The sequence below is a fragment of the Oryza sativa genome, chromosome 10 (assembly GCF_034140825.1).
Source record: "Oryza sativa Japonica Group chromosome 10, ASM3414082v1".
Classification (NCBI taxonomy): domain Eukaryota; kingdom Viridiplantae; phylum Streptophyta; class Magnoliopsida; order Poales; family Poaceae; genus Oryza; species Oryza sativa.
The window spans coordinates 15,287,061-15,358,693 of NC_089044.1; the positions used below are offsets into that span (position 1 = coordinate 15,287,061).

Genomic DNA, 71,633 nt, shown 5'->3' on the forward strand with positions numbered 1-71,633 from the left:
GAGGTCCCTTAAATTGAACTTTTTTTTATTTCATTAGGAATAGATTTTCTTAAAGAGCTCATATCATGTAAAACTAAATCCTAATCATCTAATATTTTTATATTTAATATAATTTTAGTTTACTCGTTGCAACGCACTGGCATTTTTTCTATAATCTATAACTAATATAAATATTCATATTTTTCCTTTCGTCACATCTATTTTCGTCCCATTCGTCCACGTGCTCAATCTGATTCGGTTAGCAATAGCCATGGAAAAAAATTGCAAAAAAAAAGGGCGGCCGCCGACGCCACCACCGCCGCCGAAGGGAGCGCCGCTGTCGGATCCGCCCGCGGTGGCCGCCACCGCTGATGGATCCACCTTCGGACGAAGCCGACGTCGCTGTTGACGCCGACGGGGAGAGGGAGAGGGACGGCCGTCGCCGCCGTCTCCGCCGCACCCCGCCGTCGCTGCGTCGTGTCGGCGAGATGGGAAGGAGAGCCACCGCCGCCACTGCCGCTAGCGTGGTGAAGGGCGCCGCCGCCGCTCGCCGTGGGGGAAGCCGTGGCCGCTAGCATGGGAAAAGGGCGCCGCCACCGCCACCACAGCTAGCGTGGAGGATGGGAGCCGGTGGTGGGAGAGGCGGCCGGCTGGGGGGAGAGGGAGAGGCGGGAGATGGGGAGAGGTAGCAGCGCCGCCGGAGGCGAGGGGAGGGGAAGCGGCGCCGGTGGGGAAAGGGGGAGGGCGAGAGGCGGCGTCGGGAGTGGGGGAGGCGGCCGACTCGGCTTGGGGGGGAGGGGGAGAGTTAGGGTTACGGTTAGGGTTTTCATAAGGTCGTGGGCCGACCGGCAACGGACGGAAATAAGTCTATTTCAGGTCCCTCGGGCCGAAGAAAAAGAGAAGAAGTTCATTTTTAGTAATTTATTTTTTTCAGAAGCATTACAAATATAGTTATTATGTGTTTATTTTGAAGCAAACCTAAAAGGAAGTATTTTCTTTCTTTTTCTAATTAAATAATTGTTAAATGATGTTTGTATTATTAAAATTAGCAATTTAGCTCTCAAAATTCCAATAAAATTTCAAAGAGCGCAACTAATCATGGAGAATTTAATAAAATTAAATTTAACCATATCATTTTATTTCTCACACTTGCTTTACTTGTAAATTTATTTAATTATACACATACCTACTTAAAAATACCAAATATTTCAGCGAATCTGTATTTTAATTAATTGCATATTTTTCTGATCTGTACGCTTCCCGGTGCAACGGACGGACACTTTTGCTAAACCAAACAACACTTTTGGTCAATATACACACTCCGTAATCACCCGGTGCAACGCACGGGTACTTTTGCTAGTAGTAATATAAGTACATGCCCAAGGTGGACCTGGTCTGGGGTTAGGCAATTTTTTTTTTGATAAATCTAATGGTGGTAAATAATGGGTCCACCTAATTTAATGAAAATCAATTGCTAGGGAACTTTTAGAAATTTCTCTAATTTATTATAGTGCCACGTGGCGACTTAGGAACGTTTATAAGATGACACGTGGCGAATTAGGAGCGTTTGTAGGAAGTTTAATGGACTTTTAGTATATAATAGATAGATATTTACTTGTTCTCTAAGCTGTTATGAGAAAAGATCGAGCTCTGGGTAATAGAAGTGATCAAGAAGGCCCTAAATTTAACATTAGTAATGATTTCTCCCAACTTGAACCAAACAATAATTACTTTTACTAATTATTCATCACACATGATTTCACAACGTGACTTCATCTAGGGATGAAAACGGTCGGAAATGGTCGGAAACGGTATATTATTTTATTATTTTTTCGAAAACGAACGGAAAAGATCGGGAAATTTCCATATTTATAAATTCATCTATTTAATGTCAACTTCAATGCTACGCTGATAGAAATTAAAAAAACTAAATTTTGAAAACGGTAACATCGGTAAAAATATTATTATTATATTAGTTTTGCGGAAACGGTATCGGTACGGTCGGGAAATTTCAATACCGTTTTTACCCCGTCTCTTCATCGCATCAGTTTTGCAGCAATGAATCAATGACCAAAGGCCGTCCTATATCCAGATTTCCTGTTCAGTTGTTTCGGTTCAATTAGTCTTTGCGTCCGGCCACCCACACTCTTTAGCTGTGGGCGTGTTAAAGATGAAATGCACTACGTATCATTGATTGACTTGGTGTACATGGTATGTGTGGCATTACTTAAAAAACATTTTTTGCGAACATTTCCCCTTTTGTTTTTCCTAGACTAGTTGGGTTAAAAAAAATATTGTATGTAAAAAGATTTAGATAATGTCTACTCTCTCCGTTTCAGGTTATAAGACGTTTTGATTTTGGTTAAAGTCAAACTACTCTAAGTTTGCCTAACTCTGTAGAAAAAAGTAGTAATATTTACAACACCAGTATAAGTTTCATTAAATATATAATTGAATAAATTTTCATAATATATTGTCTTTGGTTAAAAATATTACTATTTTTTATATAAAATTAGTCAAACTTAGAATAGTTTGACTTTGTCCAAAGTCAAAACGTCTTATAACCTAAAACGGAGGGAGTAGTAAAGATCGTTTGTGAAAATTCATAAGAGATCTACATGCGAAGAAGGGATTTTTGCCGGCGGTAGATTTTGGCCCGCACAAGATAAGGAGACGTCATATCCCTCTCCTTTTGTCTCCTCCCTCCCAACGTCAAGTCCTCTACTCATCTCCCTCTCTTTACTTCCTCACTCATCTCTCACCATCTCCTCTCCCCCACCACCTCTCGTCCGCATTTTCACCTCCCCTCTCCCCCAACACCTCTCTCACCCCAACGGCTAGCGACGGGAGCGGCCGGACACGCTCCTCGGCGTTGACGAGCCGGACTTGACGCACTTGGTGTTGGGGGTGATCGCCTTGAGGATGGAGTAGTCGCGTATCTCGAACACGTGGTGCCCGCTCGACCTTACAGCGACGGCTGCCGAGCCGGAGCCGGAGCCCTCACCAGCGTAGCGACTGGTGGTGGCGGATGATGACGACGACGGCGACAATCACGACCACGCCGTGCCGTTCGGTCTGGCGGATGAGGAGTAGGCGCCCATGTACGTAACGCTCTCAAAGTGGGGAACGATCAGGGTTTTAAAATTCAAAATTGCTATTTCTATCGGAGGCATTGAAATTTCGGAAATTTTGAATTTTTTTGGCCGTAATTATTTGAAATTTGAAATGAATTTGAATAAAATTTGACCAAATTCATAAAAAATTGCAAAAAAAAAAACAAAAATTTCGGGCGAGATATAAACTTGCCGGTGGGGGGCGAAATAACCGAAATTTCAGAAATTTCGAAACGAAATTCCAAACTCTGGGAACGGTCGATCAGTACAACTAGTTTTGTAGTAGAAAATCTTTCTCGCTTATGATATCTAGGCAAGTTAAGGATTTACTATTGTACTATTCAAAATCTGGATGACAACCTGGACTCTTTGGGGGAGCTAGAGATTATGTAAGAAACTGCAGCTGTTAGGAATTCCAACAAACGTAGTCTTGAACTGTTTGGGGGACTTGAAGATTCTGCGGAAAGTTGCAGCTGCTAGAAGCTCTCCCAAATAGGCCCTCTAACTCCCTTCAAATATAGGTCCGATCTGATTCATATTTCTCGATCCCCAAATATTAAAACTGGTGCAAAATAACTTTCTCGGTGGTTTTCACTGATGTGGCTTGTTGACCTAGTCCAACCGGCTAAGTCAGCATGTGGGACCCAAATATCATCCTCTCTCTCATTCCCTTCTTCCTCCTCTCTTTCTCCCCTTATCTCTCTCCCCTTTCTCTTTCCAATTCGGGCCTTCCTCCCTGCTCGGCTCATCATGTTTCTCTTCTCCACACTGGTGGTGGTGATGGCAACTGGCAAGTCACGAGGGGCGAGGGGGGTAGCGGCGGCTGGTGACGAGCACTCCCCCTCCCCCGCTCTCTCTATCTCTCTCCCAACCCAGGGCAGGCATGTCCCTGGGGCTTTGCGGCCAGCACGCCTGCATAGGGCCCCCAATTTTCAGGGCCTCCTTGGCCCAAAACTCCAACACTATATATGTATATAGATGTAGCCCAATAAGTAATTTGGTAGCCCAATTAGCCCTGAAAATCTGTTATTTGTTTCTTCTTTTGTTTACGTTGTTCCGCCTTCGATCGCGGCATCGCACAGAAAACGAAATGACGCCTCGCCTCTCTCTCTCTCTCCGTTCACATCCTGCACATTGCCGCGGTGTCATCGCTAAGTCCTGACGCCATGTCGTCGTCGCCGCCTGGAGGATAGAACTGAGAAACTGACGCCTGTCGCCTGTGACCCATCGTCGGCGAGCCTACCTGCCTATGCCTGCCTACTCCCTCCGTCCCAAAAAAAAGACAAACCCTGGTTTCCGTGTCCAACGTTTGACCGTCCGTCTTATTTGAAAAAATTATGAAAAAATTAAAAAGATAAGTCACGCATAAAGTATTAATCATGTTTTGTCATCTAACAACAATGAAAATACTAATTATAAAAAAATTTCATATAAGACAGACAGTCAAACGTTGGCACGAAACCCAGGGTTTGCCTTTTTTTGGGACGGAGGGAGTAAGTCCTTGCCGGCTGCAGCGCCTGACGGCCTGAGTGCCGACGCCCCTGTCCCCTATGCCTAGTCGGCTACTGGCTGGTCGCCTACTCTAATCAGCAATCTGGTAATGTAATCCACTAATCCCTATTCTCTAATTTTAGTGTATCATGTATAGATTATTAGGCTTTTAGGTTCATCTACTGTATACATTAAATCAATTTTTTTCTTTACATAGTTACATCCTGTATTTTAATTTTGAAGACATGTCTTGAAAAATCGGAATAGGAAATATGACTCCGACTATGAAAAGCGTAATAAGAAAAAAAAGAATAGAAGATCTAACTCAATCTCAGAGAGGGGCTATGTTTAGGTATATTACAAAAGAATCACAAGGTCCATCCGGTGATCAGACACTTGATAGTGATGTTGCCAATGAACCTAATGATGGTGAAACAGAGATAGAAACCACTGTTGACGATGTTCTTAGTGAGAGCACACATGAACAAGTGGAAAATCATGGTGATGGTGATAATGTTGATGACAGTAGTGTCCATATCGATTTGGACAGTTCAGACACTGCTTTTCAGCCTGAAATTTTTGATCCAAGGTGTTGGGATTCTCTTGATGCTAAACAACTTGACATTCTTGCTCAATTAGGTCCTAAAAGGGACTTATCAATTCAGAAAGGTCCTAAAGATAGATTGTTTAGGAGATCTGCATTATTATACACCAGAATCCTATCAAACAGAGAGAAGTATGATAGAGATTGGCTTGTTTATTCCAAGGAACTTGATAGAGTATTCTGTTTCTGTTGCAAATTATTTACAAAAGGAAGAGAGCATCGCTATCAAAGGTCAGTTGGCAAATGAGGGGTTCAATGACTGGTCACATTTGAGTTCTAGACTTAGAGAACATGAAACAAGTCCAAATCATGTTTCAAATATGACCAATTGGTATGAATTGTGTAATAGATTGCAGAAGGATCAAACTATTGATAAAGCTGCACAACGACAACTTGAGAAAGAAAAGGATCATTGGAGAAAGGTTTTGTTAAGAATTCTTGTAATTGTAAAATTCCTAGCTAAGCATAATTTAGCATTCCGTGGTTCTAATAGCAAACTGTATGAAGATAGCAATGGAAATTTCTTGGGCATGGTAGAAATGTTGGCTGAGTTTGACTCGGTTATTCAAGAACATATTCGGCGTATTACAAATGAGGAAACTCATGTTCATTTTCTCGGACCTAGGATTCAAAATGAGTTGATACATTTGCTTGCTTGTGATGTTAAGGTTGAAATTATGAAGAAAATAAAGAGCGCAAAATATTTCTCGGTCATACTAGATTGTACTCCAGATGCAAGCCACCGAGAACAAATGTCTTTAATTATAATATATGTTGATTTATCTTAAGGTAATGTTTCCATTGAGGAATCCTTCCTAGGTTTTTTGAATATAAATGATACAATTGGGCAAGGAATTTTTGATGTGCTAGAGAGATAACTAAAGGATCTTGATCTAGATATTGATGATATGAGAGGACAAGGCTATGACAATGGGTCAAATATGAAAGGAAAACATCAAGGGGTACAAAAGAATCTTTTGGATATAAATCCTAGAGCTTTCTATTCTTCTTGCGGTTGCCATAGCCTCAACTTGGCACTCTGTGATATGTCAAAGACTCGTGGTAAGGCTAAAGACCTTTTTGCAATCATATAATGGATCTATACTACTTTTGCTAATTCTACTAAGAAATGGCATATTCTAAAAGATAATATGACAGGATTGATTCTCAAGTCAGTGTCAACTACTCGGTGGGAGAGTCGTGTTGAAAGTGTAAAAGCTATTAGATTTCAATGTGCAAAGATACGTGAGGCTCTACTCCAAGTATCTGAAAGTGATAATGAACCATTAACTAGTAGTGAAGCTAAAGGTTTGGCAAATAATGAACTTGGAGAGTATGAATTTTTGGTGGCGATAGTTATCTGGTATGAAGTTTTATATGCAGTTAATTTAGTAAGTAAGAGCTTGCAAGGAAAGGATATGCTTATTGATGTTGCAGTTGAGAAAGTGCAGGGGCTGATTTCTTTCTTCAAAGGTTATAGAGAAACTGGCTTCTTAAATGCATTGAAGATGTCTAAAGAAATTGCACTTGAAATGAATATTGGTACAACATTTCATAAAAAGCGTGAAATTAAAAGAAAGAGACATTTTGATGAGAACCGAGGTGAAGAAAGTGTTGCCTCACAAACTGCAGAGGATTCATTTAGAATCAACTATTTTATTCATGTTATTGATCAAGCTATTTCCTCTCTCACCAGGAGATTTGAACAATATCAAGGTTATCAAAAGATTTTTGGCTTCTTGTTTACTTCTGACACATTGCTATCAAAGGATAGCAATGACTTGAAATCTTCCTGTGATCGTCTCGAGGCTGCACTTAAAAAGGATGGAAAATTTGATATTGATGCTACTGAATTGCATGTCGAGTTGATTTTTCTCCAAAGTTTCATTTCCCAAGAAAAGTTGGGCCCTGTTGAAATTTTGAAGTTTTTGAAGCGGCATGATTGTTTTCCCAATGCAACTATTGCATATAGAATTTTATTGACCATTCCTGTGACTATTGCATCGGCAGAATGGAGTTTTTCTAAATTGAAGCTATTGAAGTCATACTTGCGATCTACAATGTCACAAGAAAGACTTAATGGTTTGGCTATCATAGCACTTGAGGGTGGTATGCTGGGGAGAATCAATATAAAGCTATCATTGAAGATTTTATTTCAAGAAACACTAAAAGAATGTCGCTTTTCAAGTGAATATTATGCACAGGTATATTATTTTAGACCATTTTACATTGCTATCAAATATATTATGGAGTATAAATTATTGTCATATTATATCATCAATTATCAATTAAGTTTTTATCCTTCTTTATGACTTCGCACATGGCCCCCAAATTTGACGGGACGGCCCTAACCGAGGGTGTAGCAAAATCGGGGATGACATTTAGCGGCTTGGACGGCAGGGATGCAGCCTCGAAGTGGAGCGACCAAGGAGGAAAAGGTGAACGTGTCCCCGCCAGCCTTGAGGTGGATGACACTAGCCTTCCTAGATGGAGAGGCGGAGACAAGGCGGCAGTGACCTTGGTCTCCTCCTCACTGAGGCTCACGACAACAGGCTCTAGCACCGCCTGCTTTTACATCCCCCTCCCTGCCCATTAGCCGTTGCCTTCTCCTCAACCTCCCTCCACCCAAGCATCGCGCTGGCCATTACTGGTGCCGCCAAAGCCAGAAGTAGGGGTGGGCAGAAAAAGACCGAACCGAAATGACTGAGACCGAGACCGAAAAATTCGGTCAGCACTTTCTACTAACCGAATTTAGTTCGAGCAATTCGGTTTTAGGGCTCAGTTAACCGAATTGACCGAAAAAACCGAAATATAGCATTGGCCTATTAGGCCCAATACCTCCTCAGCAAAACCAACCTTATCCACCCACAACCTTATCCAACCAACCACCACCAGTATCCTCCTCCATCCATCGAGCCCTTCCCATCCCCATCCCCTTCTCCCCCGTGCTGGTGACACCGACGGCGACGGTGGAGCTCCCGCAGTCTGTCACCTCCGCGCAGCTGCCCTGTGCGTCGTCTCCGCCTCTAGGGCCCCGCCGTGTGCGCCGCCTCTAGGGATGAAAACGGAGCGGATACGGACGGATAATGCTCATACCATATTCGTTTTCATATTTTTTTACCGGATATGAAAACGAATACGGATAGCTCGAATACGGAAACAAATATGGATTATCTCGAATACGAATAAGAATCGAATATAATCAGACACGAATACGGAAACAAATTTTTCTCGGAACACGAAAACCAACTCAACGTCTAATAGAAATAAATATCAACATATATAATTAGCTCATTTTATATAAAATGTGGTATAATTTATAAATATTTTTTAAAATTTAAATAATATTAATAGTATGGACTAGTGTTAAGAGATAAACTACTATTAAAATCTATAAAGGTATATTGAAGGTTATAGAGTTAGAAAGAAATGGGGTATGTCTCATGGGTACTGCGGATATCCGAATAGCACTGTTCACCGGATATCCGAATTATTATCTATATCCGACGGAAACCCTGATACCATATTCGTATTCGTATCCGAGAGAAAATATCCGTATTCGTATCCGTATCCGAAATATCCGAGAATTATCCGATCCAAAAGGTATCCGTATCCGTTTTTGTCCGGAGCGGACGGAAACTATCCGCTCCGTTTTCATCCCTAGCCGCCTCCGCCCTCCGCCGCCTCCGCCTCCAGCACCGGCGCCGGTGCCGCCTCCGCCTCCGCCTCGGCGTCGCCTCCGTCTCCACTCTCCAGCGGCTGTGAAAAAAATCGGTCAGATCGAGACCGAGACAGAATTTATCGGTCCTGAGATTTTTTTGGATGAAATTCGGTCCTGAGTTTCCAATGACCGAACTAACCGAATAACGGAAGACCGAGACCGAATTTTTCGGTCTGACCGAACACCCACCCCTAGCCAGAAGACAAGGGATTGAGGGAGAGAGAGGGGTGGAGGAGAGAAAGGGGGATGGCATGTGGGCCCCATATGCTGACTCAATGATTAGACTAAGTCAGCGAGTCACTTCAATGAAAACCACCCTTAAAATCATTGAGGAGATCGTTTTATACCTATTTTAATGGTGGGGAGTCAAGATATGATTGAGTGACATGAATCAGATTGAACATATATTTAAGGAGTTGAAGTGGACTTACTCCCCAAGTTTCTTATGGTTGATGCAACAGCCGAGTCACTGGCCCAACAAGATTAGGGAAAAGGGATCACAAGAATACATTCTGATTTCTCAATTCCTCATCTTGTGACCATTAGTCCATTACACGTTACAGCTCTCATCGCCCCATTGAACCAACCATGCCTTTAGAAGAGAATCACTAGATTTCTTATCGGAAGTGATCCATCATTCCCGAACACCAATTGATTGTTATTTTTCAGGAGGAGAACAAGTATATATCCCTTGTTCTAGAAAACATTCAGAAGAAGCATGCCTCGTATCTTGGCAAAGGTGTTCGTCACCATGAAATTAATTAACAAACTAATTACCCAGGAACGAAGAACTTGCTTGAGAAACTTCCACATGGAACACAGGAACAGAGCTAGCCATTAATTAATTAACTAATTAATTGCATTGCGCTATACTAATTATACTTTTGGCTTGTTCAATGATCGTGCATGCTACGATAGGGACTGCTTCTACAGTACATGTCAACAAGCTGCTTTGCAATCATTCAACGCTTGCCTCTGCAGCTGGAATCTACCACTGCTACAATCAAAGTTGCTGTGTGTTGCAGCTCTGAAATAATCTGAATACATGTGCAGTCAATGCATCAACCAACTCCAAGACAAATAATGATACATGGGATCATGCACTTCCACTGCACTCTAATAATTCTCGGTATATATTGTTAATTAATTCAATCAAGATTCGCATGTACACCCTGTTTCGTTTTGTTCAACCAATAACCAGGTTTTCAAGGCGGTATACTTCAGCAGTGTGCACGTTCGTTAGTTTTGATATGATTCGTGTAGAAACTGAATGCATGTGGAGAGAAGCTAGCTACGTTGACAGGTCACTTCACCGATCAGTGATCTGGATCGAGAATTAGATATTACTACGTGGATTGTGACGGTTAAAATGGTACTCTTAAACCAATGGAGATAGTAAATACTCCATCCGTCTAAAAAAATATAAACAATAGGTTAAAAAACTATAGTGTCCATCATAAAATTGAAAAAAAATGATAAGAGAGATAATACGAGGAAGAAGTGTACATTAGGCTAAAACTATGGTTTTTTTTCTCCTAACAGAGGGAGTATCTATTTATTCACCTATCCATCGTCTCAACCAATTACCACTATTTTTCTTTTATAGTTTTTTCACATAATTTCATTCTTAAACAATCATAATCTTTTACTGTACTTTCTTAATTTCCCTAAAAACCATCCTAGGACAAAGGGTTACTTAGATACCATGCAAAATTGAATTAAAAAACTTCGCCCAACGTAATACATTAAAATTCAACGTTGACGTTTTGAAGAAGGTAGATCTGGTCAGGGGCTTTGTTTCCTCTGTACTCCTACCCCCTAATAATTAGTTAATTACTAACTCGGTTAAGTACCACTTTTGAAAGACAAGACGCAAAGTATCCGTGGTTGAGAGTTGAGACTTAGGATGAACAAAAATGACAAGTGGCTCTATGGCATGCGAGATTCTGGGCTGGTAGTAGTACTAAATATAAACCCCAGATGGGCTAATTTAACCCAGTCGGCAGCAACTGTGAAAACAAGTTTCCCACGAACTTACAGTTAGTAATTCATCTCCATGAAGTAGTAAATGCATTATATTCCAGTGATATATACTTAAATACCATATCTGTCCTATATTAAGTGCAGTTTTAGCACTCAAAATTTTTCTCCTACAGTGTACATTTGTGGCATTGAATTGTTAAAAAAAAAACCTACATTGAGATCAAAACGTGAAAGAGCATCATAAAAAATCTAAACATGACGATACTTAGACACAATATTTATTAACGAGGTTTTAGTTGAAGCCAACATCCCCACATCCTCGAAGCATTGATTATGGAAGCTCCTCTCTTAATATAGGCCGTTGACCAATCGACGAAGTGTCATGATCCTCGACCGGCTAGGCCGTTGACCAATCGTACCCGCACATATGCTACCGTCACCACACATTTATAACATGTGTGTATGTTTTAAAAGAGAGCAAGAATAGTGTTTGACTCTAATTTTATTAAACACATACTACCTCTATCCTAAAATATAATGATTTTTAGTTACGAAAATAGAGAAATAATTATGTTTGGGAAAGAGGGAGTATTATAACTCCAATTTATAAGTTGTAGTACATATATTTGACAAAAACTTTACTAGGAATCAACAAGGTGGGTCCCAATTCATATGGAATGGAGGTAGCACGTCCCAAAACTAGTAAAAAAAACTTTAGACGTGGCAAATAAGTCCTCACAAACAAAATGTGAGATGAAATTACATTTATCATCCGGCCAGAACTCAGTAAGAGATTCACACCGGGTTCTATTAGCTAGAGTATGGCTAACATTATTTTGATTTCGCTGAATCTTCGCGATGATCACTTCCCTATTCCCTGAAAACAATTCTTCCAATGCCCGTGACGATGAATGCGAGCTCAGAGCGTCCTTGCACCGCAGACTCTATGAGGTTCTTCGCCACCAAGCACGATAATCTAATCGGTGCCAATGCCAATGCTCTTCATCCTACCTCAGTTTCGGTGGTCTTTTCTTCCTATTTTTATTACTCCATCCATCCTAAAATATAAGGGCACCCGCAATGATTATCTATAGGCTATCTACAAGAGATCTATGTCAGCATATTTTTCTACTTGGAAGAGATTAAATGAAGAGAGAGAGCGCGCAAAGCTATCTACTAACCTGGAGATAGTCTATAGAGAAAAACGAGGCAATGGATTAGAGAGCTATAGATACCCATGTAGACATACTATTGAGGTGGTTTACTATTAATCTAGTCTATTGCTGAGATGTACATATTTTATAGAGAGCACCTTATTTTACCATTGTGGGTGTCCTAAGGTACAACTACTCCTAACACAAAGACCAAGAAAGAATTTAATCACCTCCTTGATTGAATCATATCTATATATTCAAGCAATGTGATTGGAATAATTAATGTATGCATGTATACACGCACGCCTTATATTATGAGACAGAAAAAAGTGGTTGTGCCTCATATTTTGGGATGGAGGGAGTAGCTTTGTCAACCTCTGCTCGCTCCTGTAGATAGTAACTAATTGCCTTCGGAGTTAATGTTGTTATCAATCTAGTTTTTCATTTTAATGAAGCCATTTAACCCTACCCATATAAGCATCTTTTGAAAACTGGACCGGGCCGGCAAATCCTTGAGGATATGTCACCTACTATTAAAAGCACAATGCCATTAAATCTTGGAAAATTCGCTCCCATAAGAAGTCAAACCCAGGACCTCAGGTGCTACTGAGTCTCTTGTAACCACTAGGCTACAGCCCCTTTCACAATGTGATTTTTTATCATTTGTCTTATTAAAAAGATTATATAAATATCATCTATTTGTTATGGTTTTTTATCATGAAAGAAACTATACTCTTAACTTATACTTTTAAATATTTACACTAAATATTTAACTAATATAATAATTAAACGTTACGTGAAAAGTTAACAGCGACGTGATACATTAAGAGCAGGTACAATAGCAGGCTATAAGCCAGCTATAAGCATATTTTAAAGATATAAAGGAAGAGAGAAGAGCAGCGGGCTACAGATTTGTAACCAGCTGCAGCACGGACTCCAAGACGTAATGTAAGTATGACAGGTGGGACTAGATATTAATAGTATAGTAAGCATCTATTGTATAAATTGGTTATTACGTTGTCTAGATGACTTGGAGCCAGTAGTGGACTATACTATTAAACTTCTCTGTAACCTGAATACCCGCGTCAACTCAAAATGAGTACGTGAGCTGACCCACACCCACCACTCCATCAGGCAGGCACCAGGCACCAGCCAGCGCCACCTACCCACCGCCGCCGCACGCGCACGGGCTTCCTCACGTTTGACCGCCGCCGGCCGACGTGAGGCCCACCTCGTGTCACGTTACTTCCGCCCCGTGGGCCCGGCCCAGCCCGGCCCGTCTCCACCGCTCGCTCGCACGCGCCTGTCTGACCCTGCCTGCCTGGCTCGTCTCCCGAGGAGGCTCTGAGGGAAAGTCAACCAGAGGGGTGGTTGCTCACGAATTCTCTCTCATTTTTCCGGACAATTAATTCTTTATTCTTTTCCGGAGACTCACGAATTGTTTTATTTTCTTTTCTACTCAGCTGGATGGGAGTGTTGGCACTGTGACGAATGCTTTTTTTTTTGGTCGAGAAAGGGATTAATGATATTTGGACGGACGACATATGTCCACGGTTGATTGGAGGAGCCTAGCTGGCTCCTTCCGTTTCGGAAAATAATTAAAGCTCTTAACCATAATTCTTTTTCAAGAAAAACTTTCGGTACTCATCCGATTTTTTTTTCGCAATTTTTAGCGTCTCCTTTTTTTTCACATATCACTAGGACGTGTGATAGATGTTGGGCTTGTTGGCTTGGGCTAAATTGCAACTAGTCGTGAATGTGGCTGGATGCAGTACAATATTATCTTTACAAATTTTACTGCATTTGTTGTAAATGCTGTGGCTGTACAGCCGCAGCTATGTCCACCGAACACACCCATTATGTAAGAGCTAAGATGTGGTTTTACACTTCTCTTATACTAGCGTAGATTTTCTATTATTAAATCATATGTTCTAGAGAATATTGACGTACCATATAAATATAGGCTAACCCTTTATAAATTTTCCGTTAGAATTATATAGATGGCATAACTATACGGAGCAAACAATATCATCAAACGCGAGCGACTTCCCCATGGTCAACAAATTTAAATTTATAGACGTCACCATACTGAAGGCGTTGGTGATGAAGCTAATCCAAGCTGCACTATCGTATAGGGTAAACCAGAATCGTAATACTACACAGTACTATCACGTTCAAAAATTTTGGTCGTAGCAAAAATTTATAGCCATGACCACTTTATAAAATGTAAACATAAAACTGACACTAAAAATATTCACTAGCCAACACATGCATACTAAAACCGAAACACCTCTAACATAGCTAAACAAGGAAGCTAATAAATCTCTTATCAACAAGGAAATGATAAACCCTTTATAAAAAACCAAGGATATGATAATGATAAACAATTTAGTAGTACAAACTTTTTGCCTTTTCAAGCAACAAAGGGAGATCAAAATCTTGAGATTTGTGTGGGTCCTCCCAAAAGAGAAGAAAAGAAAATAAAGCCGCTCCTCTCCTCCTCCGTCCCAACGGAGACCAGTATAAATAACGCACCATTGGAGGAGGAGATCTCTCCCTCTCATCATCATCATCATCCTCCTCCTCCCTATCCCCTTCTCCCCCCTCTCTCTCTCTCTCCACCCCGCGCGGCGGCCGCTTCCGATCCCTCTCCGACCGACCAAGCGCCGCCTCCAAGGTATTTCCCTCTCCTGATCCTCCTCCGTGCTTGGTGGTGGTGGTGGTGGTGGTGATGGTGTTCATCCTCTGTTTGTTGTTAGGGGGGAAGAAAATCCAATCCGTAAATCCTGGGTTTTTCTTCTTCTTGTTTTTTTCTCCTCGGGACGGGTCCATCCTTCCGGGGGGCGATTAGAGGTTTGTTTCCGGTAGATTTTATTCAGAGGATTGGAGCTCAAGTGCTGAAACCCACATGCATGCATGCCTGCCTGCTATTGTGTTGTCTGAATACGAAATATGCGGGGGGTCTCTAGCTTGCCTTGCCCCGCGCTGTTAGGAGTAGTTGAGATGGTGTTTCCGGATGAGCTCTGCACTTGCTGCTACTGTTACTTGTTACTCTTAGGAGTAGTTGAGATGGTCTGCTTGTAATATTTCCATCAGAGATCATGGTGGCAAGAAGATTATTGGTTGCTCCATGCTTGAACAGGCTGATATTGCCCTGTATAATCTTTTTGCTGTGTTTTTGGAGTTTGTCTTGTCAAAAAGGCAGTGCTCAAATGGTTGGTTGGAACGGCTACCATGATGTGGGGAACGATAGAAATGGGCTTAAAAATTTCATCCATGAGTGTGCTGTCATTTTTCTTTTTTCACCGAGAGAGAGAAGGAAGCATTGCTTTTCAGATAGTAACATCTTCTTGTCTTATTTTTGGTAGTGAGGGTTCATGTTCTTCTCCATATGCTAACTGTTGGAATGAGCTGGATCTACAGGAATATTTAACTTATAAAGATTAGGGACTGAGTGCATGTGACCATTATTGGCCGTTGACGTGCTGGATTTATTTTTTTTTTGTTCATCATTAGTTTCAAAGATTCCTCTCCCCGAGTAGCTATTGGTTATGCCTTTGTGTTCTCTTTCCATGAATTATGTGTGACATGTGAGAAAAGAATCAGTGATTCACTCTTTCAGAAATTGGATGGACGTGTAGAATTAATAAGGCGGCTTGTCATGTTCCCTTTATCATTCTCTCTGTCAAAAAAAAAACGGTGCTACTGATCTTTCGATTGACGTATCCTTGTCTGAATTTTACGCTTTTTTTTCTCATGTGGTCCATGAAAAAAAAATTATTTTGGTGCTAAACTTAGCTATCAATGTTTTGGCCAACTCACTAAATTTCTTGCATATATATCCTCTTTTGCATATTGATTCAGATTCCTTCTTTGACAGAATGGGGAGCTCGGAGAAGAACGGAACTGCTTATGGCGAGTACACCTATGCTGAACTGGAGAGGGAGCAGTACTGGCCGTCTGAGAAGCTGAGGATATCGATCACCGGAGCTGGTGGTTTCATTGGATCCCACATTGCTCGCCGTCTGAAGAGCGAGGGGCATTACATCATCGCCTCCGACTGGAAGAAGAATGAGCACATGACTGAGGACATGTTCTGCCATGAGTTCCACCTTGTTGACCTTAGGGTCATGGACAACTGCCTCAAGGTCACCAACGGCGTCGACCATGTGTTCAACCTTGCCGCTGATATGGGTGGTATGGGGTTCATTCAGTCCAACCACTCTGTGATCATGTACAACAACACCATGATCAGTTTCAACATGCTCGAGGCTGCACGTATCAATGGTGTGAAGAGGTCCGGCTCTCTCTTTTTTTTTTACATATTTTTACTGTTATATCTCAGCTTAGCCTGAGCTTGTTTTATCCATATCAATTCATTTGTTACAACTAATGGTCCTACAGGTTCTTCTATGCCTCAAGTGCATGCATTTACCCTGAATTCAAGCAGCTTGAAACTAACGTTAGCCTGAAGGAATCTGATGCCTGGCCTGCTGAGGTTTGTCCATCAAAATAATTTTAGGCTTTAGTGTTATGTTTTAGTAAAACCAGAAGTTGATTTCCTACTGTTTTAACTACTGTCCAGCCTCAAGATGCCTATGGTTTGGAGAAGCTTGCAACTGAGGAGCTCTGCAAGCACTACACCAAGGACTTTGGCATTGAGTGCCGTGTTGGCCGCTTCCACAACATATATGGCCCCTTTGGAACATGGAAAGGTAGAAGTTTAACCAATTCTCCAAGTTATTGAACTGTACTTGTACTGGGGCATCCTTAACTCAATTTGTCAATGGATAGGTGGCCGTGAGAAGGCACCAGCTGCATTCTGCAGGAAGGCTCAGACTTCCACTGACAGGTTTGAGATGTGGGGTGATGGCCTCCAGACCCGGTCCTTCACATTCATAGATGAGTGTGTTGAGGGTGTTCTGAGGTATGCAGCTACTTGTCACATTATTATCTAGATAGAACACTAAACCACACCTGATTAGATGAGAAGCTGGTCTAATATGATACAAACAATTTCTAGGTTGACAAAGTCGGACTTCCGTGAGCCAGTGAACATTGGAAGCGATGAAATGGTAAGCATGAACGAGATGGCTGAAATCATTCTCAGCTTCGAGGATAGGGAGCTGCCCATCCACCACATCCCTGGACCCGAGGGTGTCCGTGGCCGTAACTCCGACAACACCCTCATCAAGGAGAAGCTTGGCTGGGCACCCACAATGAAGCTCAAGGTATCTATCCCTGTTCTGCTAAATCTTCTCACATACTACACCAATCATGCAATGCCTGTAAAAATTCTCACCGTCAGATCAATGACAAGATTAGAATAGACAATACCTAATATCGACAAATGACGATGAACAGGACGGGCTGAGGTTCACCTACTTCTGGATCAAGGAGCAGATAGAGAAGGAGAAGACCCAGGGCGTCGACATCGCGGGTTACGGCTCATCCAAGGTGGTGTCCACCCAGGCCCCGGTTCAGCTGGGCTCCCTCCGTGCTGCCGATGGCAAGGAGTAATTTCAAAGCTGCTACACCATGAAGATCAATCAGCTCCTCTCAGCTTGATCGTGGCCATACCTTACTTCGCTACAGATAGCTCACAGAAATGAATTCTTCTTGGAAATCTTGCAACCTTTCAGAACAACAACAGCCGTTCTTCCTGTCGTTATAACTCATATGCAGTACACCGGTTTCTTGTGTTTAAAAAGCTATACTCGAGATTTCTTCCTCTTTTTTTTTTCGCGTCGTGTTGGAAATTCTTCGTATGGATTACATTTTGTCATATGAACAATGAAACAATGGGAATGCTCTGCATTACCTTTATGAATAGATGATGTGTTCTTCCTACTCTCCTCTCATCATAAGATAAGAAGTAAGGCCTTGTTTAGATCCTAAAAAATTTTAGCCAAAACGTCACATTAAATGTTTGGACATATACATGGGATATTAAATGTGGGAAAAATTTGACCATGTGATGCTACAGTAAATATTTACTAATGACGGATTAATTAGGCTTAATAATTCGTCTCGCAGTTTACATGCGGAATCTGTAATTTGTTTTGTTATTAGTCTGCATTTAATTCTTCAAATGTGTGTCCGTATACTTCAAAAATTTTACACCCAAAGAACTAAACACACCCTAAATTAGTATCCCGGTGCTTCATTATCACTAGGTAGGTGGCATAGACTGTAGAGAGACGCTGACAGCTGGGGACCACCTCGTGGGTGGGCCCCACCGTCGGTGGAACCGGATATTCCTTGGGTGTGTTGTCTTGATCTCGTCCGAGCGAAAGACGAGCGGCTGCTCCGGCCATGGCGCGTCGCTGTTGTACGTTTTTTTTTTGTCACGCGCGGCAAGCCGGACTCCGGTGAACGGCGGCCACCGGTTGTGGATATACACGGCATGGGGGGTTTACACACTTGCACGTCATAAAAGGGTACAGCGTTGCGAGAACGAGAAAACGATTGGTAGGGACGATGGTGACGTGGATAGGACCGGGGGCGTGTAAATTCAATAGCAAAGATTGTACTACATCAAAAAAAGTAGTATAGTACTTTCTTCGTAAAAAAACATAAAATTAGATGTAATGATTGAACACCAGTTTTGTTTACTGCATTAAGGCCCCGTTTAGTTCGCGAAATGAAAATTTTTAGGTGTCACATCGGACGTTTGACCGGATGTCGGAAGGAGTTTTCAGACACGAATGAAAAAACTAATTTCATAACTCGTCTCGAAACCGCGAGATGAATCTTTTGAGCCTAATTAATCCGTCATTAGCACATGTGGGTTACTGTAGCACTTATGGCTAATCATGGACTAATTAGGCTCAAAAGATTCGTCTCGCAATTTCCCCCCTAACTGTGCAATTAGTTTTTCTTTTTATCTATATTTAATGCTTCATGCATATGTTCAAAGATTCGATGTGATGTTTTTGGGAAAAACTTTTTGAAAACTAAACAGGGCCTTAAGTGTTATTCCCTTTGCAGATCTGCTTTATAGCAAAAGGCTGCACCAAAATCTGAAGGTACTTTGACCCAAAAGACAGATTGAAAAGGAAATATTGTTGTATGGACGATTTAGTTGACAACCCATTTAAAATAAAACATATAAAATTATATATTAATAAAAATTATGTTTACATACACTGTAATCGATTACAACCGTCAATCAAATTTAAGTGAGCAATCTATCTATCTATCTATCTATCTATCTATCTATCTTCTATTATATACTAAAAGTCCATTAATCTTCCTATAAACGCTCCTAAGCCGCCATGTGGCGCTCCTATAGATCGCCACGTAGCATTTTATAATTTCACCGTTAATTTTTATTTAAATTGGTGGACCTATTATTTTAGACCATTAAATTAGATCTATTTGCTTAGATGCATGCCTTTTATACCGGGAAAAAAAATTACCGTCGGTACGTATTTGGAAAAAAAAACTAAAGGTACGTTTAGGTGCTGTTCCTTTAAAAAAACGAACGTACTTAGTAGTTACGTACGATAAAAAACTATAAAACAGAAAAAGGAAACTGTTCACTTGAAAAAATAACAAAAAAATATAAATATATATATAGACCCCAAAAAAAGAAAAGAGCCTTTGAATATTTTTTTAATATGTTTATTGATGTTTTCCTATTAATAATATTTTCATTTATTATCACATATTTATGTACATAGGTAGAAAAAAATAGACAGTGATCTTTTTAAAATATGATTTTCTGTACAATAAAAATAAAATTTATTCCACAAATATGATCACGTGGCGTTCCTACATGTACTCTTACCGCCACATGGCACTTTATAATTTAGATGTCAATTTTTATTTAAAATGATGGACCTATTTTATAGATTATTAGTCTTAGTTTCATGGGTATACGAGAGAAATTGTTTACCGATGTTCGATTGAAACAAAACAAAGAAAGAAATATACGTGCATATGATAATAAATCTATAAAGCCCAAAAAAATACATATATAAGAGTACGTAAGTACGATAAAAAAAACCATCAAACAAAAAAAAACTTTAGATATTGTTCACTTGAAAAAAGGTACGTACTTATGTAGGGGTGAAAAGAAAAGCTATAAGACCCTTAAAAAATATATATACGTCGGTAGAAAAAAAAATAGACGGTCTTTTTAAACTAGGATTTTCTATACTATAAAAACAAAATTTATTACTCCACAAATATGATCATGTGGTGTTTCTACAAGCACTCTTAGACCGCCACATGGCACTTTATAATTTTGCTGTCAACTTTCATTTGAAATAATGGACCCATTATTTTAAATCATTAGATTAGCCCGCTTCCTCTTAATCCCCTGCATATACGAGAGAAACTGTGTACCGGATATTCACAAAGAAACATATGTACATACGATAATAAAGCTATAAATCCCAAAAAAAATACATATATAAGTTGGTACAACCTTCAAAAAAAAATATAGATGTTCTTCAGAATAGGATTTTCTATACTATAAAATAAAATTTATTACTCTAAAGATAAATATGCAGGTTAAACTATATTAATATAAAAACAAACTAAATGCATTTAAACACCCATTTTTAAAAATTATTTTCAATTATATAGTCAACTTATAATAAGGTGTATTCAAATGTTGATGACTTATCATAGTTATATTATAGTGCTAAATACATTACAACACATGGAGCCGACATATAATAATTTAATTCAAAACACTTTTCAAATAATTTGTGTGACATATAATAGTTAATTCTATGATAATGTTTGAAATAATATCACATTATATTTTATGGTCAAATATCATTTGATAATTATATAACACTAACTGAAATCTACATGCATGAAAATGAAACAACGTTATGTTTTGTCAATTATATCTGACTTTATTTTAATTTTTGTGAGATTAAGATTCTTAATTTTTTTGGATTTTTCAGAATTATTTGATAGGTATGCACAGGCAATGATCATGCTACAATACAACTCCTTAATCCATCACAAAAAATATGGTCATTTACATTTTTTTTGCCAAATAGGTTTGGTAACAAATGAACAATCTTATAACATGTCCATAAAACTACTCATGATATATTTTCTTACACTTGAGAAATTATAATATGTTCAGCATAAGTGATAATTGATAAATGTACGCCAAACAGCCCACTGATGTAACTATAACTGCACTTCAACAAATTAATTATTATAAATAATTTTGAGAAAATAAATACATTTAGAATTAGTAAAGGTGTCTCATACAAAACATAAAGAAACTATTTTTTATGGGAATAAATGAAGAACTATTTTCATCACATCATATTCTCTTTGTTTCCATGAAGGGCACCGAGCATGAATAACAGAACTTGCTATGCTACCACAAGTATAGCAGGGGGCACACATATGGTTGAGTTGAAGCAAGCCCAGAGGAGGCCACCATTGATAAGAGTGCTCAACTTTCCTACTTATCAATGCAATCTTCTTTTAAGGGTGCCGATAACTAACTATGATTAATTAAAATTATGCTCCACACTAACTGTGAGAGGCACGACTATGTCGACTCATGCTTGAAGGCAGCGGATAAATAAAGCTTTGATGGTTCCACCCATTAGAGGGGCATTCATGCCTATTTCTTAATGACGTTATCCTATTAACCAATAGGTTAATAAAAGCGGTAGTTTTAGAATATTTATTAATAGGTTTAGAAATAAGTGTTGAGATAAATATTTAGGTATGTAGTGGAAATAAATGTCTTATGTATTAATGGCGTATTAAGTTTATTTGGTGGTACAAATTAAGTTCCATTTATTAAAAAGATATATACCTTTTAAGAAAAATGATAATAAATAATGGTGATAATAGGCAAGTTTACATGTAACCCGGATAAAAGTGATTTTTTAAATCTAAGAGACATTCTTATCATTTATATTAAAGTTTATGATCTATTTCACAATATAGATTTTTGTTATTATGAGATAAAATCTATAATTTTTTAAATCTATTTGATGAGATATGACTTAATTCTAATAGCATTATTTCTATAAACAAAACAATAAATAAGATGCCCGCGCATTTGCGCGAGCTTTTTTCTAGTTTCCATAAAAAGGCTAGCGCCAATCTTAGAACAGTTATGGCCCATAACTGCCACGCGGTGTTCTTTTCCACCTCCATCTGTCACCAATTCCATCTTTTCCCCACTCATTACGAGCATGATCTTTAAGCCGCTAATATAATTTTAGAAAAAAAGTCTATGAAGAAGTTTCTTAAAAACTAAAAGGAAAATTCAAGCTTTTTAATAGTTAATACTCCACTTAATATTTAGTGTTTTCTCTGGTAGGCAAACAGCTTAATGACCCAAACATTGAAACGAACATGACCTCTTATATCAATGTAAAATAGTGAATATCCACGCATTGCCATAAGAAATTTAATAATACTTACAATAAAGTAATAAAAATATATAAACTCTTAATGTCTAAAACAATACCCATCCGTTCATTTTTTATCGTCATATTTGGCTTGTACAACGATACCAAGATAAACATCAATTAGCACTATCAACATTTCATATCCTTGCATGGCTAATGGACTGCCCAATTAAGCCCCGTTCGATCTCCCCAACTCAAGACAAATTTTTATGGCACACAAAACAAGCAACATCATTAGCACTTGATTAATTAAGCATTAAATATTATAACTTTGAAAAATGTATTTATTTATTTTTTAAAACAACTTCTATATAGAAATATTTTTAAAATAATACACCATTTATCAGTTTAAAAAGTGTGCTAACGAAAAACGAGAAAGTTAAATTTTAAAGTTAAAGAATAGAACAGTGCCTTAGTTGTGATTGCATTAAATGTTTGATCAAATTTCTGCCAATGGAGCTGCAAGGCATGCATGCAACGTAGCGTACGAAACATTTCTGTCACAACCCCACCTAATATGACAGCTAAATATGGATTTTTGTTTTTTGAAAATATGATGATCAAAGGGAGTAATATTTTAAGGTCTATAGGAGTTAGGCTGTGTTCGGAGGAGGGGGTTGGGAACCCCTCCTCCCCGGCACGCAAAACAAAGTTCGGTTTATTGCATAATTAATTAAATATTAACTAATTTTTTTTGAAAAATATATTAATATGATTTTTTAAAACAATTTTCATATAGAAAGTTTTTTATAAATAACACTGTTTAGCAATTTGAAAAGCGTGCACGCGAAAAATGAGATAGATGGTTTAGGAAAATGGGGGAAGAACACAGCCTTAGTATGAGTTCGTTTCTTATGTTCCCAACCTCCACGGCTCCACTTTCTCATTTCCCGTGCGCATAACTTTCCGAACTACTAAGCGGTGTGTTTTTTAAGTAAATGCTTAATTAATCATGTGTTAATTCGTTGCTCTATTTTATGTGCGGATTAGGGGTTTTCAACCCCTCTAAAAGAACACAGTAGGTCTAGTTTTTTTTTTCAACTCCACACGTTAACTTCCTGGTTTTCCGTTAGTATGCTTTTCAAACTGTTAAAAGGTACATTTTTGATAAAAAATTTCTACATAGAAGTTGTTTAAAAAACCAAATAAATATATTTTTTAAATTTATAATAGTTAATACTTAATTAATCATATGATAATGAGGTTTCTCATTACGTCCAACAAAAATCTATCTCCAAAACGCCACATCGAACGAGGCATCAATGATTATGATCGAGCATGAGAAAGGTCCAATGGTTAGTATTATTTCAAGGTGAATGTGGCTCGATATATGTTGATATTTACAGTGATAAGAACTGCACTGTAAAATCACATGACATGTGGGGTTGTGATCAAAGCATGAGAGAAATTCAAAGGTGAATTAATACATATTAACTTTTTGGGTCCGACAATAAAATATGTATAGATAGGGTTGTAATTACATGAATACGGCAAATATTTTCAGTGTAACATAGACTTATTTTTCTAAATGGGCCTCTTAAGCGGCCCCATGCGAAAATACATTTTTATAAGCGGACCTCTTAAATACCCACCTACAAGTCTGACCTCACTCCTGTTCTCCCACTCAACATCTTCAAAAAGAAAAAATTAAGTGTTCATCCTTATCTTCCTCACCTTCTCTCCCTCACATCTTCTACTCATATTATGTCTCACTCCCTATCCTCCACCCCTCTCATTTCTAACCTCTTATCTCTCCCTCGACTTCCTTTCCCGAGGAGTGGCCAGCGGGTAGTAGCGAGGACCTTGTGTGAGCGCGAGCAGGGTTGAGTATGTCTAGAGGTGGCCTCATGTGGAGTGGCAGACGACGGGCTCAAGCGGAGCCGCAACGGACTGGGCATTACCGGGCTCAGCAACAACAATGGCGACAGCGACTACGGTGCCATAATGGGTGGATCCACCGCCATCGGCCCTACGATAGGCAGATCTGGTGGATATGTGCCGCCACCGTCATTGGGGTACGGAGGGGCAGTGATGGAGGCACAAGGAGGGGTGATGGTGGTGATGAGCTACGGGGACTCGGCGACGGTGACCACGATCGGTGGCAGACTGTGGCAACAACGTCACCGGCGGATGGAAGCTTAGCTAAGGTTTTGTGTTTCGATTTTTTTTGGGATATTTTTTCTGTTTTTTATTTTCACAGGCAAACAACATAAGCACCCGCCCACGAAAATTTGATTTTCGCGTGCAGATGAGCCACCCACATGAAAAACTAACGATTTTGCATACACCTCCGGGTAGACGGACGGCTCAACCACCACATGTAAAATTAGGTTTTGATCGCATGAAAAAAATACTACTTTTAGTAATGAAAGACAACACGTTAAGAGCGACAAAAATTTATAGGAATTAAACTAGAACCCTTAGAAATGATGGTACGTATGTATGACATTAGGGCCCCTTTGAATCAAAGGATTTATGGAGGAATTTTATATTTCTATAGGAAATTTTTCTATTTGGTCCTTTGATTCAAAGAATTAGAGTTTTTCAATTCCTATACAATTCATTGCATATAGGTTTTGAAGGAAACTTAGCGAGAGGTCCAACCTTTTGGAAAAATTTCTTTGAGTTCACCTCTCTTATCCGATTCCTGCGTTTTTTTCCTGCAGCCCAATTAAACAAGTATTCATGTGTTTTTTCAGTGTTTTGCAATGCTATGTTTTACACTTATATTTCTGTCAATCCTATATTTTTCCTATTTCTTCCTTTTTTTTTTCTAATCCTGCGGTTTAAAGGGCGTGCCCTGCGGTACGTTCGTAGCACTGTGGGATTTGTCGCGGCGTAGGTTGTCACGTAGGAATAGGATTTAGGAAAAGGATGCTTGGTCCGTAGAGCCACTAAAATTGTACTGCAAAAAAAATCTATACTTAGCTTACCACGCTGTGAAATACTATATCACGGCTATGTATTTAGAGTAAATTTTTTTTCGAAAAATATCATCAGAAGCCTATCAACAAATAATATTTAAAAGAACTCTTAAATGTAAATAAGGACCACACGCATGACCCATGTATAGATTCTTTTTTTACACAAAACCACACGCATAGTGAGTACGGCCCATGACGCAGAAGAACTGCGGTACGTTGCCCATCAAGGGCCCAACAAAAAGGGGCTGGAAAAGAGAAACAAATTGTGGGCCACATCGAACGGCCCAGGTATGGGCTACTACAATAGGAAAAAGTCCATTCTAGGTCTCGATGTCAACCGCAAAATTCTATGTCGAGCGTCCCTCCAAGTTACCACCCCTACCCAGTTATTGAAAAAAAGAGAGTTCATTCCTCAATTCCCCATCCCATCCCACCTAAATTCGCATGTCTCCCAACCAAACAAAACAATTAATAGCCTCATCCCTCTAAACTCCTAATCCCTCCTAAAAACTCCCTCCAACCAAACGGTCTGTTAACTCTCGTGCTTGTAGTTGCAGAGGGTTGACGATGGCGGAGAAGGTAGTGATAGTGGAACGAAAACCATATATTTCATGTATATCCTCATAGCAATATAAACGCCACGTTAAATGTAAACAGGGTCAAAAAGCCATTTCGGTCAAAATCGCTGTCAACACCATTTATCCAGGGCCATGGAGAAAGAGGCTCGACTGACATGTGGGTAAACCATTTTCTTTTTATGACTGACATGCGAGCTTAATTGATTTTTTTTTGTCTTGTTGTATATTAGTGTGTGTAGAAGTCATATGGGATGAAGAACAAGTCAACACACCACATATACCCTAAAAATCGATGGGCCATAAAATATGTATACACAAAACCACCATTTAAAATCGCTAAGGACTAGATTTACACTAGTTTTGATGATTGACGAACGCTCTGTTTTGCTATTCACGAGCACAAATGAAACTCAACCTATATGAGGGATGTAAAGTGGACTTTCTCCACTCCAAAACGATCAGATATGGCCCGAGCATCGTTTGACTTTACAAAACCTAGCAAGCTCAGGAAAAGGGCCCAGAGGATATTGGCCAGTCTCATGCTGCAATAAGCCAATAACAGCCTTTGAATTCATGCCTTGCGCTTTCAAATTTGGATTTCGAACAGCATTCCAAATTAATTAACTATAATTTGATATTACTTAATTCTCTATTAAACGGGTAAAGCGGACACTAGTACTGGTGCTAATGCAAGATTCCACAACCCATTATTATTATGAGGCACATAATTTGTGGACGATTGTTCTTGTGTGCCGCCTCCAAATTTTCATCCGTGAAGAATCCATCCTTCGATTACTGAACAAAAGGAGCCATGAAACTGAATTGTCGATTTCCAACTCCGAATGACAAGTGTTCTTTTTTTTCTACATATCCTTTTCCGTATACTTTTCCTACCATATTTTCAGTCGGAATCGGATCGAATTGACAAATCGTCAAGAGACGAAAAAGACGACAACAGCAACACTGAAGTCCTATAACCCAAAAATGTATGGTAGTCTCAAAAATTGAGCATGGCAAAAGGAAAAAAGAAGAACAGCAACAAAAGAAAAAAAAAAGTTGGAAAAAGAAAGAAGCTTTGGCAACTTTTGGTGCTAGTGCAACATCAAATGAAGGACCACCCTAAGATTCTCTCCTATCAAGCTAGTGTAACTTTCAGTTTACCTAATCGTGAGGAACTTAATCGGATACCTATCCTTCTTTCTCCTTGATTGCAATTTGCAACCCCTACAATTTAATTTGTTCTTTGTGCCAAATGATTGAGCATTTGGACTTATTAGCAGGTAATATATATGCTTATATAAATTCGACCTACAGACAAGGATGTGATAAGTATTGTTAGATGCACACATGGCTAGTTTGCTTTGCACGGTAACAATTATTTCGAATTCATGGGGGAGAAAAGACAAAGTTAATTCTAAATCCAATAATCCTAAAATATAATTGCAATGGAAACGTGAGTACGATTAAATCAACAAATCTCTTATAAAAATTCAACAAAATCAACACAAGAGTTCCTTTATTTGAAAAATAATTGATTGGATTGTGGGTGCATGTGTGTGCTCTTAGCCATGGGTTGTCATACCTGTACTATCATTAGTTTGGACATAACCTAAGATATTTGTTTGTGTGTGTATGTGTGTCCCCTAACGCCTTTGGCCACTGATAGCAAGTTGGTTGATTGGAGGTCTCAACTAAAGCAACATAATTAGGAGTAAACTATGCATGATTCCTCCTAGGGTGCTACTCCTAATTGCTGATTAATCGTATCCGAAACCCATAGATTAGTAGTCTCATCAGCAAAAGCATGTGATAGCTCATCGACTCAACCAACTGAACAACAAGGCCAGTGGACTGTTGTTTACTGAACTGATGCTGCTAGCTAACCAATCCTTGATATTTGTTTAATTAGTTGTAATCATGGAAGGTTTGTTTGTTTAGTGATTTCTAGAAAAATTCTGTCCCTGGTTTTCTGTCCATGTGCATGTAACTGGTAGATAGATCCAACTGAGAGGATGTCATTATCCTGTTCTCTCCACCAGTTCTGAATGCCCCACATCTCGTTTTAATTAATTTGGATGGTTTTTATGATCCTACTCATGGTTGCCACAAATTCTGCAGAATGCCCCTCCTTTGGCCTTCAAATGTGCAAACTTCATATGAAACGAAGCCTTTAAATTAAGTGGGGCTTTATTGGAATATATGGATTATCTGCAACGTTTCTTTTCCCTCATTAATTCAAGCGATAGTTGATCATTCTAATATCCTTACAGGGAGTGTGCCCATAGAGACAATCTAGAGCTAATGATCTCCTATGACACAACACCTCTTGGGAAACGTGTCCTTGGTTCATTTTATTTTGTTATAAAGATTTAATTTAATTTATAGAATCCAACTATTCCATGTAGGATTTGAAAGAAACCATTCGTCTGCAAAAAATTGTCTCATCGATCGTGAGAATGAACTCTCTTGCTGGCACACCCAATTAAGGTATGCTCGCAAACTGTTTTCAATTGTTTTGAAAGCTCACTTTGAAAATTAACCCACAGGCGGTGCAATTTTTTCGTGATGAAAAATAAACAAAGAAGGGAGAATGTTTAGCCTCTACAGTTTAAGCTTACAACATATATGGGAGAATTGTACATTCCCATTGAATTTTTGAAACAAGTATACTTAGGAAAGTTTCTCCGTGCATACCGATCGATCCATCATCGGACGTCACAATCTAGCTGCCGTGTTATCTTTGATCAATCCAGTGATCAATGCCTATTTAGAAAAGGACCCAATGTAAGGATTGACAGCGGCCCGACGACTCCGAGTAGCTGCAGCGCTGTACATATAACTTGTATTGTGTACTTGTCTGAACTCTAAACAATTGATTCATTGATGCCCTACGTTTTCTTTACTTTATTCTTTTACTAGGATTACATGGCATTGCTATATACTACTTCATTTATGTACGACACCGTTAACTTTTCGTATAACGTTTGAACATTCGTCTTATTAAAAAATTAGTATAAATATGTAAAGGTCGTATAAGTTAAGATTATACTTTTTCTACAAAATATTGATAAATTATTTTCTGTGTTAAAATCAATACCATTGTTGTTTAACTTCTTCTTTAAAACATTTGGGTATGTTTAGTTCACGTCAAAATTAGAAGTTTAGTTGAAATTGTAACGATGTGACGAAAAAGTTGGAAGTGTGTGTAAAAAAGTTTTGATGTAATAGAAAAGTTAGAAGTTTGAAAAAATAGTTTGGAACTAAACTCGGCAAAAAAAAAACTAACTTTTGTACACACGAATGTGAAGATAAGGTACTGAAACAACACATCACACCCTGGTTAGGACGGGAGTAAACGGAGGAGCTGTGAATTTTGGCGTGCAATAAAACGGGAGCAACAGCGTTTGGCAGCAGAAGCAGTAGTAGTACACGGTGCAGCGCAGTAGTAATAAACACTGCTGCTGCTGGCCCGCCATGGAGCGGCGGAGTGAGGAGTAAAAACAGTGGTCAGGCGAGGGCGAGGCGAGCGGTCACCGGCGACGCGACACATCGGGCCCGCCGCTCACGTACCCCACGCGTCGTACTCCTCGCTCCTTGCCCGTGATCATCTCATCGCCTCTCCCGTACTTGTACGGCAGCGATTTACAGCCCGGGATTCCGGGAAGGGCGTACTACTTTCTTCGTTCTATAAAAAAATAAATTTTGGAACTGAATAAGACAAAATACAGTATGACGAATGTGGTCAGATGTATGTATAGATTCAGTACTGGTTGATTTTTGATGGGACAAAGAGAGTAGTACTAGTAGATGTTGAGACCTCTTTAATTAATCACATGAATGAAAAATAGAGAAATAGAAAAAACATGGTATTTTGGTAGAAATGTAAGTGTAAAATAGATAACCGTAGAACACAGAAAAACATAGAAATGTTGATTAGGCCCTATGAAGAACACTGGAATTTGAGAAGCGGTAAAAACTCAAAGAATTCTTTTAAGGAGCTTTTAGCTCATGTTAATTTTTTTCTAAAACTTTTATGGGAATAGGTAATATATTAGAATTCTATAGTATTCATTTCTTTAATTCAAAGGGACATATAGGAAAAGTTACTATAGTAATGAAATCCTCAAAAATTCATATGAATTTCCTTTGAATCAAAGGGGCCTGATTTGGAGGAAAAGATAAAAAAAATTGAAGGATTTTAACTCTATAGTAGAAAAATATTCTATGAAGGTTTTTGAAACAAAGAATTGAATCATATCTTATTCTTTAAATTCCTATGGAACGGACAATCATATAGATAGTTTGAAGGAAATTTAGCAAGAACTTCAACCTCCTAGAAATTTTCTCTTGAGTCTATCTATCATTATTCGTGCGTTCCAATCAAACGGTTATTTTTGTTTGTTATATTTGCAATCATTTATTTTGCACTTGCATTTCTATTAAAATATTGGTTTTTCTATTTCCGTGAATCAAAAGGGCCCCTCCGCCTCATACTAGCTGTATTTTTTCTCATTTTTCAGTTCCTTTCTAATACTTCGATCCAAAATAAAGCAACTCATGATGAGATGAGATATATCATGGTATAACGAATATGGATAGGATATATCCTAATATAATGAATCTAGACATTGTCCAGATTCGTTATATTACGATATATCTCATCTCATCCTAGATCGTTTTATTTCAAAACGGAGGGAGTACTACGGTTGTTCACCCTAAAAATCTTCTTGTACTCTATGCGAGATGAGTAGTAGGTTGTCATGTGTAAAATTTATTTTGGGATGAAGTGAGTAAAATGTTAAAATAAGATTTGGGCAAAAAGGGTCTATAATTCCATCTTTCTTTTCATATCATTTTCCCCTATCAGTCTTCAATGGAAAAAAAAAAGAGCTCACCCTTCATTACGTATTATAAAACGTTTCGAGTTTGTACTTAATAAAGTTTATAGAGAAATGTAACATTTTAAACACAAAGCAGATATGCTATATTTAATGATGGATTTAATAAAACTAATTTTATGTTGTAGAAATTGTAATTTTTCTCTAAAAAGCTTGGCATTATCCATCTGTCTGACTCCCTAGAATTGGCACAGTCCAAACTCCACAGAGAATCCTCTAGAACAAGATTGTCCTACTGGATAAACAAATGGCAATTAATTATCAAACCTACAGGTCCATCCTCTAATCCAACCCAACCAACCTCTGCAGATAATCTTTTCATGCAGATTTGGTTTTAAGTTTTTGGCACACAAAACGAACAGAAAGAACTAAAGAAAATAAAAATCCTATATCTGCCACTTGCCCTTGTCTCCCTTGCAACAACCGGCACCTGGTTGCTTCCACTGTACAACCACCTTGAATTTTAGTAGTATTAAAACTCTATTCTTAACTTTTTAAGAGAGATGATGGAGAATATCTTTTCCTTTTTTTTCACCACATAAAGCATATTCCTTTTAGGTGATAAGACAGCCACTTACCTTGAATTATTAGTGGGGGGAAACACTCCGTTAGTAATTTATTGATCGTGAGAGGATTCAGTTTTTTTTTTCTTTTTTCTTTTTGGCTATAACTTCTATTACATCCTTTTCTGAATGATAAATATATGTATGGTCAACAGTTTGAAATCTTCCCTTGTTAGTAATATATTTTGACCAAATGAAAACTAATACTCCCTCCGGGTTGATAATACTTATCATTTTGGATAAGGGCACGGTTTCAAAAAAAACAACTTTGACCATTATTTTCTATTATAATATGTAAAAAAGTGTTAACAAATATATTATTTTATTAAAGTACTTTTTAAGACGAATCTATACATATAATCACTATATTTGAAAGACAAATATTTTAAAAATGATTTATAATCAAAGATTCTAAAATTTAATCTCACCCTTTTCTAAAACGACAAGTATTATTATTTCGGAGGGAGTAATATGATAATATCCATGTGTTTATCTTGCGTCTATTGCTCTTCGTCGTTATCTAAAACTGTTCTCTTTTTTAAATTAAAAAAAGAAACCAAGACTAGAGACTGTTCTAGAAACTGAGAGAAAGACCACAAACCAGCTTGACTTCGAGCCATACTACTGTAAAGTTTACACGAATCACTTCAATTTAAGTAGATTATTATATCCAGGAAGCCAAACAAAAAAATCAAGCCTTTTTTTAACGAAGGCGTGAATTTGTCTGAAAAGATTCAGACTCAAGAGGTTTTAAATGGGAAGCATACCCTCCAATTCGGTCTTCCTCCAAACATTATATACAAATCTTTGTACATAATATAAGTGCTCATTTCCAAACAGTTCATAAAACATGTATATATTAAACATATAATCCTACAAAATATTGCACAATTCTAATTTGTGGGGATCAAAACTCAAAATCCAAATCAAAATCAAAAGCTCCGTGTATGATGTACTCATCTCTCGCCTCAACTTGTCTGCTGGGCAACATTTTGCTTACAAAAATGAAAACAAACAGGAGCCTAATGGCCATAATCTCACCATACTATCATGATCAAGCTTCTAGCTAGTACTACTACTTATGAAATATTATAGGCTTAATTTGGGACCAAAAGTGGATGCTAACCTGATCTGATCCTAACCAAAAGATTTCTTCTTTTTTTTTGTACTTCTTGTTTTCTCCTAATACTAAAACTACACTACATATTGCTGTCTCCATTTCGCGTAATACATACTCTTCTCACTCCCCAAAATACTCGAGATTCCCCAAAAAAAAGTGTTAAAATCGAAGAAATTTAACTTTGCATTTAGGCCCTCCTGAAGGTTGAAAATTCCAAGCGGCACCTCTTGTTTACGCGGCGGCGGGGGCTTCCTCTCCAGCGACCTCGGCCGCGGCGGCGGAGGCGGAGGCCTCGTCGGGCGGCGCTGGCTCGCGGTCGTAGGGGGACAGCCACTTGGCGCGCATGTACTCGGGCTTGCGCCATGGCGGGAGGTGGAGGCCGCGCTTCCTGAGGCTGGCGCGCGCGGCGTCGGCGGAGGCGGCGACGAGGAGGCGGAGGCGGTCGTCCTTGCCGACGAACACCGCGGGGAGGCGCTGCAGCAGCGCGCGGTAGGCCTTGGTGGGGCGGGCGACCTCGAAGGCGGAGCGGAAGTCGACGTCGACCAGGACGCGCTCGCGCGCGCCGCGGTCGGAGGCCGGCGGGAGGAGCACGTCGACGTAGGCGTGCTCGCCGGCGGGGTGGGTGGGGGACTTGTCCCAGCGGGAGACGCACACGGCGGCGTCGTGCCCCGCCGCGCGGAGCGACGCCGCCACCAGGCCGAGGAGCTCCCGCCTCCTTGCCCCGCCCGCCCGGTGCCGCTCCACGTGGCCGCAGACGTCGGCGAGGAGGTTGCGCTCCCGGAGCGTGGCGCAGTGCACGAGCCCCTGCACGACACGCGGCGAGGTCAGTGTCCTTGCACGCCATGGCGCGGCCACCGGAGAAAAGTAAAATAAAAGACCACAAGTCGTTCTCCTCCTCCTCGCCCACCCCACCTACCTTGATCGTCTCGGCGACGTCGGAGGACGCGGCGGCGTCGTCCTCGTCGTCGTCGTCGTCGGAGCTCCCGCCGCCATGGAAGCAGTTGCAGCGCCGCGCGCCATGGCCGCCAGCCCGCTCGACAGCCGCGCCCACGCCGCTCCCGTCCTCCAAGAAGCTGCGCACCATGCCATCCAGGCACACGGAGCTCGGCTCCACCTCATCCTTCTCCCCCCCGCCCACCGCCACAATCCGCTCGGCGGGGGAGACGCGCAGCAGCTGGCGATCGAACAGCCGCTTCAGCATCGACCTCGCCGGCGCCGGGGACGGATCGGGGGCGGCGGCGGCCCTCATACCAGCACAAGAAAATGGAGACGAGGGCGCGGGGGAGTAATCACCGGGAGACGCGATCCTGGGAGGCGGCGATTGACGGGGACATGGCCGGAGACGGCGGGCGGCGGCGGCGGCGGAGGGTGGCGATGATTCGATCGGAGGTTAGGGTTTTTTGATCTTTTTTGGGGGTGTTTTTTTGTTGTGGAATTTTGGGGGAAGAGGACGAGGAGAAGGGACCGGGTTTTAAAGGAGTATAGGAGCGGGGGACGCTGACGTGGCAGGAATGGCATCGTGGCATCCGACGTGGACGTTCTTATCCGCATGCAGTCTGACATGGCGGTATGGCATCTGACAGGTGGGGTATATACTCCGTAAAAAAAAACTCAATCTATAGTTGAAATGAGATATTACCTCATCTAATGAATCTGGACGTATTCATAGGATTAGGTAGTAGTATATATTCTATCTTGAATTAGATTAGAGTTTTTGGATGGAGAGGATAAGTTTTTAAGAGTGATTGGTTCACTCTTAGAGTGAGTGTGTTTACTTCACGCTAAAATTGGAAGTTTGATTGAAATTAAAACGATGTGATAGAAAAATTGAAAGTTTGTGTGTAGGAAAATTTTGATGTGATGGAAAAGTTGGAAATTTGAAGGAAAAGTTGGGGACTAAACCAGGCCTTAGTTACATATAACTTGATGCTTTTTTAGAAAAAAAAATACGGTACTCCAGTAGCAGCTTGTTTTCTGTACTTTGGCATGTGCAAATTGCAATACCTTCTGTGGTGTTTAAAAAAAATAGATGATGGTGTATGGAAAATAGTAATTTCAGTTACTTCTGTATTTAAGATGAATTTGACCTTAATTACGCATTAGCCTCTCTTCATTTCAGCCAAAATTTAAAATTAAATTTTAAAACTTTATAATTGATTGATTTGTACTTTCTTCATCGTGGTTTATTCTGCAGATTTGCATGTTAAACCATTGATAATACAAATATAACCATACATTACTTTAGTTTTATCATTCCTTTTCTCGACGGCCTATTAACCAAAGCTCGATTCCCCTGAAAAAATAAAGCTCAAACGATCAGATTCAGGGTGTGTTTAGTCCACGTTAAAATTAAAAGTTTGGTTGAAATTGAAACGATGTGATAGAAAAGTTAGAAGTTTGTGTGTAGGAAAATTTTTATATGATGGAAAAGTTGGATGTTTGAAGAAAAACTTCAGATCTAAACTTGGCCTCAACGTGTTATACTTTGTACTGTGGTAGCACTGGTAGGTCAACAAGCCAGGGTAACTAAGGTCCGCCTATGAATTCAAGCACGATCTTTCCAATGGACTTTCGCTGGCATTTCACTCAAAGTGAATTTGAATTTAAAGTTTGAGTTTTAACAATAGATTAGCTATAAGTTTTTACTTTATCTTCTTTAACAGTCGCTAAGGAGAACTAGACAATTTAGTTCCGAAACAAAAACTTTTTAGTTTTTACTGGGTCACATCGTATGTTTTGCCATATGTATGGAGTATTAAATATAGATAAAAAAACTAATTACAGAGATTGCGCGTAAATTGTGACACCAATCTTTTAAGCCTAATTACGTCATAATTTAACAATATAGTGATACAGTAAACATTTGCTAAGACATATTAATTAGACTTAATAAATTCGTCTCGCAGTTTACATGTGGAATTTGTAATTTGTTTTGTTATTAGACTGCGTTTAATACTTCAAATATGTGTCCATATATCCAATGTTACACGCAACAACTTTTCACCAATGAACAAAACAGGGCCTAACAACGAAGCCCCTAAAATCCTAACATCAAATTCTAGAATTCATCGGACCTGTTCGGTAGCCAGTCCTACAGCTTACGGCTGCCGCAGCCCGCAGCTGCCTTGTGTTTGTGGCACTATTCCATCTTCAAGCTATGCTATCAAAGTTTGTCTAATTGTTTCATGTATGTTATCATCACTAGGGCTTCCGCAATTAGCGAAAATGTTGGCAAGTTGAACAGACCATGTTTGGTTTACTACCCAAATTTGCCAACTAGACCATGTTTGGCTTCCACAATAATGTATGTTGCCACAATGGTAGCAAACCAAACCATCCTTATATGTAACAATTTTCATTTGAAGAAAATTTGCTTGTGAACCAAAAAGGGAAATTGAATTGCAACCCACTTTCGTTTCTACCGGATTTTCGTTGATGGAAAGTTTAGTCTTTTGGAACTCATGATCAAAATATAAGAACATGAAAAATACAGGATCGGAGTATCCTGGAACTTTACTCCAAATCTTATCGATTGAGAAAAAAAATGTAGGAATCATCGTATAGATAGAGTACATGAAAAATGCACGAATAAGAAAAGAGATATAAAAACAAAATATTTTTTCCAAGAGGTTGGATCTAATATCAAAATTCCTCCAATATTGCAATGTTTTGAGTCTATCCAAAGAAATTTGATATGATTTCTTTTATGGCTATTCCTTTAATTCAAGAGTTAATTTGATCCATGACATTGTGTCGGTGATACGGTCCGGTGGTATCAAGCTCAGAGGGAGGAGGCTGTCCCTAGTACCCACGCGGCGCTCCCCCGAGGGGGGTCAGGCCCGAGGTAGGGCGGCGGCCACCCCATCCATGCCAGGGGATTGGGCTGCCCCTACCCCCTCCGCATGACGCCGCATGTACGGGGTTAGGTGGACGCCCACAACACCGACCTAACCGCATTTAAGGCATTTTATGCGGCGTGTAGTGTGCCTGACCAATCTGTGACCGGTCTGAGACTGGTCGAATGACCGATGTGACCAGGGTAGTGCGCCTGTGCACTGGTTGCATGTCAGGCGGTGTGCCACCTGGCATCCCTTGTCACGTCATGATGATGAGAGGCTGTTTAGCCTCTCATCACAGCCGGAGTCAACTCATCTAACCCAACCAGAGCAGGGTTTCTGTTTCTCGACACAAGTGAGGACCCAAAAGTCTTCCTCCATTAAATAGTGAATGACATGCGTGTCCCCCGTGTCAGCCGGATGGAATTGACAGGCCCCACGCCATGGTCGGTGTGTGAATGGCTTCTAAGGCAAGCAACAAGACGTGCATTTAATGTAATTATCCTCCCTCTCCCCTAGGCAGGTTTCGAGGCCTATGTGGCAGCCCCTTGAGATATAAAAGGAGGTCCAGGCCTGGTTTGGGGGGGGGGGAGATCGTTTCTTTGGCTAACTCACGCTTGGTTCTCATTGATTCAAGCGCCTATATTCCTTGGTCGATCAATCAAGTATAAGAGTAGGGTATTACGCTTCTTAGCGGCCCGAACCTGTATAAACCACTTTTGTCTCATTGCTCACGAGGGGCCCTAGGCCCTCTACACCACACATTCCACCAAGTTCTTGATTTTCACCCGCTGCCCCTGGTCGAACTAACAAGGAGGGCCTCTCTGCCCCCCGCTTGAGGAGTTCACCCTCCGACACATTGCAACTTTACCGATTTAGAAAACCACCATTACTATTTGCGATATTGGCTGAGTGCCATCGAAATTTTGCAAAATTGAAATCGTGCCATCGCCGTCACATTTTCCATCCCTTCTGTCTTCTTCCTTCTTCTCCCCGTCGAGGGTCGGCTGCAAGGAGGCCAACCAGCAAGTTCCGGCGAAGCGAGCAAGGCTAGCGGCGCCAAAGCCTAGGGAGTGAGAGAGGTCGGAGGCCGGCCAGCGAGCCCCGGAGAAGTGGGCAAGGCCGCCGCTGCCAAAGCCCAGGGAGTGGGAGAGGTCAACGGCAGAGAGGGATCACGCGGTGAGGACAACGTCAGGGACGGCGGAGCAGTAAGCTATGAGGGCAACAGCCGATGCCCATGAAGAACATGGAGGTGGAGTAGAAAGCGACCCCAGTGGTGACCACCATCACCTCTCCATTAGCGGTGAGGAGTAGGTGGTGAACATTGCAGTGGCGCCAGGATCCGGTCGATGGCGGCGGAGCCTAGATCTAGCCTCCTCAGAACTCGTGCGAGGAGGAGGAGGAGGTGATGAATATGCAACGCTTGGATCTGGCCTCCCAGGGCTCGCGTGAGGAGGAGGTGGTGAAGATGGCGGTGACACCGCCCAGGGAGCACGCGTGCCTAGATCCAGCTTCTCTAGAGCTGATGCGAGGAGGATGAGGTGAAGAGAATATGGCGGGGGCGCTTGGATCCAGCCTCCTCAGAGCACACGCGAGGAGGAGGTGGTGAAGATGGCGGTGACATCGGCCGAGAAGCACATGCGCTTGGATCCAGTCTTGTCGGAGCTTGCGCGAGGAGGAGTTGAAGATGCTGGTGGTACTGGCCGGTGAGCATGCCGGGGAGGTGGGGGAAGGAGCAACAGGCGTGGCGGTGGTTCATCGAAGACCCGCAGGCACGAGTGGCACACGGGGAGGAGAAGAGACAAAGAGAAGGAAGAAGAAAGAAGATGAAAGGGGAATAGAAAATGTGATGGCGATGACGTGGTTTTAATTTTGCAAAATTTCAGTGACACTCAGCCGATATCGTGAACAGTAATGGTATTTTTTTTTTTGTAAATTGATAAAGTTGCAATGGTATGGATCGAATTAACCCTTAGGCTGTGTTTAGATCCAAAGTTTGGATCCAAACTTTACTTCTTTTCCATCACATCAACATGTCATACACATACAGCTTTTCAGTCACATCATCTCCAATTTTAACCAAAATCTAAACTTTACGCTGAACTAAACACAGCCTTAATTCAAAGGATTTGGGCCGAGTTTAGTTCCAAACTTTTTCTTCAAATTTTCAACTTTTCCATCACATCAAAACTTTCCTACACACAAACTTCTAACTTTTTTGTTACATCGTTCCAATTTCAACCAAACTTCTAGTTTTAACGTAAACTAAACACACCCTTCCTCAAAACGTTATTACTTCAACAATCGTTCGTTCCAGAGGATCCCTTGTACCGCAATGCAATTCATCATGTTCAATTCAATTCTGTAAACCGAACGGAAAGCCTTATCCGAATTTGAAACCCACCCTGGCAAACACAAATGCATTCATCACAGTGTGAGCCTCGTGTGCTGTGCGGTGTAAGATTTATGGTCAGCGCTATGGTACCCCAAAAGATTTGACGTGACTTCGAGAAATTTGCGCAATTAGTGTAGCAGGTACTGAAATTATGAGGGAGCTGAGCTCACGCACCGGAAATCGACATCAACTTTGTACTGCTGGTGTACTCCTCCACTCCAACAAAAACATCGCCAATTAACCATAGTATAATCTCTATTCGGGGACGAGGAGAAAGTCTCTAGTTTCGGTGCGCATAATTTTTAAACCGTTAAATGGTCTTCTAATAAAAAATAATTAATACTTAATTATTTATCTCGTTTTATGTATTTTCTCGATTTTTTCCTTGTCTCAATCAAAACGTAAATTTGTATACTACTTCCCTCTAAAATGAGCCAGTAATATATGGGCTCACTACCAAGCGGGACACACGTCAGTGAAACAAATCTGAGTTGTTTTTCTACTCCACTCGAGAAAAACCCATCGACAATAAATCTTGAGATGATCTTTTTGAATATAGTTTAGTAGGATTTGACATATCCTAATACTATAAATTTAGACAAGTTCACAGTATTAGGATGCGTCACATCCCACTAAAATCCCTTATACTATGGGACGGAGGGAGTATATGTGCTCAATCGCTCTCGAAAATTGAAACTGTACAAACAGTGTATTTCCAGTGAAAGATCATCTAAAATTCTGTTTTTTTTCAAAGAATCTGAAATGTGCCTCATATATTAACTGAAGAGTGGAATTTAATTCTGCACAAAATAGCTCCAAAAGCCTCTATATACTTATGTGAATTTGAAATTTAGAAGTGATTTAAAATAAATAAAAAAGAAAAAAAACTAGCAGGATACAAGCACCAATTCAATGAAAACGTGCATAACACTTAGGCCTATTTGAAATACAAAAATGGCAAAACACACAAATAGAAGAACAAGGGATATTTGAATAACCGTTTGAATAGGCTATAGAAAAAAACAAAGAAATTAGATGAAATAAATAGACTTCAAATATATTTTTCAAGAAATTGACCTCATGGTAACTATTTTTTTTCCAAAATCCTCACACTATGTATTATTCCTAACTTGGAATTTTACATTACTTGAAAAGCTACAGTCTTCTCTTCCAAAGGGCCATATAGGAAATTTTCTTACAGGATGGTACAAAATTCCTGCATAAATCCTTTGTTCCAAAAGGCTATAGTAAAAATATATGCTTTTAAAAAATCCAAAAAATGTGATGTGAGCGTGTGTCACTCCCTCTGTCTCAAATATATAGCTACTTTTACCTATAAATCTGAACACCTTCTATACTTGTTCAAATTCATAGCTTATTTCATAGTTAAGTTAAAGGTAAGCTATATTCTGGAACAAAGAGAGTATTATAAAAACGTGTAAAATTCTAAAATGTAAGTCAATTTCATAATGTGGTAAAGCAGTCAAACTTCAGTAAATAAATAATTTTCTTCCCTATATTTTCTCAACATATATGAATTTCGTATCATCCAAAGACATAGTTTTACAGTGTTCATCTACCGATATCTCTCTTGCATTGTAATTTCACATACCAAAATGTGTATAAAAAGTGGGTGGTGGATGAGGTAATCAGCCTCATCCTTTCGCTTATACTTATGCTTATCAGTCAAAATTTAAATTTTTAACCTTAAGCTGATTTTGAGGTTTTTTTCATTGAAGTTTATTTTGAGGTTTTTTTCATCGAAGTTTATTTTGCAGCCTTTGCTTGTAAATCACTAAGAACATGTATATAAAAGTTTTAATCACAAATTACTTTTTGTTTGGAAATATGCCGTTTCGCTTATTCCACGAATAATCCATCCGATGGGGCCAAATATCTCTATCTAGGCATCCAGCAATAGTTATACTACATGGTAACAAGCACTTAAAAATATTAAAACTCTCTTCTCTCTCATTCTCTATTCCACCTAACCATTATTCTAAATGTGAGTTCCAATTTACTATATACATATTGTGAAGATAAATTTTGGATATCCTAAGACATACTTCCTCCGTTTTTTAATAGATGACGCCGTTGACTTTTTCTCACATGTTTGACCATTCGTCTTATTAAAAAATTTTATGCAAATGTATAATATATAAATCACACTTAAAGTACTATGAGTGATAAAACAACTCATAAGAAAATAAATTATAATTATGTAAATTTTTTAAATAAGATGAATGGTTAAACATATGAGAAAAAGTCAATGGCGTCATCTATTTAAAAAACGGAGGTAGTATAATATATTTACACTATGTCTTATAGAAAGTAACGGAGGGACTGTAATTATGCATTACAAAAATAAGCTTATTACTCTCGGAGTCCACACGAATGTGAAATGCCCAACTAGCCACATAAAAGTACTACCCCACTTCTAAGGCAAGCCCAATCAGTGATGAAAGCTTTCACTCAAGTGATTGCTTGCCACAAAACATGCAGTTGAGACTTGAGAGTGAGACCAGGGCCAGAGAGAGTGTGGTGTGGCTGGCCACAGCTGAACACCCTCTTTCTACAAGTCACCTCAGAAGTCTGGGCCAAGGCACACCTGGTGAGTGCCTGCTTTGCTCTGTCACCTTATCCTGACCAAAAGACATCAAACATGTTGCAGCCCATTGCATTGCTTCTAGCAGTATCTTGCTGGCTTGTCCAACAATTGTTTGATGGGGTTGCTTGATGCTTCACAACCCTCAGCTAATCACAACCCTTGGTAACTTACTAGTACTAGCTTGGACCACATTATATGGCTTGATTTGTAAGATTGCAATTGCAAGTGGCAATTCTCTCTGCATGTTGCTAGTACAAGCCCTTTTTTAAAACATCCTAAGTATAAATTTATTTATAGTTTATTTGATTGAGAAATATGTATTGATCACACAAAATAAGATAATCGGCTGAGAAGCATCTTTGGTGTGCTAACTTGTACGCGTGTAAAGAGTGTTTTTTAGTAGAAACTAAGAATGTAACCCGCGCATTCATGCGGGCATCTATTATAAGATGCATTTGAGAAAGTCATAAGAGTGGAAGAATATCAACTGGATTACAGCAGCCATCCTTGAAAAGTACTATTACTCCACAAATTTTCTTCATTGGAATTACTTAACTAATTTTTTCAGCTATTTGTTAGCTTTAAACTATATAATATTTAATTTATCTTTGTAAGCTATTATCCATAATATTCTTCATTATCTAAAAAGAAAGAAGATAGACTTAGTTTGTTTAGCATACATGTGTAGCAAATTAAAAGTAAGATGTTTTTTTAATTAAATGTTTAGGGGTTCTCTTTTTTTTTAACAAATCTTGGAAAACAATTATTTCTAATAAATGTATTTGACTTGTACGATCAAGTCTACCTTCTAATTAGTCAACATTGACGCAGTTTGTTACATACTTATATATGAATTATTACTAAAGCCAGATATACATATCCTTATATATGTAACGGTTAACTACCAATTTAAGTGAAAGTGAAAACTGATGATCACATGTTTATTTCCTTGGAGTCTTTCTAATTTGTAAGTCATAACACATGGTGACTTAAGTGTGTTATACATGATGTAGAATGATTTAAGATGACTTAATGTTCCATTATTGTTATTTCTAGGACGATATAATATTTTTATCTTTGTTTTAAAATATTTTTTTATTTTTATTCAGTATAATATGTGTAATATGCATCTTTGATAATTTAATTATAAGGAAAAATAGTTGAAAATAAACTTAAAAAGTTAATACTTAGGAATTATGATAATTTAGCTTTGTAATTATTGATTATTTTTATATTAATTTGTTAGTTAAAAGACATGGGAGAAAGGAATTGAATGGGAGAGGAAAGGAGGGGTGAGCTAGAGGCGATATGGCACATGTGAAAGAGCGTTTATGCTCCTAGTGGGTTTTGGTTTATTTATGACAAATGATTAAGGGACTAATGCACTTATTGAGTGTATAAGCAAGTGATTAGTCCAATGAAAAAGCTAGGAAATGGACTTATAGATGGATGAGAATTAAAGAGAAGATATTGAAAATGCGGGTATGAAGTGACTACCTATGGCAAGACGGTGAAGCGCAAGCGACGCTCAGCTGCGATGGACCATGTGGTGGTGAAGGGAAAGCAAGGGGCTTGGCACCGACGAACCGAAACCGGTGGTGAAGGGCGAGTGAAAATTGTGTCGTGATGAACCTTGCGAGGCCATTTGAAGCCATGGATTATACGCATCAATCATTTGAGAAATGGAAGATGAAATGTCAAAGATCAAGAAGATGAGATCTTCCCGATGATCAAATGACCTTGACGTTGGTAACCCTCCAAGTGAAGAAATAATATGGTGTGAAGGTACTCCTATTGGTATAACTTTGCCTTTTAAATTTGAGTTTAGGATACTGTACTATTAAGAGGGATACCACATGCATATAATTGGTTGAATACTAGTGCTCAAAATGCTTCATCTTTGTGTGAGTTGAAAAACCTAAGCTAAAATTTCAATCCTGAGTTGTTTCACTTGTCACAACACTTACACTGGGTTTCTTTGCAAGTTTTTCATATTCTCTTGAAGGTTTTGGACCATATTTTATGTTGGGTTTGATAGCCCACGAAACTAGCTTTCCATAGAGTCCAAGATCTTCAAAATCGGAGTTCGGAGTAAAAAGTTATTGCATTTTTACTTGAGCAACATCAGACTATCCGATTTGAAATCAGACTATCCGATGTATCGGACTATTCGATTTTTCACAGAACTTTACTCTCTGTCTTTGTTTGAACAATCCTTTCGAGTGAGTTTTTCTAAGTGTCGGAGTATCCGATGTTTGAGGATGAAGTTTTTGCTTCTAAAATATCATATACTCCGATTTAACATAAAATAGTTCGATGTCTCGGAAAGTCCGAAATTTCATGTAACTTCGTTCTCTGTTTCTCGTTGCCTTGGAGGTTTAAAATATCGGACTATCCAATCTTGTATCGGACTATCCGACGTGGGCTGAAAGATTCCCCTCCAACGGTCACATTTTGGGGGATCTATATAAACCCCCACCAACCCTTTTCTAGGGTTGCCCAAACTGATTTCATTCCAATCTTGCTTTGGGTAGAGCTTTGTGCTAAGTGCTTTGAATTTTTGAGCTCTCTCCCTCTCTATCTCAAATCCCCCTTGTTCTTTGTGACTTTGATCTTTGTGTGTGGATTTGGAGTTTGGGAGCCTAGTGTGTGTTTCTTTTGATCTTGAGCACTAGGATTTGTCCAAGAGTTGTGTGGTGTTTATTACTCTTGGAGGTTAAGGACTCCTAGACGGCTAGGTGTCGTTCTTGGGCCACCGATCTACGTGTGGTTGGCCAAGAGAAGTTTGTGAAGGCCGGATCTCGCCTCCGCAAGGAAAGAGATACCCTTAGTGGAAGGAGGAGTGCATTTGTGCAACCTCACGAGAATAGGGTTGAAAAAGATCCGGCTCTTTGCGAGCCCCTCAACAGAGACTAGAATCCTCTCAAGGATTTGAACTCCGGGAAATACATCGGCGAGTAAACCTCGGTGATATCCTCACTCTCTTTATCTTCTTATTCCATTGCTTTGTGCTATGCTAATATTGTTGTTGGTCGAGCTCACCTCTTTGCTTGTGGATTGAATCTAGAGCTCTTAGGTTGTTCTCTTGTTTGTATTGTTGTTGTGCAGGTCAGATAGTCTGATCTCAGTTCAGACTATCCGATCACATAGAACTATCCGACCTGATATTACACAATCAAGATCCTTTCAACATGTGTATATAATAGAGGAGGGGATGGGATGAGGAGACTTTGTTTCCTTTAAGATAGATCCAATGAGATTGAGTTACTAAGATCTAATTATAAAAAATAATAGGTCCACCATATTAGGTGAAATTTGCTAAAGGAATATATTACTATTATATTTTTTGGTGCTGTTTTACAAACTGAATGTGTTTTAGCTACTATTAGTTTATTAAATGTAAATAGAATAACAACTTATTATGAAGTTCTGTACTATGATAAAATCTATATCATTATATTTTTGCATGTAAAAGTAAAAAAATATAACCCAAAAATGAATATTTCTTTTAAAGTTGAAATATGATGAATATGGGTCTTAATTTAAATGTAAATTTAATCACAAATAATTTGGTTACATATAAATTAGCGTATGACTTAGATGTTATAGTTATTTAATTTTTTCCATCAAAAGTTATGCTTCCTAACTAAGGCCCTGTTTGTTTCAGCTTAAGATTATTGTAATCTAAATTATTAAATTAGATTACTCTAAGCTGACATAAAATAAGCTACGAGTTGTTTGTTTTTCTAGATTATTAGAGGCATCTAAGGGTAGTGGGTCTTTAGCCACTCAATAATCTGGAAAAAGCTCCTCTAGAGGAGATTATTGGATTATAGTAATCTGGCTTATAGATTGTAATAATCTAGCATAATAATCTACTTGTTTATTTCAGCTTACTCATAATAATGCAGATTATAATAATCCTAAGCTGAATCAAACAGGGCCTAACTAATATGGCATGGAGAGGGAATAGGAAGAGGAGAATGAGGGGTGGTGTGTACGTACGTGCATCATCCACGTACAGTCCGTTTGGGGTGGGGCCGTGGGGTTGAGAGGCGGTTATATATTTTTCCATCTAATCTAACAAATATCTAATAGTTAAAAATAATGGTCCACAAGATTAAATGAAATCAACGGTTTAGATATATTGTTTTTCTTAAAACTCTAATTTATTGAAGTGCCACATGGTGTCCTAGGAGCGTTTGTAGGAAGTTTAATGGACTTTTAGTATATAATAGATTTTGTAATCTCACAAATTTGTTCGTGCCATCCATCTGTTATACGTATGTTAGAATGGCACAATTACATCTTGAAAAAAAAGTCAGATTTACCAATAAACTATTGTGATAATTTAAATTACCCCATGATCTAGACCTAACAATGACTCTACTTCGGCCTTCGCTACTGTCTCGGTCTTGCCCACTAGGCCACGAGGTCTAACCATTGCAAACTTGCCACCATTTGGGATTGACCTCATCATCAAGCTCCTCTCCAACCATTATCCTTTTTTCCCTCACCGAGGTGTGCCTCTTCTTCAATTTCTACACAATATTTCGCAAATCACACTACCATAGCCGTAACCTTGCTGTCGAACTCATCTCCTCGATTATGTCGCTCTACAAGGGAAGACCCAGATCTATCATGACTGCAAATCTCTTGTCAAATCCATCCCCTCCATCATTGGCATTAGCGTCCTCTCCTCTATTCCTCACTTTCCTTCATAACTATGCACATGCCTAGATGGAAGCGCTAGTAATGGAGGAATCACGGCCTGGTGCGATCACAGCCATCCATCGATTCATTGTTGTCCGACATCGGCTAGAGATTTGGGAGAGGGGGTTGGGGTTAGGGATTTGAGATGGAGACAGAGGAACAGAAGATTGCGGAATCAACCTATATTTGGCACACACTACCACGTTGGATTGCCACATGTGCTAGCTTAGGCCAAAACCATCCAGAGAAATGCTTGAGGAGGCTATTGTACATTGTGAAATGTCGAGGAGTGTCGAGTGTTTGATGTTGTAGTTCAGGTAACTCGAACTGTCTTTAATAAATAATTTGTACCTTTTTCCTTATATCTTCTATGTACCTAAAAAACAATAATCCAGCTATTTATCCTGGCTGGTGCCTGGTAAGTGCATAGTAATACCTTTTGAGGACAGACCATTTTCCATTCTGCTTTATACAGTCAGCGCTGGTGATTAATCTTTCCAACAATACCTGTCAAAAGATCTTGGAGTCATAAAAGTCAAATGCAAAAAACTTGTGAACAGTAGCTGCACACTGTGTAACAACTTTATGGCCATGGTCCAGGGCAACATAGTTCATGTGACTATCAAACCTAACATTTGCCTTTTCTTTTTTCTCCTTCTTTCCCCAAGCCAATCATTTCTGCCATACCCTGATCAGGTTAACCCCTATCAGCAAAGCTGTACTAGTACAGTGCTACCTAGCAGAATAGAACCATATCCAATAAACCAGAAAATTATTGAGTAAGTTCTCCCCTAATATTCTCTATCTCTTGTGGTGTTGACAGAGAAGGGAGTGGTCACAGAAATGTGATGTGATTGGTAAACAAAACCAATTTATTAAAAAGGGGAATAGGATAGGGAGAGATGCTGCCTGCCTGCTGCTGAAGAAAAAAGGGATATGCTGTTGAAGAGAGAAGTGAAGGGGCAATACTGATATGGCATGACAGAGACATCACCACCTTATCGTTTAGTATTAGAGAAATGGGAACAGATCATGTACTGATATGCAACTTTTATTGTATAATAAGTTGAATTATTATTATACTACTCCATCTGTTACAACGGCCCTGTTCAGCTGCCACAACAATGAGTAAATTATACCCACGGTACAACAACTTGGCGGGTGGATGTGATATAATATAAGAACTTGAGAATTAAACATTTGAATGCAACAACTTAACAAGTGTGTACGTTCTAGTACAAGAACTTGGCAATTTAGTATTTTGGTGCATCAACTTAGCTAAGCATATGCTAGGTGAGTTTTTCTCACGATGTCAATATGCCATTACATAGCAATCCTACGGTATTACCTTATAATATTAAATTTAATCTTTAAGAATTATCATGCACATCCAATTTAGATATAATTACCTTTAAGAATTTTTGTTTTTTTTCACCTTCCTAAATCTCAACTGAAATATAATAATTTTTATATCTAGTTTAATTGACTTTTAGTTATTAGTTATTATGATAAAAATATAAATATGCTTATATACAAATCCACACTAGTATATTGTCAAAATAAGTACTTAAAAATTGAATATGTATAAAAAAAGTGCTCCAAATAATTAAGTTGTCGCATAGCTTCTGAACTTATTATATCAAAATCGTACATATCTTATAAGTTGTTGCATTTATGCGATCAACTATGTACTAAATTGCACATATCTGCCAAGTTGTTGCACTAGAACGCTCATTTCTTAAGTTCTTGCACCAAATTGTACCCACCTGCCAAGTTGATATACTATGGTTGCAATTTACTCAAAAATAATATACTGAGTGAAAATAAGGGCAGCCGAACAGAGCCAAAATAAGTTTATTTTTCACCCATCCCATACACACCAATACAAAACAAAAAGAGACAATCTATTATATGCCACTGAGTTTGTCACAGCTCTACGATTTGCCACTGACTTTGTTGCGTTCTATAATATGCCATTGACTTTTACTTAACCTCTATGATTTACCATTGCCGTCCGCTTAGTCTACGTTAGTACTGTACAATTTTATCCAAATGACCAAAATACCCTAAGATAAAAACTTCCAAAATATGGACAAAAATTCGAAAATACCATATTATAAACATAAGATTGTAAACATTCAAAATTTGACCAAAAACTTAAAGTCTTACATTTTAGAATTTTTATCCAAAATTTGAAAGTTTTTGTCTCAGGGGTATTTTGGTCATTTGGATGAAAGTGTACAGTACTAACGGGGAATAACCGGACGACGATGGTAAATCATATAGGTTAGCAAAAGTCGATGGCATATTATAGAACGTGACAAAGGTAATGGCAAATCGTAGACTCATAACAAACTCAGTGGCATCTAATGGGTTATCTTAAACAAAAACTAAGATACTATCACTATATCAAATAGGAATATAATTATTAGTGATACTTCCTGTTCAGTAGCAGAGTTTCTTTTACTAGTACGAAACTGAGCCCGTGGTAAAGCGATGATGATACGAGCCCAGACTTTGAGCAGATGGCAACATCTCTGGCTAATCCAAGAACAAAGCACCACTTTCAGAGACAGATTACTGCACGACGTGGCGTCCTCATTTGCGAGTATTCTGAAGTGTTGTGAAGCTGAAGCCTGAAGACGATCAAACCAAAGCTTGATGGGACGTGACTGGTAGGTGTCAGGTTGGCGTCACGGCTCGGGCCCACGGAACTCTGACGTATGGGCCCGAGGGTAACAGTGATGGTTTCAGAAATTCAGAGGCTGGAGGAGAATCAGGGAGCTCTTTTTTATTTTATTTTTTTCTTTCACTTCAGTTTTGGTCTTCACTAATCATGGCTTCATCGTCAGATTGTCCCGGGGAGTACTGTTCATGTGTGAGTCTGCACTGTAACGGAATGGGTTTTTTCTGTTCTGTTAGGGTGGTAATGGGTCAGGCCGTTAGGGGCTACGAGTTCTTTCACATCTCATTTTAGTTCTTAAATATTTTTAATTCAAAAATCAACTAAATTTCAGCCCTACCTTATAGACGTGGCTCTTAGAGCATCCCAAACAGATGCTCCATCCAATCCTCCATCTAAGAAATAGAGGATGGGAGTAAAAAACCAGCCTCCAGCGGATACGCCATCGGCAACGCCAAAAGTAGCGGATCGCTAAAACATGAGAGAGAAATACCAATTTTGGCGTTCCTCTCTCCTCACGCCAAATCGCAACCGCCGCTCTGGGTTGAGCTCCCGCCCCCACCCGGAGTTCACAACGGCGGCAAGCAAAGCAGATGGAGGAGGAGATACGGGGAGGATAAGGCGCAGCTTCGATAAAATTGGCTATCGAAGGAAGAAGGGAGGTAGAGAGGTGGCACCAACCGGATCTGGGCTAGGGAGGTTATTGGAGAAGAAGCCGCTCGGCAACCCCGCCGTCTCTGCCGCGGCTACTCCACCCGGTGACCGCCGCACTGCTCCTCTGTCCGCGACCTTATCGCCTGCGCCGCCGGTCCTCCTCCGCCCGGCGACCGCCCGCAACCCCGCTGTTCCTTCGCCCGATGACCGCACGTCGCCCCTCCTCGTCCTCCTCATCGGTAGAATAGAAGAGATGATGAGGGGTAGAATAGAAGAGAGGAAGATAAATGTAAATGATATAAATGTGATAGTTGAAAGATACAATAAAATATATATGGATGATGTAGTATGGATGATCTGTTGGAGTGGGAAAAAATATAGAGTGAGAATCTTTTTGGATGAATCTAAATGTGAATATAGGGGATGAAATTTGGATGAGCTCCTAGGATGCTCTTAGTCCCCTTATATCTTGTTAGATCAAAAGTTGTACCCATTACTACTCGTATGCGTGATCAGTTTTTTGCCATAGACCGGTCTTCTGAAGTTTGGGGAGGTGTCTCTCTTGGTCTTGGTCACAGTCCTCTGATACTTGGAAAATGTATTTGATGGAGTTCTGAGTGACTACTTATGTTTATCTATTCCATTGTTTTTAAAATAAGAATGTATCTTGAAAGTAGTTTGAGTGACCAGTAGTATTATATTTACTTACATTGTGTTTGAAGGAACCAAGATGCAATGGGAAGTAGGTCGTGGTGGAAGCGTCCTTTACGTATGTGTAGTGCGGTTGTTTGGTTTGTTACAAATGCTAACCATACAAGAGAATTGGCAATACCGACAGAATGAAACATTCATGCTTGTTGTTATGAAAAAAAATGTAGTACTAAAACTTTGGCAACAGTGGAATGATCCTGCTTTATTGAAAATTTCAGCCTATCTATATTTGGAAGAGTTCATGTTGGCAATTATCCAAACAAGCTCTTAGTTCAGTGGCGATTGCTAAAAGTGTGCACTTTGGTCTCGCTGTGTTAGGCTTGGCAGTTGGCACTGCAACAACCCTGCCAAAGTTAACTAGAGCCTTATTATTATTATTATTTTGAAAGGCCCCTCAAAACCAGGTTGAAAACCCTATCGGGAAGTTCAATTTCCTTGAAATTCCTGACTGAAACTTCCTATCCTGGACATGAATGAAAGTGTCCTTAAATATTTTGAACTGGTAACCTAAGGCCATGTTTAGTTCCCAAAACAAAAATTTTCACGCTGTCATATTGGGTCTGTTTAGATTATAGCCAAAATAAACCTGACCAAGTTTTGGCAATGCCAAAATTTTGGCAAGATAGCAATATTGCCAAAATTTTAGCAGGATTTCTTATGTATTAACTAAATTTGGCAACAAAGTAAACATAGATTTTTTTGGTAACTTAAAAAAATAGTATGGTTGAAAATTGCATCAAAGTGAAAAAAACCCTTCGAATGTTTGGACATATACATGAAATATTAAATGTAGAAAAAAACCAATTACACAGATTGCGTGTAACTTGCGAGACGAGTCTTTTAAGCCTAATTGCGCAATGATTTGACAATATGGTGCTACAGTAAACATTTACTAATGATTGATTAATTAGGCTTAATAATTTTATCTTGCAATTTTCTGGCGGAATCTGTAATTTGTTTTGTTATTAGACTACATTTAATACTTTAAAGGTGTGTCTATATATCCGATGCGACATCTAAACCCAAAAAATTTTTTCCAACTAAAGAAGGACTAAATTCGAATTGCCTGTAGCTCCTTGGAACAAAAAAAAAAGTTGATTTCGTCTTGAGTTGAAAGCTGGAAGAACTGTATGCTGTTGAAAGTTGTGGCTTGTAGCTGAAAGTTGGAACTGAGGATGATGCTGCTCAAAGCCAGTAAAGGATGTGGATGGATGGATGGATAGAGGCATCAAAGATGAGGAAGAAGGGCCAACCACGGCACAAAGATGTACACCACCATCCAGGGAATCTATGTACTATTGTTTCATTTTCCAATAATACCTAACTAAGCTGTACAGGAAAAAACAATTCTAATTATAAATCTAGGCACGTATATATCTAGATTCATAACTAGAATTGAGCCTTTTACGAGACGGATAGGTATATATATATATATATATATATATATATATATATATATATATATATATATGTGTGTGTGTGTGTGTGTGTGTGTGTGTGTGTGTGTGTGTGTGTGTGTGTGTGTGTGTTTCATAGCAACACCATTTTTTTTATTTACTACACCCTAGGCCTGTTCTGCAGGCGGATGCTGCAATCAAGGTTTATAATACAACGCGGTTATCACATGCGGTAATCTTCTTAGTTTTTGAAACCACGGTATACCTTACGGTAATTGTTATATTGTTGGGTGGCGATAACCACATCCTAAATGGTTTGTGAACCCTGGCTGCAATTGTAGTTGTGCTTCTGGCTTGGTGTTTGCAGGCTTTGAGTACCATTCGTATTTGCTGCGGCAGCCAAGTAGCCCAGCAACCGCCTTTGATTTTAAATGTAAATTCTTTATCTTTTTTAAAGGTATCCTCAATGTAAGTCATTTTAGAGCTCAGACGTTTGTTTTAACTTTTAACTATGATTTCATATTTTCCATGAAAATTTAAATGCTCGTTTTTCACAGTCAAATGATTTATCTTTATCAATGCAATATGCAGGGTGGCCAAAATCTTTTGAGTTGTTTTCTTAATTCTTATAATATGTCTATAAAACGACTTAAATTTGGGAAAAGAGAGCGTAATAGCCCCTGAGGCCCCGATTGAAAATTGTAGTTAATTCGAAAAGAGAAATTAGAGTCGAAAAATATATAGCAAAAGAAAAAAAAAAGAAAAGGCTAGTCCTTGAAACAGTCCAACACTCAAGGGCTTTTGTTTCCTTTTGTTGGATGGGGACTCATCCTAGCCCATCCAACCTTGAATAGTCCATTCATTTCCTGACGTGGGCCAGGAAATTGAAAAAAATAGCAGCCCAAACAAAATGGGCCTACAAGTTAATGGGCCGAAGTTCCAGCTCATCCAGAAGGCCCAGTTTGTACTGTCTAATTAATGGGCCGTGTTTTACTGGGTTAACAAGGCCCACGCTCTCTACCCTTCACGTCTCCCTTAATCTCCCACCCACGCCGCCGCCGCCGCCGCCGAAAATCCTCCTCGAAATTAATTCCTCGCCGCGCGGTGGAATTCGAAATTCGCCCAAAACCCCCGCGTCGCCCGCGAAAATTTCCCTCCAAAACCTCCGCGCGCTCCTCCCAAACCGACATAAATTCTACAGCGAGGAAGGGGGAGAGAGAGGGAGAGAGAGCGGACGCGAGGCAGCCGAACCACCAACGCGAGCGAGAGAGGGAGAGGGAGAGGAGGAGGAGGAGCAATGGCGGGGAAGGGAGGGAAGGGGCTGCTCGCGGCGAAGACGACGGCGGCGAAGGCCGCCGCCGACAAGGACAAGGACCGCAAGAAGGCGCCCGTCTCCCGCTCCTCCCGCGCCGGGATCCAGGTTCTCTCTCTCCCTTCCCCGACGCGCCTCTCGCGACGGTTCATCTTTTTCTTGGTTGTTCTCGGCTGCGGTTGCGGAAATCTGGATGGTTTTAGGCGGTTTCTTGGCTGCGTTTTGGTAGATCTGGTGGTTCCGCGTCGATTCTGTTCTTAGCTTCGTTAGCAGATTCAATTTCAGACGAGTGCATTAGCAAAACGCTCTAGTTCTTGCCAGATTTACTGTTCATCTTTGTCGCCTTCGTGAATTCCCCCCAATTTTTCGCGCAAATCCACCCCGTGTTGTTCCAGTTCTTTATCCGAAAGCTTCACTAGTTCTTGCACAACTGCGTACTCACTGATGCTTGTTTTCTTGGGGGCAATGGCGGATGCAGTTCCCGGTGGGGCGTATCCACAGGCAGCTGAAGGGGAGGGTGTCGGCGAACGGCCGCGTGGGGGCGACGGCGGCGGTGTACACGGCGGCGATCCTCGAGTACCTGACGGCGGAGGTCCTGGAGCTCGCCGGCAACGCCAGCAAGGACCTCAAGGTGAAGCGCATCACCCCGCGCCACCTGCAGCTCGCCATCCGCGGGGACGAGGAGCTCGACACCCTCATCAAGGGCACCATAGCCGGCGGCGGCGTCATCCCGCACATCCACAAGTCCCTCATCAACAAGACCGCCAAGGAGTAGGAGAGGCAGCGGCGGCTATGTGTTCTTGGAAGTTTTCTATGACCTCTCTGCTAGGGGATTAGTGAGAAAAAAATCCCAGTTATCTTTTCACTAGTAGTCTTAATCATTTAGGACTTGTTGTTATGGTGATTACCTGAATTAGGTGTTCCTGAATCTGTGTAATGGCTGGCTAAACCTTTGGTAATTTGGTGGTAGGGCTGAAGACTTGACTTGCAGCAGCTTGGTGTAGTTGTGATGTGAAACTGCTTATATTTTTCTCTCTGTTGGGTGACTAGCTAATGCTTGGTTGTTACTTGTTGATGACAATGCTTGCTTGTGATGTTGTGATGGTTTGCTATCTGACTATCTGAGGCTGCATCTGTTTAAGCTCATTCAGAAGAACTGGATGTATGGTTTAGTGTCATTTATGATCAGGTTTCAAGAGCTTTGCTACTGCTGTCCAGTCAAGTTTGTTGATCACTTACTGACCTTTGCTTTTGTAGATGTCATAGTGATTTGATTGATTCTGGGACTTGCACTCCAGGATGCATCAGAACAGGTGGTTTTGTGGAATTTCCTTTTTGTTTATACTATGTGTGGAACATTGGAATTTTATAGGATATCTACAAGAATATTATACTCCATCCCATAATATAAGGGATTTGGGGAGGATGTGACGTAGATTCGTTGTCCTAGGATGTATTACATTTACTCAAAATCCCTTATCTTATGGGACAGAGGAAGTAGGAAACACTCAATTCTCCTAGGAAATGGGAGAATTGTGTTCCAAATGGGCCTATTTATGTTCAGCTGTCTTCAATTTTCATACTGGTGATAGGCTGATAGCCTAATGTGTTATTGCCTTATTTTTCATTTGTTTCACTTTGTGTTTGATGTTCTCTGTATGGTTGTTGCACCTGTCAATCCCAGGTAAGTTGTATAGCCAATCTGTTACAGTACCTGTGAATCTCTGAACTTGCATTTCCAACTGTGTGACAGGCAAGATCAGCAACAGTCGTTTGGGAATGTGATGTATTGTTGTGATTTGTTTTATTTTCAAGGAATTTTACATCCTATAGGTTGGTGGAAATTGGCTTGGTTCAACAAAAGTTGCCAAGTTAAGATCTTTTTAGATGGTTCTTCAGATAATCAGATTAGACCAGTTCATTGTTTTAGATCAGCATGGACAGGAAATTCAGACTTTTTTTGTGCTCAGTACACAACCTTGTCTTCAGCACTACTATAAAAAATATGCATCCTAAGTAAATTTACTTAGACTTCATCTACATTACTCTGTCAAAAGCTTCTCAAAGAATGAACTTTACTTCCCCTTAACTTCTCATTCCCAAGAAACTGCTGGGTAAATATGAGAAGGACGTTTAAACTAAACTAGAAGTAATTTTTTGACGGTGTCAGGAGAGAGTTCTCATTACTGGTTAATCTGAGAAGGACGTGAAAACTAAATTATTCAGGTCAATTTTTTTTTTTACCGTGCAGTGAGAGAAAGACCTCGCAATGGAAACTTGCAAAGAAGCTAGGAGCAGTTGCCACCCACACTGCAGAATTTTTCAAAAGTAATGTAAGTAAAATCACAAACAAATGTCTCTTTAGTTTGGTATAAGCAAAGGCGAAACCCCATTCTCACAGAAAAGGATAGTTCTCTGGAAGAAACATACAGGAAATTCACTTAACTTTCTTTCTTGTATAACAGGTCTATAGAAACAACCTGATCCCAGCGCTGAGCATATCAGCATATGTAATGACCGAATGAACCATGTTTTGAGTCACAAGCTTGCAATACCTAACGATCCGATTCTCCTGCCGAACATTTGGTAGAAACGTTGTTACTGAGTGACAGCAAGAACCGCATTTGGGAACAAAAGTTTCTTATCATATTATGTGGGGGATGTCATTTACACCCTGTTACAACATATACGAAAGTGCAATTTACTCTCTTTTTTGTTGACGTGTTGCAACTGGCGATAGAAAGAAGTGGCACTGAAACTTGCAAAGACGGAGCAGCACGCTGTAAAATTTTCAAAAAAAGTTGATTCCATATGAACAAAATGTAAGTACATTCACGAGCCATTGTTTCTTCAGTGTGGTATAAGTTGATTCCATATGAACAAAAGGCGAAACCCATTCTGACAGAAATGGAGAGTTCTTTGAAGGAAACGTCCAGGAAATTCTGTAACATTCTTTCTGAGTTCAAGTCTAAAAATAACCTGGTCCTTGCGCTCAGCATCTGGAGCAAACTATCTTTTGTGACTCATCACAACTTACGATACCTAACTATCCGATCCTCATCTCCTGCCGAACATTGGGAAGAATCGTTATTTATGAGTGACAACAAGAATTCGGAGTTTGCAACAACCAAAGTTTCTTGGTTCTGACAACGACTGCCAAAAACACTTACTTGATGCATGCTGCTAGCCTGTTTGAAATTCAGGTTTCCATCTGAATCAGATATTCAGAGGCCGGCCTGTGTGTTTAGTTCACACCAAAATTAGAAGTTTGATTGAAATTGGAACGATGTGACGGAAAAATCGAAAGTTTGTGTGTGTATGAAAGTTTTGATGTAATAGAAAAGTTGGGAGTTTGAATAAAAAGTTTGGAACTAAACTCGGCCTAAATCATTTGACAGAGCACATATCTGCACTTTGAGGTTAGGGTTGCATTCACATAATTCTGCATTTTTCAGATCATGGAAGAGATAGAGCAAATCCCAACTTATTATCATTATGCATCGTGAGATACACGTAGCCGCACGCACGCGCCTTGTCCTTTATGAAATTCTGTGTCACAAATCTGAGTATTGTCAGTTGTCACGCCTGATGACAAAATGGCAAATGGCATATCGTAAAGCCTTGTTCGTTTAATAACTCCTATGAGAAAGGGATTAGGCGAGAGATTAGACGGACAAGACCTAAAAGAGAAAAGATATGAGTAATATTGATGAACCAAACAAATCATATATCATATTATATATGGCAAATAACAAGATGGTATAATATCTCCAAAAGAATGGCCTAAGCTACCGACAAAAATCCGAAAATATGAACAGTGGTAAGCGTTGATAGTTATGTCGATCTTCTCCTCCTCCTCCTCGCCGTGATGATCTCGTGGAACGGCCGCTCCGGCACCGGGATGCACTTGACGGCCCACCCGATGGGCCACGACACGGCGGCAATGCCGACGCAGGCGCCCCACTGCCCCCACCCCAGCCTCTCCGTTCCGGCGAACTTGGTCAGCAACTCCACCATCACCACCTGCAGCGCCACCGTGACGGCGACGATGCCCAGGAACATCCTGTTCCGGTGCACGCCGGCGAACACGTTCCTCCTCTCGATCTCCCTCGCGTTGAACTCGTTGAACACCTGGCACAGCACGAACGCGTTGAAGATCATCGTCCCGTTCGCCCTCTCGCCGGCGCCGGCGCCGCCGAAGCCGCGGTACTGGAGCGCCAGCAGCACGGCCACCTGGTACGCCGCCTGCGCCGCCAGGTTGCGCCACATGGCGTTGCTGATCAGCGGCGCCGCGCGGCCGATGGGCGGGCGGCGCATCAGCCCCGCCGTCGGCGTGTCCGTGGCGAGCGCCAGCGCGCCCATGGTGTCCATGATCAGGTTCACCCACAGCAGCTGCACCGTGGTCAGCGGCATCCTGCCCGTGGTCACCGCCGACACGAAGTTGATGACGAGCGCCGCGACGTTGACGGTGAGCTGGAACTGGATGAACTTCTGGATGTTGTTGTACACGCAGCGGCCCCACCGCGTCGCCGTCACCACCGTGTCGAAGTTGTCGTTGAGGATGACGATGTCGGAGCTCTCCTTGGCGACCTCGGTGCCCTGGACTCCCATGGAGAGGCCCACGTCGGCTTCTTTCAGCGCCGGCGCGTCGTTCGTGCCGTCGCCGGTGACGGCCACCACGTGGCCCTTCTGCTTCAGGCGCTGGACGAGCACCAGCTTGTCGAGTGGCAGCGACCGCGCCATGACGCGGATGTTGTCGACGATGGCGAGCTGCTCCTGCTCCGACATGGCGCGGAACTCGTGCCCCTCGATCACGACGCCGGCGGCGTCGTCGTCGTTGCCGGAGATGATGCCGCATTCCTTGGCGATGGCGCGAGCCGTGAGGACGTTGTCGCCGGTGACCATCTTGACGGCGATGCCTGCTTTGGTGCAAGCTTCGATGGCGGATTTTACCTCTGGTCTGCACGGGTCTTTCAGTCCGACGAAGCCCAGCAATGTCAGCCCCTCGTCGTCGATCTTGGCGTTGTCGCTGTCGCCGCCGTCGACGACTTGCTTGTAGGCGAACGCGATGCAGCGGAGGCTCGCCGCCGCCATGTCGTTGATCACCTGCTCGAGCTTCCTCCTCTGCTCCACGCCGAGCTCGCGCGCGGCGCCGTCTGCGCCGACGTACACGGTGCACCTCGCGAGCACCATCTCGGCGGCGCCTTTCCAGTGCGCGGTCACCGCGCCGGTGGCGGCGTCGCGGAGCATCACGCCGCTGCGCTTCTTGTCGGAGTTGAACGCCTCGACGCGCACCACCTTGCATTTCCTCTTGAGCGCGTCGGCGTCCATGGGGAGCTCCTCCACCGCCCACGACAGCAGCGCCTTCTCCGTCGGGCTGCCGGTGATCTCCGGCGGCGACACGTTGTCCGGCTTGTACACGCTGCCCGTGGTGTTCAGCCCGGCGCCCTGGCAGAGCAACCTCACGACGCCGCCGTTCACCGCCGCGGCGGATCTTGGCCGGTCGGCGCCGACCCAGAACTCCGTCACCTTCATCTGGTTCAGCGTCAGCGTCCCGGTCTTGTCGGTGCAGATGGCGGTGACCGAGCCCATCGTCTCGCACGCCGACAGCCGCCGCACCAGCGCGTTCTCCCTCACCATCCTCTTCATGGAGAAGGCCAGCGTCAATGTCACGGCGAGCGGGAGGCCCTCGGGGATGGCGACGACGATGATGGTGACGGCTTGCTGGAAGATGCCGACGAGGCCGCTGAACACGGCGTTGAAGGTGACATTCCTCTTGTCGAACAGCGCGTTGCCCTGCTCGTCCCTGGTGCTGCCGGTGAAGTGCCTCGCCGTGAGCACGGCGAAGACGAGCACCGCGACGGCGATGCCGACCTTGCCGATGCTGGAGGTGAGCCCCTCGAGGCGCTCCTGGAGCGGCGTCGGGTCGGTGTTCTCCCTGGTGATGGTGCGCATCATCTCGCCCCACGCCGTGTCCGTCCCGACGGCGGTGACCACCATCTTGCCGTAGCCGTCGACCACCTTGACGCCGGAGGCGAGGAAGGGGCTCTTGACGGCGTCGACCTCGACGGGGTGCGGCTCGCCGGTCATGCTCGACTCGTCGACCTGCAGCGCGTGGCCGTCCAGGAACACGCCGTCGGCGGGGACGACGTCGCCGATCTTGAGCACCACCACGTCGCCGACGACGACGTCGAATATGGACACCTCCTGGCGCCGCGCGGCGCGGACGACGCTGACCATGATGTTCTCGGACTCCCGTGCCAGCTTGTCGAACCGCTTGCCCTGGCTGTGGTTGCTGACGGCGGAGACCGCGGCGACGAGGAACACGGCGAGGAAGATGCTGACGCCGTCGTACCAGCCGTCCTTGATGCCGTGCTCCTTGATGCCGAAGGCGAGGGAGACGGCGGCGCAGACGAGGAGCACGATGAGGAAGACGTCGGCGAGCGCGTCCCACACGTGGCGGAAGAACCCCTTGGGCTTGGGCTTCGGGTAGGTGTTCGATCCGAACGCCTTCTTGCGGCGCGCCACGTCGGCATCGTCGCCGCGGATGCCGCGCTCCGCGCCGGACGCCAGCACCGCCGCGACGCCGGCGCCGCCGCCCAGAAGGCGGAAGCAGTCCTCCCGCTTGTTCTTGACGAGTCCCTTGAACGACTCATCATCTGCGGCGACAGTGAACGCCACGGGTGCCTCGCCGTCGCCGCCGGATGAGACGTCCAGCTCGCCTTCGTCGTGCACTTTGATCTCGACATAGGAGGGGTTCCGGCGCATGATGCCGGCGGCGGCGGAGAGGACGCCGAGGCGCAGAAGCCTATGACACCCCCTGATGACGTTGGTGGCTTTCCGCCATTGCTTCTCCGGCCTCCACGCCTCTCTCGACGTCGACGTCGACGTCGACGGCGAGCACCGCCGCCCGGAGCCGATGAAGTAGTCAGCGCACTCCATCCAGTACCCGATCCTGATCGATCAGGCGCTGCCGAATCAAGCGACCAACAAAGATGAATGGATCAAACTACTCACAATTTCGAGAAACACAAGCGATTACTCTCAAAGAAAATGGTCCAAGGATTTGCTGAATTGGTGCGAAACTGAATTTAATTGGTGGTGGAAGGATGGATTCCTATATGCCCCCTATATATATCACGGTTTAACAGAAGCTACCAAGAAGCTGCGAGGAAATCTGTAATGGAAATAACCTCCACTATTATTACTATGTCTGTTACAAAGATCAACCGTTTGTGAGTTAAAAATAGAAATTGTTGAACAGAATAAGGTTAGTAATTGGGAGGGAAGGTAACCAAGAGAAGTAACTAGAGGTAAATTTACCGTGTGTATTTTATTTACCATTTCATACAACCGTGTTTAGTACCATTTCGATCCAAATTATATTTAGCGCATTAAGAAAGGTAACTACGGGGTTTAAGGGTTTGACCAGAGAGATATCCAAAATTTAATCCCCTAAATCTTATTTTAGGAAATCTGTAATGGAAATTTAAAGTATGATAATACCCTTCCCTCACCGAGATAGTCCATCTTTAAAATCCCATCTTGAAAATCTACTAACATAATCTTTACGCACGGATTGAGAACGTAGACTCTCCTAATGTGCAGAACTAAAAAAACTGAAGCTGGGAATTCTAAGGGATCGTTCGACAGGCCGTCTACAGGGGCTGCGCACAGTGAATGTGGCACTATTCAATTCATGTTGGCTGTGGGGCAACCGCGAAAGCATTCAGCATCTGAGCATGGCAACTGTTGGATTTGATTTATTAGAAATCCTCAATTTTGGGATTAGTATTTTGAGATTCTGTTGGTCATGCATTTACATTCTCGGCCAAAACTTACTGGTTTTCGTAAGATATTGACATCTCAATCTCGATTAGAAATTTAAGGTTTTTTGGGACAAAATCCTATATTCAGATCGAATTGAAAAATACTGTTCCTGTCATTTTTTCTGAAAAAATACTGGAAAATTTAAAAACAACTATTAATACTATGGTTTTTGTAAAACTTTTTTTTTTGAGTGGAAAGTTTTTGTAGAACTAAGTGGCATACGTACACGATTTTTTTTTTTACAAAAAATGATACTTCCTCCGTTTCACAATGTAAGTCATTCTAGCATAATTCATATATATGTCTATATTCATTAGCATCAATATGAATATGTGATATGCTAGAATGACTTACATTGTGAAATGGATGGAGTATTGAATATTCTTTTCCATATTATTCCACACTTTCCTATTGGATTTTGAAGCAACCGATCGAATTTCGAGCAATAAATCCCCTGGTTTATTTTTTTTAAAACCTTTGCCAGCTTAGCTGGTTTTATATTTCAGAAGATAAGCACTGTACAAATACCACCAATGGTGACAAGGGGAAAGACAGGGGGGAGGAGAGCAGAAAAAAGGAAAATTACAACAAAGGATGAGAGGTTAAGGCGCTATTCTCGCAAGATATTTTGCCCCACATGCCGACCATGTATGTATTTCGTCCATTATTCTTGCCGTTAGTTGAGGGATTTGAAGTTCTTTATCTTTGAAAACTCGCATGTTCCTCTCGCACCAGATTTCCCAACTCAAGAGCATGTGCAGTGACTGCATCCCCTTACTTTGACATTTGCTTTGTTGCTTTGTTCTTGATTCCCACCAGTCAACTAGACTCTCGTCCGGATTGTGCACCGGGAAGGGTTGGTTGTGGTTCATCCTAGCCATTATTTTGTCCCAAATTTCTCGCGTGAATGGACAATCCTTTAATAAATGTTGCGCCGTCTCCAAGTTCCTGTAGTAGAGTTGGCAAAAGTAGTTATTGGGCCATTGTCGGAGTTGCAAGCGGTCGGATGTCCATATCCTGTTTTGCAGGACAAGCCATGCAAAGTTTTTGCATTTGGATGGCGCCCATGTCTTCCAAATCAAGGTGGCGGCCCTTGAGTCTTCTCTACTGGCGAATTGGGCTAAATAAGCCGATTTTGCTGTGTATTTACCGGTATATTTGTCCATCTCCAGATGATGGTGTCTTCAACTCCTTCCTCTAGGTTTGTCTCATTATCCCAGATAAGGCGGAACACTACGAAGAATTCTCGGATCAGTGGCATGGACAGCTCATGCCTAATATCCTCAATCCATTTGTCATTGGTTAACACATCCTGAACCAAGCGTTGCTTTCCTTTAGAGTGGTTGAAAAGCGCTGGCGCTCGGTATTTCAGCGGCTGGTGGCCAATCCAGTTGGATGTCCAAAATTTTGCCTTCCGCCCATTACCGATTGTTACCTTTGTTGCGGCCGCGAAGATTTGCTCATCTAACTCATCGCAGGGGGGTGTTGTCCCAACCCAAGGTTTGTCAGGGCACTCCCACTCAAACCATAGCCAACGGAGTCTCAAAGCTCTCGCGAATTTATCAAGGTCCAACACGCCTAGTCCTCCCGTGTTTATTGGGGAGCATACTTTTTTCCAATTCACTTTACACTTCCCCCCGCTAATCTCTTGATCGCCGGCCCAGAGGAATTTCTTACTAATCTTGTCCATGTCTGTGAGGAACTGTTTAGGCGGCTTTAAAGCGGTAAGGAAGTAGGTTGGTATGGAGCTGAGAACAGACGTGACTAGCGTCTTCCGCCCTGATTGCTGGATTAACTTCCTTTTCCATCCCGCTAACCTTGATTGCAACTTGTCCATCACCGGTTGCAAGTGTATTCTCTTGATGCGGCCTGGGGTGAGCGGCAATCCCAAATATGTTATGGGAAAATTGCCCCGCTGTCCATTGAAATTTTCCAACACCTCGGACAGGTTCTGCTCTGCGCATTTGATGGGCACGACCGAGCTCTTGTGCAGATTCACTTGAAGGCCTGTGGCCTCGCCGAAGAACTTGAGGATGCTAATCAAGTTGTTGACATCATTCCTGATCAGATTTATAAAGATCGCTGCATCATCAGCATATAAGGATATTCTGAACCGTGCTGTTCGGTTTGATAACGGAGATAGAAGCCCCTCTTGTGTGGCCTTATTGAGTAGTCGTTGAATCGGGTCAATTGCTAGGATGAAGAGGTAGGGCGAGAGGGGATCACCCTGCCGGAGGCCTCGCCTGTGTGTAGTTGGTTCTCCCGCTATCCCATTGAGTAAAATTCTGGATGATGCAGTCGATAGGAGAAGCACAATCCAATTTCTCCAGCGCTGACTAAAGCCTCTGCACTGCCCCCCTGGTTTATCTCCTCGTGGCATCTTGGACAAATTAAACTGATAGAAATTTTTAGGATTTCAAGCCATTTCGATCGAAAACTGATCACCTCTAATGAAATTTCAATTTTTCACATTCAAATTTTGGTTTCCAAAGTTTGCTCGAAAATTGTTGAATTTTCTACGAATACTAGGAAATATCCAATCCGTGCAAAATCCTTTATATTTTAGAACAGAGTGAGAGTATATATCAATACTTATATATAAAGTAAAATACCAAAAGTTCATCCCCCCGAGATTTACAGGCATCTTCATTAACATTTGCAGCAAACTAACCGAGTCATTTCACGCGTGACCTAGGCATGAACATGTGAAACTGAAACATAGGGACCACAGCGCACGCAGCTTTGCTTTAGCCGCGGGGTAGCAGCAGCCAGGCAAGCCTCACGCACGCGTAGCAAGGCAGGTGGCTAGGCAGCACAGTGTATATCCATCCCATCCACGCGGTACGCGCCTTGGCCGCTGCCGTTACGGCCGCCGCGTGCCTGACAGCGTGCGGGCAAGGGGCGCAGGCGAAGCAAATCGCCAGCGACAATATTAGGCCTTGATTAGGCTGGGTTTACTTCACACCAAAATTAAAAATTGTTTGTTTGAAATTAAAACGATTTGACGGAAAAGTTGAAGGTTTGTATGTGTAGAAAAGTTTTGATGTGATGGAAAAATTGGAAGTTTGAAGAATTATTTTGTAACTAAACACAACGTTAGATGATTTTTTTTTTGCCAAAAACGTCACATCAAATGTTTGGACATATATATGGGGCACTAAATGTGAGAAAAATATTAATTACATAGTTTACATGAAAATATTAATTGTATAGTTAGTCCATAATTAGCCATAAGTGCTACAGTAATCCACGTGCGCTAATGATAGATTAATTAGGCTGAATAAATTCGTCTCATGGTTTACAGGCAATTTATAAAATTAATTTTTTTATTCGTGTCCGAAACTCCTTCCGACATCCGGTCAAATATCTGATGTGACACCCTAATTTTTTTTTCACGAACTAAATTTCTGATGTGACCAGAAATTGCATGACCAATGTTTGTATTTTTCTTCAACACTTATTGCAGTGAAGATCCACGCGGTGGCAGTACGGCAGTGGCAGGGATATGTGTGAACTGAAGCAAACACAGCTGGGCGCGTGTTAATTTAGTTCAGCGATTTATACGTGCCTTTGCCGGGAAGCTCTAGTAGGCAGGCAAGCAGCGGCGAGCGGCGAGCGGCGAGCCATATCCCTGCCACCGTTACACGTTACGTTCGCGCGCGGCGAGCCATCCGCGTATACCTGAGGGCTAAGCAAACTGCGACGGCGAAGTCTTTGACTTTTTATGTAGTACTCCAGGTACATATTAGCTGGTGTGTCCCTGTCAACAGGTGAGCTTTTTGTTGTTACATATGGACGCGGCTGGATCATGCCGCCCGCAGCCGTACGTACGCGTCTTGCAAATAATTGTGGTCTGCGCTACGCACCATATTTATATTGATGTTAATTAATCTAGATAGGTATATATGTCTAGATCCATTAATATCAATATAAATATGAGAAATATTAGAATGACTTACATTGTAAAACGGAGAGAGTAATAAATACTTTTATGGATATTTTACCATGCTTGTCTTATAGCATATACTCCATCCGTTAAAAAAAGACAACCTAATATTAGAACAAATCGGAATATAAAGTTATATCCAGATTCATTGTGCTAGAATATATTGAACGAGATTAAGGCTTGGTTTAGTTCTAAACTTTTTCTTTAAACTTCAAACTTTTTCATCACATCAAAACTTTCCTACACACGTAAACTTCTAACTTTTCCGTCACATCGTTCCAATTTTAACTAAACTTTCAATTTTATTGTGAACTAAATATACTTTTTTTTAGATGGAGGAGATTTTTTTTTTGAGACGAAGGAGCCATGTATGTTTTTAAATCGGACCGGCTATAGACATCCCAATTAGTCATGGATAATTTATGGGTTTAACGTACACATCGATCATCTCGTACATATCCATTGTGCCGTACTACCCCGTACACATATTGTCCTTGATTACTTGCTAAAGTTGCATAACGGAGATTTCAATTTGCATGACAAATGCCGCCTCGATCGGTTATGTCAACGAGCTTTAAATATCGTTTCATCGTCTTTTGAATTTAAATATGAACACGCCGTCATATGTAACATATGTCATATCGATCCTGTCCTTTTCCTTGCAAAACTAACGAAAATAAAAATCATCTTATTTTATTATTGTCTGAAATCCTATGACATTTTTTCAGGACATTACAGGGGACTCATGGTGGTGAACACGATTAGAGATATCCTTGCGCGTGTGATGTGTGTCTTCTGAAGAGGGAAGCAATACTTATAGCTTGTCCTCACCTAATTGCTACTACTAAGCTTCTCTCGGAATTCGAAACTCTCTAAACAATCTAGTTTTGGTCCAGATTTTGAGCAGCTGAAGTTGTAAAATCCAAAAAGAACTAAAAGCCAATTGCTCGGAAACAATTGCTTTCCAGATTCTCAACCAGCAGTTTTTCATAATTTTAAGCTCCCAAACAGAATGTAAATATCATTCGACCTCTAAGGCTCTAATATCCATATGAACTAAACTGATCCAGAAGAAAATTCTATAGAATTCTTAGGGGGATGCTGATGGGTGAACTATACCCCTTATACTACTAACTATGTATATGTATTTACATATACACACACACATTTATATTATTATAAAAAGGCAAAATTTGCTACAGCCTACAGGACATCTAAAAAACGTGTAATTAGTTGGAGGACACCGTAAAAACATGTATTTGCTGTAGGGCATCGCAAAAAGCTGGTAATTGGCTGTTGGACGCCCACAGTATTATTTTATTATTTTTTAGAGGAAAAGGTGAGAAAACAGCTTTGTAAATACGGTTCTACCCTTTGAATTTTTTTTCTTTATTCTTTCCTCTCTTCTCTATATTCTTTCTTCTTGCTTCTCTCTCGATCCCCTTTCTCACCATGTGAGTGCACGCCTGAGCGGGAGGCGGTTGGCGCGGGGCGGTGCGGGGTGACGGCCGGGCGCAGCAGCGCAGGCGCCGGCGGCCGGTAGCGCGCGGCGGCGCGGCCGAGGCCACGGCGGTGTGGCGCTACGGCTGGGCCACGGCCGGGAGTGGGTTGGCCCAGCGTGGCGGCGGCTGCGGGCGGCCCGGGGGGTGGGCGGGTGGCGTACGGTAGGAGGACGGCTTGGTATATAGCTGGTCATGGCAACGGTTGAGGCTTGAACTGGGAAGGGGAATCGGTGCTTCGGTGGTGGTGGGTGCTCGGGGAAGGAGTGGGTACAAAGACCATTGCCTCGGAGGCTTCATTGTAGTGACCACCAGTCACTGGGGATTGCCCGAGGCACTTAGGCAACGGCGCCGGCTGCACGTAAACCCCCCCTCTCCCGACGGCGAACGTGGTCGGCACCGCCACTCGGCCTATCTAGGAAGAAGGGGGAGAGGGGACTTCCATGTGGGGCCCACGTTGGAGTCATTTAATCCAAGGGCAAACTTATCTTTAATCATTGTTTCTTTCTCCTTTTCCTCCAAAAATTATGAAATAATGCTGCGGGTGTCCAACAGTTAATTACCAGTTTTTTGCGATGCCCTACAGCAAATACATGTTTTTATGGTGTCCTCTAGCTAATTACACTTTTTTAGATGTCATGTAGCAAATTCCGCCTTATAAAAATTGAAGATGTTTCCGCCAGAATTTTGCTACGATATCCATGTTTGAATCAATTTTAATTTTATGTTTCTGTGAAATCCTTTCTTTTTTTTTCTTACACCAGAGTGTCCCTCTTATTCGAGATGCGCGTGAATTAATTGGGCCCACACCTTTTCATGCACCCCTTGCCGCACGCAGCAATTGGGCCCCTGCCTGTTTTCCACACACGGCTTTGCCCGCCGCCACGATTGGGCCTGCAATGCCCTCGCGTGCCCAATTTTTCACATGCCCGATTGGACCCGTGACGTCCTTGCGCGCGTGATTTGCCATTGCCACATGTCCGATTGGGACTACATTGCCCTCGCCCATGATTTAAATATTGAAGATGTTTTTGTCAAAACTATGGTACGTCGTTCGTATCCGATTCCTGTCACGCGCAACATTCATTGCGAAGTCACGACTTGCGAGCGAACTGCGAAAGAAAGTCCGTGTGATGTGAATACCAACCGAATGAAACTCGTGGAGTCCATATAGATATCACGTATGTTGTTGCCTAGATCATCTGATTCTATTCGTGTTACACGACATGATTCCTGGGACATGTTAACATGATTTCAAGTGAGTCTCCATGCATGCTCGTACGTACTACCAGAGATATTGTTATAATAATCCATAAGAGTCATTCTACTTTCGAAAAGAACATGCCAACCGAAATAAAGGATGATCGAACACTACGCCAGATCGGCCCATCTGTGACGGCCTATCAGTGACGGACCAAAGTGCCTCGTCAGAGATAACCTCATCTGTGACGGGTTACAATAAATCACGTCATAGATAGGGCTCAAGAAAATAACCCGTCACAGGTAAGTACTCATCTATGACGGATCTATATAAGGACCCGACACACAACATCTTTGACGTGTCCCCGTACAGACCCGTCACTGATGACCTCTTACCTGTGACGGGTTTTAAGTTTGTAACCCGTCACAGGTGAGATACCTCACCTCAAACATGTTGGATTTTTATACCCGTCACTGGTGACCTTAAAAAAAAAAACCTCCACCCCACCTAGGAGGCCCACCACCCACCCACCAGCCTTATCTCCTCTTCTCTTCTCTCTTCCTCCTCTCGATCTTCTCGCTTCCTCCTCTCTTCTCTCTTCTCTCTTCTCCTCGCTTCCACCCACCCACCATCGGCCGTCGCCCTGTCCACCCTCCACCGGCTGTCGCTTCCCCCCACGACGACCGGCTGCCGCGGCCTCCCGCCTCCCTCCCATGACCGCGTCGCCGTCTCCTTCGCTCGCCGCCGGCCTCCAGGAGCTCGGGGCCGCCGTCTCCTCCCCCCGTCTCCCAATAGCCGGTCGCCGGATCCGGCCTCGACGAGTTTGGAGGATGCGGATCCAGCGACCGCCGGCGTCTGCGGCCACCTCCCCCGCCTCCTGACCGTGAGCCGCCGCCGCCTGCCGCCGGATCCGACCTCAACAAATTTGGGGGACGTGGATCCGGCAGCAGCCGCCTCCCCCGCCGACCGACCGTCGACCGCCGGCGTCCTCGGCCACCTCCCCCGCCTCCTGACCGCGAGCCGCCGGATCCGACCTCAACAAATTTGGAGGACACGGATCTGGCGGCAGCCGCCTCCCCCGCCGACCAACCGCCGACCGCCAGCGTTCGCAGCCACCTCCCTCGCCTCCTGACCGCCAGCCGGCGCCGCCTGCCGCCTCCCCCGCCGACCAACGGCCAGATCTGGTGGACGTCCGCCGCCTCCATCCCCAACTGTTGGTGTCTGCGGCTCGTCCCCCCGACCGCCGACGTCCTCCACATCTCCTTCACCCACAAGCGCCGCCACCATTTCCGATTAGGTTGGCTATATTCATTGCTAATTTTCATTGCCAAATTTCAGATTAGGCTATATCTTGATTGCTTGTGTGGATTTGTAGTTTGTTAAGATGGGAATCATTACTGTGTGATGTATATTGTTACATAAGTTGTGTGATCTGTGATATATATTACTTGTGTGGAAGTGCTTCATATGTTGTTGTTCTCTGATGTTAACAGATCTAAGAATAAAATGCAAAGTTTCTATGAATAAAATGCAAAGTTATCGTGTCTTGCATATCGAGACATTGCTGGGGGCTGAGGGCTTTTGATTTTTTTGGGTGATTTTTCCTACCTGTGACGGGTGGTGAAATTAAACCTGTCAGAGGTGACAGACACCTCTGACGGGCTGGAAATAGCCACCCGTCACAGGTGACTCTCATCTGTGACGGACCTAAAATACTGGCCCGTCAGAGGTGACTGGGACTTATCAGTGACCAGGCCCAAACCCGTCAAAGGTGATGGTTAGGGCCCGTCACAGGTGACTAGCTTCGGTGTAGTGGAATTTGCAGATTCCGCCCATCATCAATTTCTGCATGACTTGAGATAAAGCTAGACAAGAACATCCAACATGACACATGAATCAAGTTTACATTGTTTTCTAAAGACAAGAACATGCATATTACACAGATCCACAATTCCACATCAAGAACAAGAACATTGAGAACAAGAACATCACAAAGAGCTGGCCACACTCGAGCCCTTCACCATCACTGCTTTGACCCCTCTGTCGCCTCTATCACGGCACCACTAGTCCATTGCTCCTTCCCACGCTAGCTCATTGTTGTTCCCTCACAAATGAGAACGATGTGCAGTGGTGGCATGTAGAGATCTAGCAAGAAGGTCTCCCGAGCAGGGAGGGGGAGCTGGGGAGGAGGGAAGGAATAGCCGACGTACCTCACCGCCGTTCTCTTCAAGTCGTAGCCGTCACATCTATCACCGGTGACCTCATCTGTCATCGATGTCCTTCTACTCGAGGTTGGTGGTGGGCAACTTTACACCGTCAGCCTACTCATCGACAGGGTGCGCACCAACGTGGATGACGTCGTTTCCTCCTCCCCCAAGCAGCAAGCCATCGACGTCTAGGGGTAGGCTGCGATTGCAGCTGGAGAGGGGGCTACTTCTTGTCGGAATGTGACGCCCCGATATTCGTTCGGGATTAAAAATTATTAAATAATGCATTTTTAGAAATTAAATAAAAGTTAAAGCAATTTAATCAAGTGAAGAATAGAGGGAATTTAAAATTCCCTTTAAAAATCATGGCCGGGAATATTTTGTAATACAGGGATTTAATACACAAAATAGTCTGAAAATTTGGGCTAAATTTCTGGGCGTGACACGGAATAAGGAAGAGAAGGGGAGGGTCCAATGATCTGGTCGCCAGTCCTGGGGAGGGAGAGGGAAAGAAAAGGAGATAAGGATAGAGCGATGGGGAGAAGGGGATCGAAAGATACATGGAAAAAGAAAACAGAGAGAATGCTAGTGCGCTACTACACATTTTGGCTTGGCTCGGCTCGACCACTCAAGGCTCAACTTGTTAGTGTCGATCCTATAAAAAACCCAGTACCGATGGGTTCTTATCAATGCCGGGTAAACCCTTGTTAGCACCGGGTTTAATCGAACCAGCATTGATAGGTTGTTCTGTAGTAGTGTTCGTCAGCCTCAAGGTATATTGGTTTAGTCTTTCGAAGATGATCATAGAGATAGGATGTGCGTGTGTATTCATAGGGATAAGTGTGTGCGTGTTATGAGTATCATGCATTTGTAGTGTGTTTTAGGAAAAAAAAACTCTAAAGTATAAGGTTTGTGTATCTAATTTTGTAGCATCTGCTTCTTCGTAGCAGAGTTTACCAAACCGTTTGGGGATGAGGTTACCGCCACCAAGCGGTTTGACGGTTACCGCGAGGTATAATGTGGTTTCAAAAATAAAAAGATTAATTACCGAACATGATAACCATGATAACCGTACGGTTTATTTTATAAACCCTGTCTGGCAGACCACCTTTTATATTAATGGCCAACTTTTGCTCTGAAAGTCAAAGTCGTCGATCGTCAGATCAGAATGAACCTGGACAATCGCTGTCCCTCGTGCACTCCATCTTATTTCATGCAATGATTAACGCGATAAGGGCCAAACACGTGCGTCGTCGTACGTGTCCAGGTCGTACGGCGCGGTGGTCATAGATTGACGATGTACGTACGTACGTCGTCATGCTCCCCAATCTACGTTCTTTTTCGTCGTCAGTCGATAGAAGCTATCACGAAGCAGACAAGCATGTGCTGCTCAACCATCGGATCATTATAAAATGTTAGTCGCGCGGATATGAATACATATAGATTTTATTATTGACCTAGTACATCTGTTAGTTGATCAGCTGATCATCAATAACGAACTAACTAAACAGTCGTTTGCTCTAGTAATACCTCCCTCCCTAAATAAGTACATTTCTAGCACATGGAGCAAAAATTACCAGAGAATATAAATAATTTATACACCTCTAATTAAATAAGAGATTGTGGGAGGTGTAGGTTGGTGGGGGTAAGATAGGGTGTAATTGGTTCTTTAAGAAAAAGTTGAAATTTGAATAAGGAGCAAGTGGTTGATGGAAAATAAAACACTTTAAAAATTCACTTATTTTAGAATAAGGATGGAATGGTAGAAATGTACGTACTTACATAAGGACAGAGAGAGTAGATTATAAGTCATATTCTAAATTTAACTTCATTTTGTGGGGCAGAGCAGCATGTACGAAGGAATATATAAGAAATATTAACTGGTTTCACTTATATTAAGACGGAAGGTGTACTCCTATATATACCCTCTAGTCGATTTTAGTTATCTTTTTATTTTTTTTAAAGAAAGAAGGAAGACACATATGTGAACACGTGATCTTTCGCTGATGAGGTACACTACACTTCTCCTGCCTTTTAAGAAAAGAAACCTATTTTTTGACACCTTTTAAGAAAAGAAACTATGAGAGAGAGCAAAAGAGAAGTA

General features: G+C 41.7%; 5 protein-coding genes across 5 annotated transcripts; 3 read left to right on the forward strand and 2 right to left on the reverse strand.

Moving 5' to 3' along the window:
* Nucleotides 1-4,927: 4,927 nt before the first annotated feature.
* On the forward strand, nt 4,928-6,972 carry LOC136353545 (uncharacterized). Its single transcript, XM_066304551.1, has 4 exons — nt 4,928-5,418; nt 5,537-5,747; nt 6,429-6,789; nt 6,884-6,972. Exons 1-4 carry the CDS (start codon nt 4,928-4,930, stop codon nt 6,970-6,972), a joined length of 1,152 nt encoding a protein of 383 aa, XP_066160648.1.
* Nucleotides 6,973-14,598: 7,626 nt separating this feature from the next.
* Nucleotides 14,599-17,895, forward strand: LOC4348636 (GDP-mannose 3,5-epimerase 1-like). The gene is made up of 7 exons (NM_001403968.1): nt 14,599-14,722; nt 15,926-16,342; nt 16,450-16,543; nt 16,631-16,760; nt 16,840-16,972; nt 17,069-17,276; nt 17,410-17,895. Exons 2-7 carry the CDS (start codon nt 15,927-15,929, stop codon nt 17,563-17,565), a joined length of 1,137 nt encoding a protein of 378 aa, NP_001390897.1. The 5' UTR covers nt 14,599-14,722; nt 15,926; the 3' UTR covers nt 17,566-17,895.
* Nucleotides 17,896-32,341: 14,446 nt separating this feature from the next.
* Nucleotides 32,342-33,981, reverse strand: LOC4348637 (uncharacterized). Its single transcript, XM_015757369.3, has 2 exons — nt 33,454-33,981; nt 32,342-33,341 (listed from the first exon to the last, which is right to left on the reverse strand). Exons 1-2 carry the CDS (start codon nt 33,784-33,786, stop codon nt 32,769-32,771), a joined length of 906 nt encoding a protein of 301 aa, XP_015612855.1. The 5' UTR covers nt 33,787-33,981; the 3' UTR covers nt 32,342-32,768.
* An 18,644-nt stretch (nt 33,982-52,625) lies between these two features.
* Nucleotides 52,626-54,000, forward strand: LOC4348638 (probable histone H2A variant 2). The gene is made up of 2 exons (NM_001423034.1): nt 52,626-52,954; nt 53,325-54,000. Exons 1-2 carry the CDS (start codon nt 52,832-52,834, stop codon nt 53,619-53,621), a joined length of 420 nt encoding a protein of 139 aa, NP_001409963.1. The 5' UTR covers nt 52,626-52,831; the 3' UTR covers nt 53,622-54,000.
* Nucleotides 54,001-56,554: 2,554 nt separating this feature from the next.
* Nucleotides 56,555-60,129, reverse strand: LOC4348639 (calcium-transporting ATPase 7, plasma membrane-type-like). Its single transcript, NM_001423035.1, has one exon. The coding sequence runs from the start codon at nt 59,786-59,788 to the stop codon at nt 56,681-56,683; it is 3,108 nt and encodes a 1,035-aa protein (NP_001409964.1). The 5' UTR covers nt 59,789-60,129; the 3' UTR covers nt 56,555-56,680.
* Nucleotides 60,130-71,633: the final 11,504 nt, after the last annotated feature.

Excerpts from the sequence above, each read along its gene's own strand:
- LOC4348639 (NM_001423035.1), bottom strand. The coding sequence starts at position 59,788 with ATGGAGTGCGCTGACTACTTCATCGGCTCCGGGCGGCGGTGCTCGCCG.
- LOC4348636 (NM_001403968.1), top strand. The coding sequence starts at position 15,927 with ATGGGGAGCTCGGAGAAGAACGGAACTGCTTATGGCGAGTACACCTAT. Across the intron at positions 16,761-16,839 it reads CCCCTTTGGAACATGGAAAG|GTGGCCGTGAGAAGGCACCA; the intron begins GTAGAAGTTTAA and ends GTCAATGGATAG. Across the intron at positions 17,277-17,409 it reads CACCCACAATGAAGCTCAAG|GACGGGCTGAGGTTCACCTA; the intron begins GTATCTATCCCT and ends GACGATGAACAG.
- LOC4348638 (NM_001423034.1), top strand. The coding sequence starts at position 52,832 with ATGGCGGGGAAGGGAGGGAAGGGGCTGCTCGCGGCGAAGACGACGGCG. Across the intron at positions 52,955-53,324 it reads CCTCCCGCGCCGGGATCCAG|TTCCCGGTGGGGCGTATCCA; the intron begins GTTCTCTCTCTC and ends TGGCGGATGCAG.
- LOC136353545 (XM_066304551.1), top strand. The coding sequence starts at position 4,928 with ATGTTTAGGTATATTACAAAAGAATCACAAGGTCCATCCGGTGATCAG. Across the intron at positions 5,748-6,428 it reads TGTTGGCTGAGTTTGACTCG|ATACGTGAGGCTCTACTCCA; the intron begins GTTATTCAAGAA and ends CAATGTGCAAAG. Across the intron at positions 6,790-6,883 it reads ACATTTTGATGAGAACCGAG|GAGATTTGAACAATATCAAG; the intron begins GTGAAGAAAGTG and ends CTCTCTCACCAG.
- LOC4348637 (XM_015757369.3), bottom strand. The coding sequence starts at position 33,786 with ATGAGGGCCGCCGCCGCCCCCGATCCGTCCCCGGCGCCGGCGAGGTCG. Across the intron at positions 33,342-33,453 it reads ACGTCGCCGAGACGATCAAG|GGGCTCGTGCACTGCGCCAC; the intron begins GTAGGTGGGGTG and ends CGTGTCGTGCAG.